Source organism: Aquarana catesbeiana, linkage group LG09 (genome assembly GCF_042186555.1).
Source record: "Aquarana catesbeiana isolate 2022-GZ linkage group LG09, ASM4218655v1, whole genome shotgun sequence".
NCBI classification, from domain to species: Eukaryota; Metazoa; Chordata; class Amphibia; order Anura; family Ranidae; genus Aquarana; species Aquarana catesbeiana.
Genome location: NC_133332.1, coordinates 215,148,411 through 215,220,499, shown reverse-complemented (window position 1 = coordinate 215,220,499; position 72,089 = coordinate 215,148,411). Strand labels below are relative to the sequence as shown.

Below are 72,089 nucleotides of genomic sequence, written 5' to 3'. Positions count from 1 at the left end.
TTACTCAGAAAAGCATTATTTTGTAGAACCTGAGAAAGCTGATAACATGTGTGAGATCTCAGTTCACTCCACTGAAGTTACAGGATTTATGTTATGGACAACAGGAGAGGGGTGGGGTATTGTAGTCCTTCTTTTGTCTTGATACAGTATATTGTCATCCTAGGACTTGAAGCATGTTACTGGCAGAATCAGCAGATGAATTATGAATATAAAGGAAAAAAAGGAGCCACCACATCTAAGGACTGGTAATCTGCAGTGTATATATATAAAAAAAATCAGTTTTTTAAACTTAAAAAAGCTTGCTGTGAGCAGGGCCCATTCCTACTCTCTGCTATGGAGACGACAGAAGGCTACAACCTTGAGTGTGCTGTATATTCTTTCAGCTGAGTATCATGGCAGATCCTGACAATGCATCGACTTCTTCAAGGATAAACAATTAAAATCTAAATAATGTTCTCAGGACATCTACAAAACAACACACAGGGGGCGCAAACACCTAGTGCATTACCGCAGATTTATTAAAGGAAACCAAACAGCCATCTAAATACTCACAAACAACAGAAGAAATACGTATGACACTCTCTGATGGTCAATTTATGTGGCAACGGATGACGGAGAAATTGGTGATGTTGGCAAGCTGCCGCGTTTTGGGGGATGCACTCCAGTCCTCATGTTTATCACACTTACTAAAGGACAGTATAGATGGAGAAATTATGACCCAAAAGTGATCTTACTGCCTTTGTGGGGAATTAATTGCTTCCACTGTCAGGGAAAACTTAAGCTGAAAGCTTTTGAATGGGGGAATTGTTTTGCTTTCCTCTAGACAAAAACTGCTGGAATTTGTGGGATGGTTGTCCCTCATTTAAAAAAAAAAACATGACATATTATTTATTCCAGAGTGACCCAATCCAGAGTAAAGAATGTCTAGTTTATTCCAGAGTGACCCAATCCAGAGTAAAGAATGTCTAATTTATTCCAGAGTGACCCAATCTAGGGGACAATGTATAATTTATTCCAGAGTAACCCCAGACTATCAGAAATGGTAGAATAATAGCATAATAACAATACTAATAGTAGTAATAATAATAGTAATATGAGGGGTATGCATTTAGAGCAACTCCAGCTTGGATATATTTATTCCTGAGTGAATGCCCAGGACAGAAACCTCAGTATACCAGTTATTCCGGAGTGACCCTGTCTAATGAACACAGCACCCCATTTGCCCCCCCATGCATTTACAGAATGCAGACCTGGATTTATTCCAGAGATCTCTATAGAACCCCTAAAAGTGTTATACCATAGAGAAATCAATGATTTATTCTACATTGACCCTCAAGCAACAGGAAAGGAATACTCTCCGGGATGTATAGACAGAGTACACAGAGTAACCTCACTAGTGTCATCACAGCCCTGATCCATACGGTACCAGACATACAGTGACCCCCCATCCATCACTCTGACCGGGCAAGATTTACTCCAGAGCCCCGTAGTCCGGAGCATGTGTCTATCCCGGGATGATCAGCGCTGGTCCCCCAGCATAGCGCTCCACTGTCTGGGCACTGGAGGGGAGCACAAGATTTTACTCCAGACTCCTTAATCCCCCCCATTGAGAGCATCCCCACACACACCCAGACACCAACCTCAGCATAAGGAAGACAATAGATGGATCATCCCCGGAGTCCAGGAGAGGAGATACGACCTCTATGTGCTCATCACCAGCTGGGATCTCTTCATGTCCGCGGTGATCTCCAGTCACACAGGGAGGACCAGACTCTGCCTGGGGAAGTCAGTACTCACTGGGGACCACCACTGGGGGGCAGAACTGACACTGGGAAAATAGAACTGACACTGACCATGGCAAATTTTTTTTTTAAGGCTCCATGCACACTGGACGTTAACCACCCTGGCGGTATGATTATGTCAGATTTTTGCATCTCAAAGCGGTACAATTATTTTGCACAGACATTTGGCGTTTTATATTGTAGGCCTGTAATTGTTAGCAATAACACACTTAAATCTGTCAAAACAAGAGTCTAGTAGATATCCCGGGTATGATAAAGTTTTAAACACAAAATCATAAATTATAATATAATAAATAAATATAAATAATTATAAAAAATAATAATAATATAATAATAATAAAATGAATTTTCCCACGATTCACTATCGCTCAATTCTGCAAGTGTTCTAATTTACTATCACTGTTTTCTAGCTGGTATAAAACCACTTTTTATGTAAAGGGACACTTTTTGGTTGCTATGGACAATCTCCAGTTTCCAGGCAGAAAGAACAGTATATATAATATAAAACTGCTTGCAGGGCACTGGACAAAGCACTAGGGACAAAAGGGATGTGAAATAATTTCATACAGTAATGTAATCTGTAAGATTACAGTGTACTGTATGTGTTATGAATTTTACATTTTTTTAATTTGCCGCCGGGCTCCGCCCCCGTGCGTCGCAGCACTCGCAGGGAACAGAGCCCGGCACACAGAGGCTTTGAGCAGAGGACAGAGCCCACGGACACAGCGGGGGGACATCGCAGGATCCTGGGGACAAGGTAAGTACACTGCACCAGGATCCTGCAATGCAATCCCGAGTGTGGCTCGGGGTTACCGCTAATGGTACTGAAATTTAACCCTCGAGCTACACTCGGGAAAACCGCCAGGGAGGTTAAAGTTAGGTTATAAAAACGCCAGTAGCTTTGCAGTCAGTCTTTCAACGTTTCTTAACGTTTTTGCAATAGCGTTTATTAGCGTTTTCCCGCATTAGCATTTTTTCGCGTTTTTTTTTTATGGATCAAAAATGTTAAAAAACGCCGGTGAGCCACGTTCTAAAGCGTTTATCGGCGTTCATCTTCGTTTATGAGCGTTTGGCATTTTTCGTGGTCAGAAAAATGACTCCTGAACGCGATTTTATGGCTCCATGCACACTGGAGCTCATAAACGGCCGTTTTTTGGAGTTTGGGCATTTTTTTTTTAACAGCCCAAAAACTCCCCTCTGTGTTATCCTATGTGTCCATGCACACATGGACCTTTTTTAGCTTTTATCAGCAGTGGAGTTTATGGGCTGTTCTCTGAACGCCATAAAATCTCGTTCAAAGTGCCGTTTTTCTGACCACAAAAAGCTCTAAAAAACGCCAAACGCCGATAAACGTGCATAAACGCACGTTAATTAGCATTCGGCATTCTATTTTTTCAGTGCATTGTGGGAGTTTGGGAATGCATTGTGGGATATTTGGAATGTCCTCTGTGTATTTTTATTAAAAACACCCATAAACGCTAACACTAAAAAACACTCATAAACTCTAGTACAAAATGCTGTTAAAATCGCGTTTTTCAACCAGCGTTTTCTGCCAGCAATCTGGCGTCCAGAAAAAGTTTTTGTGAGCTCCAGTGTGCATGGAGCCTATAAACTCCACTGCTGATAAAAGTTCAAAAACATCCATGTGTGCATGGACACATAGGATAACATAGAGTGGAGTTTATGGGCTGTTAAAAAAAACGCCCAAACTCCAAAAAACGGACGTTTATGAGCTCCAGTGGGCATGGAGCCTAAAAGTGTGCCCCCCCCCCCCCAAATCAATACCAGACCCTTATCCGAGCAAGCAGCCCGGCAGGTCAGAAAGGAGGTGGGGGGGGACAAGCAAGTGCCATACCAGGCCACATGCCCTCAACATGGGGGGGTCAAAAATAAATAAAGACAGGAGGCAGTTTTTGAAAATTCCTTTATTAACCACTTCCCGCCTGCCGTATGCAGAGTGACAGCCGGGAAGTGGTTCTGTTATCCTGACTGGGCGTCATATGACGTCCAGTAGGATGACATGCCGGCGCGTGCCCGTGGGGGCGTGCAGCGTGGCGATCGCGAGTGCGGCATGTCAGTCTGACACCCCGCATCTCCGATTGTGATAAGAAGCAGACCAATCACAGCTAATTATCACGTGAACCAGGAAGTGCCGGTAAACGGCATTCCTCTGTTCGCGCTGACAGGGAGAGCCGATCGGCGGCTCTCCCTGTCAGAGGGGGTGTCTGTGCTGATAATCAGCACATTGATTATCAGAACAGCCCCCTCAAATGTACAAATCACCTGCCAACCAGTGCCCAGCAATGTAAAAACAATAAATTCTGCCAGTGCCCACCACAGTGCCAATCACTACCCACCACAGTGCCAATCACTGCCCAGCAGTAACACCTGTCCATACTTATCAGTACCTCATCATCAGTGCTGCCCATCAGTGCCACCTGTCAGTGCCAATCAGTACCGCCTATCAGTGCCAATCAGTGCCACCTGTCAGTGCCAATCAGTGCCGCCTGTCAGTGCCAATCAGTGCCGCCTGTCAGTGCCCATCACAGCCGCCTGTCAGTGCCCATCAGTGCCGCCTGTCAGTTCCCAATGGGGGCCGCCTGTCAGTGCCCATCAGTGCCACCTATCAGTGCCCATCAGTGCTGCATATCAGTGCCACCTATTGGTGCCCATCAGTGCTGCATATCAGTGCCGCCTATCAGTGTCTATCAATTCTACATATCAGTGCCTTCTCATCAGTGCCCATCAGTGCCGCCTCATCAGTGCCCGTCAGTGAAGGGGAAAACAAAATTTTATGACAGAAATTTAAAAAAAATCTTTTTTTTCCAAAAATGTTGGTCTTTTTTAGTTTGTTTAGCAAAAAACAAAAACCGCAGAGGTGATCAAATACCACCAAAAGAAAGCTCTATTTGTGGGAAGAAAATGATAAAAAACTTACTTTGAGTACAGTGTTGCATGACCGTGCAATTGTCATTCAAAATGTTGAAGTGGTTAAAAAAAAAAAAAAGTCCCCCGATGTAGATCCATCATCAATGACGACGCCTGCCGGACTCGGAAGAAATAAAAATGGTCCGCCCGCAACAAAGGCTAAGAGTCAGTTCACACTGAGGCAGCACGACTTGCAGCACGACTACCTCAGATGACTTGAACACGACTGCAGTGGCGACTTGCAAAACGACTTCTATATAGAAGTCAATGCAAGTTGCCTCAAGTCGCCCCCAAAGTAGTACAGGAACCTTTTTCTAAGTTGGAGCGACGCGATTAGAACGGTTCCATTGTACAGAACGGGATGCTACTTGTCAGGCGGCTAAGTCGCCTGACAAGTCGTCCACCTGACAAGTCATCCTAGTGTGAACCGGCTCTAACCGCTGAATGCCTGCTCTGCCGTTTGACAGCTCATAAATATGTACGGGGCAGGTCCACCTGGTGACGTCACCAGATGGCACCGCCCTCTGGTCCGCCACCGACCGGTGCATGCTGGGTCGGGGACATCAAAAGGGGGCGATTCCACCAGGGGACATCACTAGGTGGCCCCACCCCTTACCTATTTAAGAGTTGTCAAACGGTGGAGCAGGCATTTGGTGGTTAGCATTCGTCACAAAAGGAAAGGGGTGTCCCCTGGAAGCCGCACATCTAAAGAATCCTACAGAGATGGATGGAGTGGCAGCCTCAGCCTGGACTCCGACCAGGCCATGCCTGGCCTTCGTCGTGGGCGGAGCGTTTTTTTTTCCTTTTTTTTGGGTCCGGCGGTGCGACAGGTGATGGATCTACAATGGGGGACACTGTCTTTTTATTTTTTTTACTAAAGGAATTGTCAAAAACTGTACCCCATACTCATTCACATGAGGGGGCGGTATTGCGATAAGCCCCTTGCCTGCAGACCCCCACAACCACCGCCCAGGGTTGTCGGGAACAGTCCCCCCACCCCAAAGCACCTTGTCCCCATGTTGATGGGGATAAGGTGCTTTGGGTTGGGGGGCAGAGTACCCCCTCATGTTGACAACATGTGGCCTGGTATGGTTCAGGCGGGGGACTTTCGCTCATCCCCCCCCCATCCCCCTTTCCTCTCCTGGCAGGCTGCTTGCTCAGATAAGGGTCTGGTATGGATTTTGGGGGACCCCACATCTTTTTTTTTTATTTTGGTGTGGTGTTTCCCTTAAAATCCATTCCAGACCCCAACAATTTTTATTTTTTCACTTTTTCTATTGCCTGCAATGTTTTTTTTCATTCAGCTGTCAGCGGGGAAACCTGTTGACAGCTGATAACTCCTCCATTGTTAAGAACACAATGGCCGTCTTCCCGACCCGCTCCTTAACCACTCCCACCTGCCATATAACAAAACGACTGCCGCAAAATGGTTAAGTTATCTTATCATATGACGTCCAGCAGGATAAGTCGTTAGCGAGCGTGGCCATCGGTGGTGTGGTGTGTCAGTCTGACACACCGCATCTCTAATCCTGGTAAAGAGCCTATGACGTAGGCTCTTTACCATGTGATCAGCTGTGTCCAATCACAGCTCATCACATTGTAAACAGGAAGAGCCATTTATCGGCTTTTCCTCTACACGCATTGACAGACGTGAGTAGAGGAGAGCCGATTGGCTGCTCTACTGAGAGGGGGGTCTGGACATTGATTATCAGTGCAAACCCATGGAGCATGCCCACTGGAGACCACCAGGTGAGCCCACCAGGGATGCCAATCAGTGCCAATCATTGCCCATTAGGATGGCACTCTGTGCCTATCAGAAATTGCCTGTCAGTGCCTCCTGATCAGTGCTGCCTTTCAGTGCCATCTATCAGTGTTGCCCATCAGTGGCACCCATCAGTGCCCATCAGTGCTGCATATCAGTGCCCATCAATGCTGCATATCAGTGCCCATCAGTGCTGCTTATCAGTGCCCATCAGTGCCAATCAGTACTGCCTCATCAGTGCCCGTCAGTGTAGCCTCATCAGTGCTCATCAGTGAGGGAGAAAATGTACTTATTTACAGAGTTTTGTAACAGAAACAAAGAAAACTTGGTGATCAAATACCACCAAAAGAAAGCTTGTTTTGTGGGAAAAAAAATTATAAAAATGTTGTTTGGGTACAGATGAGCAGATGGGTTCAGTGTTAGGACAGAGAAGGTGATTCCGTAGTGAGACAGAAGAGCATGGGGATACATCGGTGGAGCAGATGTGCAGGGAGGTACAGTGGTGGGGCAAATGAGAAAAGGGGTACATTTATGGGGCAAATGAGCAGTGGGGTTACAGTGGTGGGACAGAAGAGCAAGGGGGTACAGTGGTGGGGAAGATATGCAGGAGGTACAGTGGTGGGAGGGGTGAGAAGGGAGTTTAGCAGTGGGTCAGAACAGCAGGGGGGTACAGTAATGTGGTTACAGTGGTGGGACAGATGAGCAGGAGGGGTTCAGTGTTGGGACAGATGAGAAGGGGGTTCAGCGGTGGGGCAGATGAGCAGGGGGGGTTCAGCATTGGGACAGATAAGAAGGGGGTTACAGTGGTGGGAAAGATGAGCAGGGGGGTCTCAGTGTTGCGGCAGATGCGAAGGGGGTTCAGCAGTGGGACAGAAGAGCAGGGGGTACAGCAGGGGGGAGGAGATGTGAAAGAAGGTGCATTGATGGGACAGATGAGCACGGGGTTACAGTGAATGGGCAGAAGAGCAGGGGGTACAATGGGGGGGCAGTGGAGAAAGGAGGTTCATTGGTGGGACAGATGAGCAGGGCGAACTGAGGTGTATCAGATGTCCATTGGTGGGACAGATGAGCAAGGGGTTACAGTGGTTGGGCAGAAGAGCAGGGGGTACAGTGGCAGGACAGAGGAGAAAGGGAGTTACAGTGGTGGGGCAGATGAGCAGATAAGTTCAGATGAGAAGATGGTTCAGCGGTGAGACAGAAGAGCATGGGGGTACGGCGGTGGAGCAGATGTGCAGGGAGGTACAGTGAGGCAGATGTGAAAAGAGGTGTATTGGTGGGACAGATGAGCAGGGGGAACAGAGGTGGAGCAGAAGAGCAGGGGGATACATAGGTGAGACAGATGTGCAGGAGGTACAGTGGTGGGGCTGATCAGAAAGGGGGTTACAGTGGTGGGACAGATGAGCAGATAAGTTCAGTGTTAGCACAGATGAGAAGATGGTTCAGCGGTAAGACAGAAGAGCATGGGGGTACGGCGGTGGAGCAGATGTGCAGGGAGGTACAGTGGTGGGGCAGATGAGAAAGGGGGAACATTGGTGAGGCAGATGAGCAGGGGGTTACAGTGGTGGGGCAGATGAGCAGGGGATTACAGTGGTGGGGCACATGTGCAGGGGGGTAACATTAAAAAGTTGTATTTTGCCAAAATTTCTGTATCTTTTTTAGGCAGTACCTATTGCCATTCCTGCAGCTTTTTTTTGTCAAATCTGTGCCCTTTTTACTAAATTTATATGGGCGAATAAATGACCAAGGATTAGTAGATGCCTCCTAATGCTACCCAAGTGCTTTGGCAGAGTAGCTGTCCCAGACGCATTCAAATATTATCAAGCTGCCCATCTGGGCAGAATGATTGATTGGTGCAAACATACAGATTTTAAACTATGGACGGACATAGAACAACAGTTTAGTCCTGTACCCTTGTGTAGAGTATCTTGGTGCTACGCAGCCCTACCTGTCTCTTTTAAAATGCATCCTATTATAGGCCCCACACTGCGAATTGGCTCTAGGTGATGCCGGAATTCTAAGTTTTCTTCTATACAATCACCGTTGTTCCCCATTCTATGGGAACCCTAGTTTTCTTCCAGGTATAGAACAGTCTCTTGGAGAAGGGCTGTTTTCAGGCCTCACATTTTTTGACCTCTGAGACTTGACCCACGGTGGCTTCATTGATGCAACCAGGGGGGCAGTATGAAATAAATTTCTGGCAGGCATTGCAGTTACTCCATTTTTTTGGATCTTTAGGACCACCGACAAATTATCAACGTTAAACAATAGTTGAATCATATTGTGATGAAAAAGGACCTCTTTCTCTGACTATTTCCAAGATGTACGCTCTGCTAATGGCTCCCTCAGATGACTTTGTGATGCCGGGCCTTAGTAAATGGGAAAGAGATCTCAGCAAGCTCTTTATACCAGTTCAGAGTCAGAATATTATCCATCACTCATCTATCTGTACGCAAATTCAGGAATCTAATTATAAATTATTGACGCGCTGGTACTATACCCTGTCAATGTTGGTGATGCAGTGAGGAACAGGGGACTTTATTTCATATCTTCTAGTCTTGCCCAAAGATTAGACAGCATTGGTTGGACAGAGGATTTCTCAAAAATTTACAGATTTTCCAATACCAGAAGATCCTGCTTTTTTCTTGCTTCACTGTTCACAACTTCCACTGCAGATATATAAAAAATCTGTGCTATGTCACTTGGTTAATGCCGCCAAAGCCTGTATTACTCTTTGTTGGAGGGATCCTAAATCTCCTTCTATTGCTATGTGGCTTAATAGGGTCAGAAGTATCGGTGCTATGGAGGACCTAGTGCTTTCCGCTCAAGACAGAAAAAAGCAATATACTTGGTCAGTTTGGGATCTATTTGTATATTCAGAAGAGGGGAAGAGGTTAATGGAGAGTTGTTCGGGGGAGTGAGGTCCTCCCTGCCTTTGTTTCCATAAATACGCACGGGTAATCCATCCCCTCTAAAAATGGTTATTTGTTTCCGCCTCTTTTTTTCTTTTTTTAAATAAACATGAAAGGGAGAATTGAAGAGTCCATCTGGGTAAACCCTGATACATTAGAGGTAGTTACTTTCTAAATTATGAAGATAAGGAGTATTATTTAGGCTGGAATATTATGTATATAGTTGTGGAATATTAAGCTACCCTAAAATGTATCGGTACTATAAGAGATGTATGTATTTTGGGAAACTTCATGTCTTAATGGATTCTCAGCTCTTTTGTATAAATAGAGAATTAAAAAAAAAAAAAAAAAAAAAAAAAAAAAAAAGAGTTAAGTAGATCATCTGCATCCAGGCAAATTATATCTTGTTGCTTGGAGACGACTGACTTGGGCTGCTCACCTTCTGTGTTATCCTTGTGAAACTAGGGCACCTGCTACAAACCTCATGTATACTAGAGTGTGGTAAAAATGTACACAATTCCGAATTCCAAAGGATTTAATCCTCTGTTCCCATTTGCAACATATATTATGAATTTCCCCATAAGAGGGCCGTAGTATGGGCTTAAGTTAGTTGGGTCCCGGCCCTGTTCTCACTTTCTGGGACACAATGGCCATCTCATAACCTGGTAAACCAAATTTTTTTTTTTTTTTTTTTTTATTCATTATAAGGTAAACTACCCTCCACCCTCCAAACAGATTGTTCATTACCCCTTGGGATTGGAATTTACAAATAGTGCTGGACATCATCCTCCATCATACTTCCTCAATATGGACAGTAACATTACAAGCAGTATTTCTTACAACTATCGTGTCCAGGAGGAGGATATCAGATTTCCAAGTGTCAGGCCGTAAACCATCTTATTGCTGCCTTATTCCAAACTAGGTACTTACATAGTTACATAGTAGGTGAGGTTGAAAAAAGACACAAGTCCATCAAGTCCAACCTATGTGTGTGATTATGTGTCAGTATTACATTGTATATATCTGTATGTTGCGGTCATTCAGGTGATTATCTAATAGTTTCTTGAAGCTATCAATGCTCCCCGCTGAGACCACCGCCTGTGGAAGGGAATTCCACATCCTTGCCGCTCTTACAGTAAAGAACCCTCTACGTAGTTTAAGGTTAAACCACTTTTCTTCTAATTGTAATGAGTGGCCACGAGTCTTATTAAACTCTCTTCTGCGAAAAAGTTTTATCCCTATTGTGGGGTCACCAGTACGGTATTTGTAAATTGAAATCATATCCCCTCTCAAGCGTCTCTTCTCCAGAGAGAATAAGTTCAGTGCTCGCAACCTTTCCTCATAACTAAGATCCTCCAGACCCTTTATTAGCTTTGTTGCCCTTCTTTCTACTCGCTCCATTTCCAGTACATCCTTCCTGAGGACTGGTGCCCAGAACTGGACAGCATACTCCAGGTGCGGCCGGACCAGAGCCTTGTAGAGTGGGAGAATTATCGTTTTATCTCTGGCGTTGATCCCCCTTTTAATGCATGCCAATATTCTGTTTGCTTTGTTAGCAGCAGCTTGGCATTGCATGCCATTGCTGAGCCTATCATCTACTAGGACCCCCAGGTCCTTTTCCATCCTAGATTCCCCCAGAGGTTCTCCCCCCAGTGTATAGATTGCATTCATATTTTTGCCACCCAAATGCATTATTTTACATTTTTCTATTTTGAACCTCATTTGCCATGTAGTCGCCCACCCCATTAATTTGTTCAGGTCTTTTTGCAAGGTTTCCACATCCTGCGGAGAAGTTATTGCCCAGCTTAGCTTACGTGTAAAACCTCTTCCTCAGAATCATCCAGAGATCTTAAAATCTTTCCATATGTGTCAGGACATTGTTCTTCCAGCATGTCCAAAGTGAAAGCATTGGATGTGGATGCAACATTGAAGAAATGCATGGAGCTGACCTCTTGTTTCAGAAGGTCAGGAAATTGGCTCTTCAGGCCTGGTTGTATCAGAAAGGGGGCTTTCGCTGTCCACTGAGACGTTTGCATTATCACTGATCAAGGTAATCAGGAGTGCTTATATGGCGAGAAGGATGGATCCAACAATTGATCACAGAGCCCGCTTTACCAGACAGATTGCATCCTCAGGGGCAGAATTCAGAAGTTCTGAATTAGGTTGCATGGCAGCAACCTGGTCCACATTTGGGGCATTTCTAGCCTATTTCAGCAACATAAACAAGACAGGATTAAGGACAAGTGATTAGGCAACATGACAACATGCTGAGTAAGCAACACTGATGACAGGGGAATTTTAGTTTAGTTCTAAACATTATGTCTGAATAAAAGACTTGAGCATGACCCTCCCTTGTTTTGTCATGCTTGTGTCAGGAAAACGGAAAATTGTATTCCTACCTATCAGTAATTTTCCTTTCCTAATGATAAGGCATGACAACATGCAAAACCCTCCCAGGGATTCACATTTTGTATAGTTATGAGAATTCTGCCTTATAGTGAATGTTTCATTTATATTATAACTTGTCCTATGATCAAGCTGGGGTGGGCAAAGCTTTACCAATACCTATACATGTATGTTGTCATGATTTAAAGGTCAGGAATGGGAATTACAGACCGGTAAGTATACAATTTTCATTTTATTGTAGTTGGAGCTGGTGGAAGGAACCAAAGAGTGCGGGGGGGGGGGGGGGACCAGGCATCCTGGAAGTGTTCCAGATGGTAAACATGTTTCAGTAAGCTTCTCTCTTCAATTGTGGGCAGCAGGGCAGGTAAGTACTTACTGTTTGCTTTTTAGAGGAAGCTGCTGATTTCAGTTTTTAAAGATAGCAACAAAGTCAGCCTAAAGGGTCAGGGCTGTGGGAGCTTGCTTTTTATTTCCACTTGTTTTTGGGAAAGTTTGATTCAGAGCAGCATTTACTTGTTTTTCTTATATACAGTATTGTTTTGGAAGTTGCTATACCTACCAAGGAAGTCTAATTTGCTGTCAAATTTCATGTTATCCAATGTTTCATCACTTCTCACTGGTTCAAGCCTCAGCTACAATAGTTTAGGATCCATTAAGTACACTGCTGCCCTCAAGTGACCAAAAATGAGTAACACTTTAGCTTGGGCTTCGCTCACAAGAACATATCAGGTGAAGCAGCTTGATATATAGTATGTGCATACAGGTAAGTCCATATATATATTTGGACACATGCAGTTTTTATACTTTTGGCTCTGTATGCCACCAGAATAAAATTAAAACAGAACAATCCAGACTAATTTGAAGTGCAGACTTGCAGCTTTATTTCAAGGGGTTGAACATAAATATCAAGTACAAATTTCTAGGAACTGCAACCATTTTTATACACAGTCCCCCCATTTTCAGGGGATCAAATGTAATTGGACAAATCAATATAATCCTAAATAAAATGTTAATTTTTAAAATTTTGTTGAGAATCCTTTACTGGCAACGACTGCCTGAAGTCTGCCATGGACATTAACAAAGATTGGGTTTTCTCCTTTCTAATGCTTTACCAGGCTCTAACTGCAGATGTCAAAACGTCACTTCTGCCCATAGCTCTTAACTGCTAGCCGCCTGCCCACCGTCAAATGACGGTGGGGCGGTGCAGCTCTTGTTCTGGGACGCAGTCATATGATCGCGGGCGCGCCGTGTTGCTAGGACATGGTGCAACCCTGATCTGTGTAAAGAGCCATGTCCGTGGCTCTTTAACCATGTGATTTGGTGTGTCCAATCACAGCCGGTCACATGTAAACACGGAAATCCCATTAATCGGCTCTCCTTACATTGACAGAGTGTGAGGAAAGGAAAGCCGATCAGCGGCATCTCCTCACAGGGGGACATCTAGGAATGTAATCAGGGCACTGATCATCAGTGCCCTGATTACAATAAAGAAATACAGTGTCACAATACAGTGACCACCATTGTCCACCAATGCCAGCATACAGTGCCCACCAGTGGCAGCAATTAGTGCCCACCACTGCCCACAAGTGCCACCAGTGCCCATTAGCCATGCCAGTCAGTGCTGGCAGTGCCGCCTATAAGTGCTGCCCATCACTGCTGTTGATCAATGCCCATCAGTGTCGCCCATCAATGCCCATCAGTGTCAATCAGTGCCGCCTATCCGTGCCCTCCAGTGCCGCCTATCAGTGCCCACCAGTGCCGCCTATCAGTGCCCACCAGTGCCGCCTATCAGTGCAGCATATTAGTGCCTCCTCATCAGTGCCGCCTCATCAACGCACATCAGTGAAGGAAAAAATTACTTCGTTCCAAAATTTACTGACAGAAAAAAATAAATAAATAAAAAACCCAGCAGTGGTTAAATACCACCAAAAGAAAGCTCTATTTGTGTGAAGAAAATTATAAAAAAAAAATTTGGGTACAGTGTAGCATGACCGCGCAATTGTCATTCAAAGTGCAACAGTGCTGAAAGCTGAAAAATGGCCTGGGCAGGAAGGGGGTGTAAGTGCCTGGTATGCAAGTGGTTAAAAGGGACTTTTTTTTTTTAAATGACATTTAATTATTTTATTTTTTTTATTGCATTTTAGTGTAAATATGAGATCAGAGTTCTTTTTGACACCCAGATCTCATATTTAAGAGGTCCTGTCATGCTTTTTTCTATTACAAGGGATGTTTACGTTCCTTATAATAGAAATAAAAGTGACATTTTTTTAAAGAACAGTGTCAAAAAAAAAAAAAAAAGATAAAATAAATAAGAAAATATTTTTTTTTAACTGCGCCCCGGCCCGCCGAGCTCATGTGCAGAAGCAAACGTATACGTGAGTAGCGCCCGCATATGGAAACTGTGTTCAAACCACACATGTGAGGTTATCACCACGATCGTTAGAGCGAGAGCAATAATTCTCGCCTTGGACCTCCTCTGTACCTCAACACATGCAACCTGTAGAATTATTTAAACGTCGCCTATGGAGATTTTTAAGGGTAAAAGTTTGTCGCCATTCCACAAGCGGGTGCAATTTTGAAGCATGACATGTTGGGTATCAATTTGGCTGCTATACATGCTATACATGCTTAATATGCTTATACTCATGCATGTTTTTATGCTACATCTTGAAAAGTGCAATCTTTGGTTTTACCATTAAAAGCTATAAAGATTTTATCCTATGGAAGCTTTATCATTTTTGGGAGTCAGTATGTGATCGAGTTTCCCCATGAGTGGCGGGTACCGTTCCCTTCAGCTTAATCCCCTAAATGGACAGAGAGAGACCTTCTGTAACAGGAGGTCAGTAGGAGCTGGTAAGCGGCCAATCTATGAGGTGGAGGTTTTATTACTGGTGATCACACACTATTCTGTTGATGGATAGTGCATGTTTGTGAAATATTGGACTTCTTTATATCACCCTTTGGACTCTTTTTTGTTATTTGTTTTGCTTCTTTCTTTCAACATTATAGCACAACTTTATTTGAAAATTCGGCGAACGGGAGAACAGCCAATGTTCGATTTGAACTCATGTTTGACCCGAACAGACAGCCCATCCCTACCAGAAACCCCTTTACACCAGAGGGCGCAGGGTTCCCCCTTACATTAGAGTCCTCTCCACACATCAGAGTACTCAGCGTTCCTCCTTAAATCAGTGTTCCCAGAGCATCCCTTATGTCTTCTTTACATAAGAGTCTGCAGAGTCCCCCCTTACAGTGTAAGGGAACTCTGCGAGTTCAAAAGAGGAAACTCTGAGGATTCAGATGAAAAGGGGAACTCTTGTAATTAACTTCATATTATTAGAAATGTTATTTAATCTCAAAATATATGTATAGTTTATATTATAAAAAAAAAAAAATTGCTGTGCGCTGCTAAAGTGGTTCTACAAAGTTTTGACTCGGGGGGCTGAATACAAATGCACATCACACTTTTCAGGTATATAGATTTGTTAACAATTTTGAAAACCATTTATCATTTTTCTTCCACTTCACAATTATGTGCCACTTTGTGTTGGTCTATCACATAAAATTCCAATAAAATAAATTTATGTTTTTGGTTGTAACATGACAAAATTTGGAAAATGTCAAGGGGTATGAATACTTTTTCAAGGTACTGTATATTCCCATCTTTCCTATTCATCAATGCTAGCTAACTATCTTTTGCAGTTGGCGACTATGTTATCATTCGTCTTTGGTCTGTCCATGGGCCCATGGGTTTTCGCCTAGGTGCTTCCCTGGCTTTGGCCCTAATCAAGAAATATTGTAGTATAAAGAAATTATATTCTTAACTTACATATTGAACTTTTACATGTGAAAGTATGTGAATCCTTCCTTCTCACAGATGGGGAAGGTGAAAGTAAACCAACTAATTGCCATATGTGAGCTCTCCCAAGAAATGCTTATGAGCTTATAACAGCATATAAATTTCACTGTTTCCATAACTAAAGAATAACATATACACATATATATATATATATATATATATATATATATATATATATATATATATATATATATATATATATATATATACATACACACACACATATATATACACATATATATATATATACACATACATACACACACGCATATATAGATTGCAACTCAATTATTCTGTAAGATCTACACATGATCAGAAATTCCTTCAGAAAAAACTTGGATGTTTTTTCCGACGGAATTCCGCTCAAGCTTGCCTTGCATACACACGGTCACACAAAAGTTCTCTGATCTTTTGACTGCCAAGAACACGGTGATGTACAACACTACGACGAGCTGAGAAAATGAAGTTCAATGCTTCCGAGCATGCGTCAAATAGTTTCCGAGCATGCGTGATTTTTTTGTGCGTCCGAATTGCATACAGACTAAACGCATTTTCGGATAGGAACTTTTTCCGACCGAAAAATAGAACCTGCTCTCAATCTTTTGCTGGCTGGAATTCCGCCAGCAAAAGTCCGATGGAACATACACACGGTCACATTTTCCGACCAAAAGCTCTCATCGGAGTTTTGCTGGCGGCATTTGCGATCGTGTGTACAGGGAATTAGCCATTCATTTGTTAATTGATGAATATTTAATATTAGTCTAAAGAAAACTTTCTAACTTGGTGGGTTTTTTTTGAGAACCCTATAGTGTGTCACAGCTGTTTCACTGTAGGAAGAGATGAGCGTGGGACATTGCATACGTACCAAAACTTTTTTGCTTGATGTAATTTTTTTTTTCTTTTTAATAAAGTATTAGTGCTCTACAACCCCTGGCAAAAATTATGGAATCACCAGTCCCTGAGGATGTTCCTTCAGTTGTTTATTGTTGTAGAAAAAAAGCAGATCACAGACATGGCCAAAACTAAAGGCATTTCAAATGGCAACTTTCTGGCTTTAAGAAACACTAAAAGAAATCAAGAAAAATAATTGTGGTGGCCAGTAACAGATTTATAGAACAAGCACAGGGAATAAATTATGGAATTACTCAATTCTGAGGAAAAAATTATGGAATCACCCTGTACATTTTAATTACAAAAACTAACACCTGCATCAGATTAAATCTGCTTGTTAGTATGTAGGTAAAGAGGGTAAATCATCACGCAGTGTTGCACAAGATGTTGGTTGTTCAGTCGGCTGTGTCTAAAACATGGACCAAATACAAACAACATGGGAAGGTGGTTAAAGGCAAGCATACTAGTAGACCAAGGAAGACATCAAAGCGTCAAGACAGAAAACTTAAAGCAATATGCCTTGAAAACAGAAAATGTACAACAAAACAAATGAGGAACAAATGGGAGGAAACTGGAGTCAACATCTGTGACTGAACTGTAAGAAACCGCCTAAAGGAAATGGGATTTACATACAGAAAAGCTAAACACCTAAACACAAAAAAACAAGGTTACAATGGGCTAAGGAAAGGCAATCGTGGACTGTGGATGATTGGATGAAAGTCATATTCAGTGATGAATCTCAAATCTGCATTGGACAAGGTGATGATGCTGGAACTTTTGTTTGGTGCCGTTCCAATGAGATTTATGCAGACGACTGTCTGAAGAAAACATGCAAATTTCCAGTCAATTATGATATGGGGCTGCATGTCGGGTAAAGGCACTGGGGAGATGGCGGTCATTAAATCTTCAATAAATGCACAGGTTTACATTGAAATTCTAGACACTTTTCTTATCCCATCTATTGAAAGGATGTTTGGGGATGATGAAATCATTTATCAAGATGATAATGCATCTTGCCATAGAGCATAAACTGTGAAAAAATTCCTTGAAGAAAGACACACAAGGTCAATGCCATGGCCTGCAAACAGTCCGGATCTCAATCCAATTGAAAATCTGTGGTGGAAGTTAAAGAAAATGGTCCATGACAAGGCTCCAACCTGCAAAGATGATTTGGCAACAGCAATCAGAGAAGGCTGGAGCCAGATTGATGAAGAGTACTGTTTATCACTCATTAAGTCAATGCCTCAGAGACTGCAAGCAGTTATAAAAGCCAGAGGTGGTGCAACAAAGTACTAGTGATGTGTTGGAGTGTTATTTTGTTTGTTTTTCATGATTCCATAATTTTTTCCTCAGAGTTGAGTGATTCTATAATTTATTCCCTGTGTTTGTTCTATAAATCTAACTGTTACCGGCCACCACAATTATTTTTCTTGATTTCTTTTAGCGTTTCTTAAAGCCAGAAAGTTGCCATTTGAAATGCCTTTAATTTTTGGCCATGTCTGTGATCTGCTTTTTTTCTACAACAATAAACAACTGAAGGAACATCCGCAGGGACTGGTGATTCCATAATTTTTGCCAGGGGTTGTATGATAGTTTCAGAGACTCATCTATTTGAACCAAAACAGATTGTAGACCCTTGTTGACCTGACTGAATGGAGGGTAAAACTTATATAAAACTTATATAAATTGGTTAATTTTGCTGCAGAGACAAAAAAGACTATTTCTATGTGGTATTTTTAGAAAAATATCAACACGCCAAAGAACAAACTTTTTTTTAAGAATTCTTCTGCAACTAAATTGATGTTCAATATATTTCACCTCTGTGCAGCTCAGAGATTTTATGCAACACTTGAGGCTGCCCATAGACAACCAGATATTTTCCTAAACTATCCTCATATGAGTTGATCCTACACCAGATACCCACTCAGTTGGGATAGCAGTGTTGCTTGAGTTCTTCTTTTATTTAAATTAACTTGATTAGTAGACTTTGAAAATCTTCAATTATAATAACCTGCTTTCCAAGGGTCTGTTGGAATGAAAGGTGTGTTGTACAGATATAAGTTATTCTTGATACATTGGGGGAAGTAACTAAATACCAATATTTTCAAATCCCTTTTCAGGAAGTGTTTTTGTCACTAGATATAACTGAGACTGGGCCACAAATATGGTGCACCACCATGGTAACACACAGTGGCGGCTGGTGTTTTTTTCTTTTGGGGGGGTAGCACACAACCACCCCCAGGCAGCCAAGGGTGCGGCTCTACTACCACCCCCAGCAGCGTGGCACTACCACCCCCCCGGGCGGCCATCGGGCCGACACTTACCCGATCTATGTGGCGGGCTGTGGTGTCCTCCAGCGCGGTCCTTGCGGGCGGTAGGGTGCAGGCAGCAGCTCCAATGTCCGCTCCTACAGCGGCTTCCTCCGCTGTGTGTTTCCTCTCTCTTCCGTCTAAGTGCTAGGCATCCAATAGGATCGCCTGACGCTTTGGCCAATCAGGAATCAGGTCTCACAAACTGCCTCCTGATTGGCGGGGAGGAACTTTTGTGTGAAAATAGCGAAAATTCATTTGCGGTCATCACACAACTGGGTGGGCTCAGAGTACAATTCTCTGCGCTCCGAGCCCACCCTTTTTTGAAGCCTATTAGAGCCACTAGCTCTAGTCAAGTGCTTAAAAATAAACACCCACCCTGCAATGGAATCCATAGTCTGGTGCCCTGATATGTATATCAGGGGGCCGGACGCATGGATAGGGGAGGCAGCACCCGTATGCCCTCTAGGGACTGGCTGCCACTGGTAACACACTACCTAGAGACACCTCATTGCCCAACAACCTTATCTTATTTTAGCTTGGCTGTTTACGCAGATGCTGCTGGCTAGTAACTCTCCTAGTCCAGCAATTCGCTTCCCTACATACATTCTTACAGGAAAACCCTATTTTGAGTTAATTTAAAGTTCTTATTTTGACTAAAGCCCTGATGAAGGGGGAGTTTCTCCTGGACTCTGAAATTATTATTCTATAGGATTTATATAGCAGCAACAATTTGTGCAGCAGTTAGGAGTGCCCAGCACCTGCGAGCTTGCAATCCAATAGGGAGGGCCTGGTGAAACAAAAGGTAGTAACTGTGAGGGGTGAAATGATGGGAGAAGTAGAAGATTCGGTTGTTAGCTGAAGGCAGGATAGGCCACGCTGAAGAGAAGAGGTTTCAAGGTTCTCCCAAAAGTAGACAGAGTAGGAGATAGCCGGACAGATTGGGGTAGTGAGGTCCAGAGGATGGGAGAGGCTCTGGAGAAGTTCTGAAGATGAGCAAAGGGAGCTAGAGAGCAGGAGGTCTTGGAAGGAGCAGACAGGAAGGTTTGGGTGATATTTGGAGACTAGATTGGTGATGTAGCTTGGGGTAAAGTTGTAGATTGTTTTGTATGTTAGTATTTTGAATTTAATTTGTTGGGCAATGGGAAGCCAGTGGAGGGATTGGCAGAAAGGGGTGGTGGACACTGAATGGTTGCTAAGGTGGAAGAGTCTGGCAGCAGCATTCATGATAGCCTATGGAGAGGTTAGCCAATAAAGAGGGGGTTATAATAGTCAAGGCAATGTATAACAAGGGAGTGAATAAGTTGCTTAGTGGTTTCCATGGTTAAAAAGGGATGTATTTTGGAGATGTTACGGAGGTGAAGTCTGCAAGATTTGTACAGCAATTGGAAATAGGTTGGTTATTTACTTAGTGTAAACCAATAACTTAGTCTGGACTTTTTATCATTTAGTCTGGTGCTTCTTTTATTGGTATGTATTTCTCTGGCAACCTGCTGGGTTGTTTTTTTAACCTAAGCCAGTGAGCTCTCTAAATGTTTTTGTCCCCACACTACTACTGTATGAAGTAACATTAAAGTTCAAGTGCCTCGTGTATGTTTTTTTTCTTTTCTTTTGAACCAGTGAAATAAGGTAAAACTAAGTTCTGTTCAGTCTTTTTAAAGACAATGTATGCAGAGTGTAGATCCATACATTTCTTTCAGAAAAAGCAGGTGGTGTGAGTCACAAGCCCAAGAAAGGGTGGGGACGTGGTCTACTAACATGCACCTTAAGCTTAGCAGAGGATAGTATAGTGTGGCAACATCCATAAGAGTTATAATGACCTTGCCTATTAGTAAAATCCACAAGGGCAATATAATAAGTAAATCACACACTCTGTGTTACAAGTCAACACCATGACATATAGGTATTGGTTTGCAGTTGCAGGAAGTTGTGCATGTTTTGCTTTTATTACGGCTGACCTCTACCACTTTCCTGCTGCTCTTCCATTCACCACAGAACAAAGTGCTTCCCAATATAGGAGAGTATGTGACCTCCTCCCATAATGACATGCATGGGCCTCAGGGGCGGTCATTAGTCCTAATCACTCTCAAATAGTTAGGTCTGATTCACACCTATGAATTTTTAGTGCTTTTTGCACTACAGTCCATTTAACATGGTTTCCTATGGAACACGTTCTGTAGTGCAAATTTGCAAAATGCAAAAAGCACTAAAAATGCATAGGTGTGAATCAGGCCTTAAGGAGACATCATCCACCCTGTTTAGGCTTTCTCCTTTCATCTTTGGAGTAATAAATTGGCAGTGGAACACGGTGAAGCTGAGTATACAGTAAAGTGGCCAATGAGGGAACTAAAGAGATTGTCCCTTGCCCATTCAGGGTGAAGTGACAATCTCATTAAAGCACAAATAGAAAAAAGGGATGTTCACAGGCAGGTAAGGGAGCTCCTCTGCACCAGTTTACCATCCAACACTAATTAGGTTGTTGTGGCCAGGGCTATATTAAAATGTATTCCCTGTTATCAGGTGCAGGTTAAATATTTATTTATTTTTTTACAGAAAACAACTACAAGGGGTTAATAAGCTAATGATTCTAACAATTCAATGTAGTAAAAATCTAAAATAGGCAAAGGAATAATGAACATTTGTAAAATGTCATGGATACAGCAAATAATATCTGCATATCAATAAAAAGTTGTTCGTACTAGGTATTATTAAAAAAAAAATAATATGTGGTTTTAAAAGAAAGGGAATGCCATATTTTTTTTCAGGATCAAATTGTTAGTGCACACTAGTAAAAGGTGAATCTGCCCAGGCTTGATTTGCAAAAGATATGAATCCTGTTTGAAAGCCGGCAAACTTGAACTTCAAAGGTGAAGCATATTAAATGTGTGAACCTCATTAAATTCCGGTTATTTTTTTTAAGACTTATTAGGCAAAAGAAGTAGGAAGCTGGCCACTGCCATAGGGAAGTTGAACCGATGGAGAAAAAGAAAAATATATAATATATATATATATATATATATATATATACATATACATACATACATACATACATACATACATACATACATACACACACACACACACACATAATATATTATATATATATATATATATATATACATACACACATACACATACATACATACATATATACATACATACACATACACACACACACACACACACACACACACACACACACACACACACACACACACACACACACACACACACACACACACACAATATAAATATATATATAAAATTTAGGAGGGAGAAAGTCCTCATGCTGCTTTGAAAATACACAAATACCTTAAAGAACGTGATTGGGGGTTGCCTTAAAGCTGTGTGTGGTGTTACAGAATAGTATGATTTTCATGGACGGTCTCAGTGACAATGTACATTAGCAGCACATATTTAGAAACAAAAGGCTTTTATCTGGCATTTGTATCTGTTCTCGTTGATGCAAAAATCAAGTTCTCTTTAGGAATTTAGAGACCCCAGATAATACAGCAGTGCAAAGCTAGCTAGTAAATGGACAATTTCAAAGGGGGTAATAAGACAAAAATGTACTAGCGACAAAGAGTACAGGCAGGTGCTTTTTTTTTTTTTTTACAAGAATTAAGAGACTGCAGATGATAGACTACTGTAAAACTGGGCATCAGTGGACAATTTAGTGAGCAAGGCTAGGCCCAAATTTACTAGAGAGAGTACAGGCTGTGGTTTTAATACAAGAATTAAGATACTGTAGAGGATAAAGCGTGTAAAATTGGCCAACAAGACTGTTTTAATTAGGAATAAAAGGCCTAACTGGTGTATGCCTGACATTTAAATAAAAATAGGTGCACTTTAAATCAAATAAATCATTGCAAACATCCAAAGTGACAGAAGAAATTATGCAGATATCATATAACAGAATATCATATCCATGAATGAATGCTGTGCATATAAACAATGTCTGCAAATAAAAAAATCTGCAAAAAAAAATAAAAAATTCCACAAATAAAAAGGGAGTTCCCATTGAAGAGTATAGCTGGGTACACACAATCAGATTATCGCACAAATTTTCATCCGTTTTCTTGTATGCTGCTAGTCCGATATCAAAAGTGAAGAGACAAACAAAATATGGGTGTCTTGCGAGCCACAAATGGACTAATGTCTCTAAGGAGTAAACTATTTAAGCTGCAAGCACTGAACCACGTTTCATTGCGTGTGAATAGATATAAAATAGTAAATGTGCCCGCGCTAGTGTAGGGTCACATGTAAAATATATAATATATATAAAAATAATTTTCACATATAAAACACATATAATGTGATAAATAAAACCATACAGGTAAAATATAATGCAAATAACTATAAATGATAAACCACCAAGTGCATATAAAAGTGCAATCGTGGTAATAACTAATAAAATTGCAACGTGCTGAAATATAAATATCAAAACACTTTCCAGTGACAAATGAGTGTATAACCCAATTATTAAATACAAATCACAAAAAACGTGAATAAATAGTGTCCATAAAATAAGTATACATCATGCTTCTTCTGATGGGTGTATAAATCACAACACGTGAAAACTGTGCTCTCCCGTGACACCCCACATGTGCTTGCGCTCACCTTCAGTCGTGTGACACAGTAGACTGGGGAAGGGTAGGACGGAGCTGTCAGCAGAGGAGGAGGATTGCACATGCCATACCGCATGCCATACGATCAGCTGCTTATTATTTTACCTGTACAGTCTGGTGCACTCTAGCACCCATCCAATGTGAGTACCCTCTTGGAGGGCTTTATTCTTTTAATAAATGTCCTGGCTATATTGCACTATGGAGTTCCTCTGTTTGTTTCTTCTATGATTTTGGATCTTGGTTTTACCTGAGAGGAGTGTTTTTGCATCATTGTAACCCGAGTGAGCCTAGCAGTTTCACCTGAGAGGAGTGTCTTTGCATCATTGTATCCTGAGTGAGCCTAGCAGTGGCCCCAATGCTTATTTTGACACCGTTTAATTACTGTGTCACACGACTGAAGGTGAGCACAAGCACATGTGGGGTGTCACGGGAGAGCACAGTTTTCACGTGTTGTGATTTATACACCCATCAGAAGAAGCATGATGTATACTTATTTTATGGACACTATTTATTCACGTTTTTTGTGATTTGTATTTAATAATTGGGTTATACACTCATTTGTCACTGGAAAGTGTTTTGATATTTATATTTCAGCACGTTGCAATTTTATTAGTTATTACCATGATTGCACTTTTATATGCACTTGGTGGTTTATCATTTATAGTTATTTGCATTATATTTTACCTGTATGGTTTTATTTATCACATTATATGTGTTTTATATGTGAAAATTATTTTTATATATATTATATATTTTACATGTGACACTACACTAGCGCGGGCACATTTACTATTTTATATCAAAAGTGAAGAGGTTACTCACTAAATGAAAATTCTCGTACGACAGAATTCAACGTCAGAAGTGATGTAATGTGGTAAATAGTTTTGTATGTGTTCTTTCGTTTCTGAGCATGCGTAGTCTTGCTCTTACAATTTTTTTTTGCCCCGAAAAATGTACTAATTGAACGAAAATCAAATCAAAAATTTTAGCGCCTGCACATCCAGTTTTTGTCGTCCAAAAATTTGTAATTGGCTGTCGAAAGCACCATACTAACGATCAGAAAATCGGCAGATCATTCATCGGACGAAATTTTACTTCCAATTTTCTGATCATGTGTACCGGCCTTTAATCTTGTAATCAGAACATGTGAAATAGTCCTGTGAATGGAGTATAGTGTCCCACCAGTGCTCAGAAGCTCCTTACCAGGTATTTTGATCTCAGAGAATGAAGATCCAATGCGCCTGCCTGTCACACAGCTATAATATCTTCCCATTCCCTGGTTCTGCAGCACTCCACATCAAACTTACACATAGTGTAAAAGGAACAGAAGGGCAAATTTCATAGTATAGTATTTTAAAAACAAGATTTTTTGTTTTTTTAAAATAAATATAGACACTCACGTAGATGAAAGGCCGGTAATGTACAGAGAAACAGCACAGTCACGAGTCCCACTGGCATGCATGATCACATCACGTACCAAGCCTCGCCAACCCTACGCCTCTTCTGCTTTTCATTTCTCTGAGACCTCCATTTTTTTTTAGGAAGCAATGCAGAGTAACCGGAACAGATGGGTGGGTAGCTAGTGTCCTGTACTACATTCACTAACACTGGCGTTACATGCGCTCCTGAACTTTCCAAGCAGTAAATCACAGCCCCGATGAAGGGGGTGGGGGGCCCAAAACACATTGAATTTATTCTGCTCTGAAACAATTTTATCATTAAATTACCTTGGACATTTGCTTGGTGCTTTCTTTGGACTGTATGTGTGTTAAAGAAAGGAAGAGGTCTAGTGATTCAGATTTAGTTTAATCACTTTGAGCTCCAGAATGTTGATTGGGAGCTTGGCTTCCTTGGGTGACCATGTTCCCTGAATTGTATTGAATTGGAACTATCTGCCCTGGGCCTGTGAGGCTGGCATCTGTTATTAGCCTCCATGGGTAGGGTAGAGACAACTTCCGCATTGTTAAAAGAGAAGTATGGCCAAACCTAGTGTGGCTATACTTCTCCTGTAGGTAACAGGAGTGCAGTTAGTTCTGCACACCTATGACCCGTTTTCAGCTGACAGCAGGCTAAAGTACACGGGCAGCTGACGTCACTCAGCCAGTCCAGGCTTGGGAAAGATTCCAACCATATGGTCAGGATCCACCCAGATGCCTGGACCAACACCTGGCTCAGCTGACTGAGCCAGCCCTCCCCACCCCCTGCACAGCTCTGCACTCCAGTGAGCACTGCAGGGGCAGAGCAGAGAGCCACTGACAGCCATACCTCTCTGCTCAGAGTGGAGGGGGAGAAGTGACCAGCTGTGTTTGATTGCTCAGTTTTCACTGCAGAGCCGATGGGGACAGATACAGCATCAGATTGATACTGCATCGATCTAGGCGCGTATAATGTTTTTTCTTTTTCTAAGTCCATACTTTAAGACTAGATTGGACACCCAAGTTGGGAAATTCCTTGCTTTGTTGTAGAGGTACATAGGAGGGACAAGAGAAAGGGTGCGCTTGTTCCAGGCCAACAAGATGTTATGTTGAGGCCTTGAATAGAATTGAGTAAGTGGGACAGCCTCATATGAGAGTCTGTCACGCGGCTCAGTACTCTCAGAGAATCTCACTGAGGGATGTTGCTTTGATCTTAAAGTGGCTCTTAAATCTATGCATGAGGGTAAAAAACCTTCAGTGTGCAGGTCCGTCGTCCCCATACTCATCTGAGCCCAAGCCTGATGTGCACAAAAGCAGAGGCTCTCACGGCTCTCTGCCTCCTCACTGGCTGAGCTGTGTCCAGAATGCTCAGAGTTCCTAGAGTAGAACTTTACCCATAACAACTTGATAAAAAATAATGTTCTTTAGCAAGGAACATACATTCCACAATAGTAATTATGCTACCAAAATAAGTGTGTGCTGTAAATTGTTCCCATTTCTTCTTGCTGAAGCCCAGAGCCGCTGGGCAGCAGTACATCTTTAGGCTGTCAGCAGATCAGCCTCTACATTTTCAGCACAGTGCCAAAAAATAGAGAACAGCTGAGCAGAGCAAGGTTAGACAGTGGAGTACTTGACTTTAAACAGTATAGATGCTTATTTTAATTTACATAGCTACACCAGCATGAAGTGGTCTAGTAGGACTTAATTTTCTGACTAAAGTTCCACTTTATGAGGATAAGAAAGTGAGTAGGGAGGAGTCTTGAGATAAGTCAAATTGCAGCACAACAAATTGGAAGTGTTTATCTTCCACTGCAAAGTGATGATGAGGCATAAATGGGAATAAAGAAAATAACCAACCTTAATGTCTACTGATGCCAAGTATTCCCCTTGTCTCAGAGGCAATAACGGACCATGCAATACCTTGGAACTTGCAGGTACCTGTTTAGAAATTTTAGGTCCAGAATAGGAGAAATATCCCCACTGGATTATTGAACCCGTCCACAGGGACTGGAATGACCACTTCCTGGAACAAGGGATCGTTCATAGAAGTCTGTAAATTGGACTGTCCTGGATAAGATTTTGGTTAGTTTGAAAGAAAATGACAGGGTAGAGTTTTGAATTCTATCTTGTACCTCTTTGAAACCAGCGATTGGACCCAAGTTCTGGAATATTTGTGACCCAAAGGCAAACTTTAACAGATGCTCCCACCCACACTCTTAGAAGCGTGAGCACCTTCTCATTGTGAAGAGGGTTTTGGGTGGACTTGATAAGTTTTGTGTTCAACATCTTGTGCCAAAAGGAAGTTCTGAGTTTTGGTTTTGAAGATTAAGCCTAAAGGGAAGCGATGGGACACTTCTTTGTTCAAGAAAGTAGAAGCCCCCGAAAGGAGTCTTTGCCTCCTGACATTTTCAGCTAACCAGACTTTTAGCCATAACATTCTATGCATATGGATAGAAATGAGAGCCATTCTGGAGATGTGTCATGCCTTGTTCTAGGGGCATCAAAACAGACAAGTAAAGCAACCCATTGAGGATAGTCGTTTTTTCATTCAGACTCGATCCCCCATCCACACTTTCGATGTGGTTCAAGTGTTTTGTGGGCTTGTAGTAGGAGTGTTACCTGAATGTTTGCTGTGGTTCTCTTACGCCTGGTTTTCACCATGGCTATCAGGAAGGGCATTCCCCTGTAGGGTACTCAAAGAGTAGGATGCAAAATGTTTGTGAAGGAGAATGCATCAACTCAGGTGTCGACCATCTTGTATGAAGTTGGGGCAAAAGGGCAGTAGGATGTGCCCGAGTACCTTATAAAAAGGACCTGGTGGTAAAAATGCAACATGTAGTGTGATGCAACACTTAGTCATGCAACTAAGATTAAATTCTGAATGATGGCATTTTTACCACCAAATTTGAGAAGTGTAAAACTCCAATGGTTTCCTGATTGTTTATACATCGAAACAAATAATAATATTCAGGAAACTTGTCTTAAACGAGGCTACAGTAAAAGTCTAGTACAGAGTAAACTTGTCTTACCTCCAGATCCAGTGGCTAACTACACCTGTTGCAAAAGCACGCGCTCAAACAACATTACAGGCTGTCCCCACAGCGTGGGGTTTGGGTGGCTCCCAAAGTTTTACAGAGGTTGCACCAATCCAGACGCACTGCTTCTGTTGTTCAGCTGTTGTTCAGTTAGACGACAACGAAGAGCTGATTGAAGAAGCTGAAGCTAAATAATAAACCACTTACATATAAATTATTTTTCGATGAGGAAGGTAGATTTCACAAAGGGACACCAGCAAAAAAAACCAAACAGAGGTCTGATAGAATGGGGTGGAGTTTATACGGGTACATATCGAGCAACATTTTGCCAGTGTCCAATTAACTGAATGTACAAGCCTATACCCCAGAGTCTATGGCTATCAAGCCAGTGTACTGTGCAATTAGAGGAACTGCAGTCTGCTCCCATAATTTGTAATAAAAACATCTTTGCCATTCTGAAGCTACCCTCCAACTACTTTGCATAATAATATATATATATATATATATATATATATATATATATATATATATATATATATATATATATATATATATATATATATATATATATATACACACACACACACACACACACACACACACACACACACACACACACACACACACACACACACACACACACACACACACACACACACACACACACATATATATATATATATATATATATATATATATATATACATATACATATACATATACATACATATACACACACACACACACACACAGTGATTCTGTACTTGCCAAATATGCTGCAGAAATCTCCCTCAATTAAGTCTGACTGTAGCCATTTTAACTGTGGGCAGCTGAAGCTGCTGCCTGTTCACTTCCTGGATTTACACAAACATACACACCTCCAGCTCTGCCACTTTCATTGGCCCGCTTATGACTCATCCCCTCTCCCTTCCTGGCAAACTCTCACAAGAGAGAGAGATCTGTGCATGATGTCAAAAGCCTAGGCTAACGACCAAACAGGAAGTGGGCTGTATAAGGTATTTACTGGCAGAAAAAAAATGTTTTACTATCCAAAAGGTAAGGCAACAAGGGCAGAAGATTTAATAGATAGGAAAGTTGAAAAAAATGACCGAAGGGCTGCTTTAAGACACATTGTTGGTATCATGTTATGTATGTAAATTTTAATCCAACCCTTTCCCAATTCATACAATATTACTTATACAAACAAATTGTCCTCCAAAGCTATTATGCCCTGTACACACGGTCGGATTTTCCGATGGAAAATGTGCGATAGGACCTTGTTGTCGGAAATTCCGACCGTGTGTAGGCTCCATCACACATTTTCCATCGGAATTTCCGACACACAAAGTTTGAGCGCTTGCTATAAAATTTTCCGACAACAAAATCCGTTGTCGGAAATTCCGATCGTGTGTACACAAATCCAACGGACAAATTGCCACGCATGCTCAGAATAAATTAAGAGATGAAAGCCATTGGCTACTGCCCCGTTTATAGTCCCAACGTACATGTTTTACGTCACAGCGTTCAGAACGATCGGATTTTCCGACAACTTTGTGTGACCGTGTGTATGCAAGACAAGTTTGAGCCAATATCCGTCGGAAAAAATCCATGGATTTTGTTGTCGGAATGTCCGATCAATGTCCGACCGTGTGTACAGGGCATAAGAGTGATTGTATATAGCATGTGCAGTTGAACACAAGCCCCATTGTTTTACTGTTGACGTCCAAGCTTTTCAGGTATACTGTACATTTTTCTCCAACTGAAGTGCTTATATCATTTTCTTGGGATAGAACAGAACACTATACTCTACCCTTGTTCTGAACACATAAGACCATCTGAACAAAACCAAACTGCATGTGTTGTATGAACAATCCTTTACTTGGAAGTTCACATATGAGGGCAATTTTTTGTACTAGTCATTTAACAAATACAGATACTGCCATTAAAGTGGAGGTCCACTGAAAAAAAAAAATATTAAAAGCCAGCAGCTACAAATACTGCAGCTGCTGATTTTTAATATATGGACACTTACCTGTCCAGAGAGCCCGCGATGTCGGCAGCCGAAGCCAATCCGTCCTTCGGCTCTCGGCAGCTGCCGCCGCCATCCTCGGTAAGGGAATAAAGAAGTGAAGCCGTGCGTATTCACTTCCTGGTACCCTACAGCGCTTGCGCAACTCGCGCTGCGCGTCCTCTCAGGTCCCTGCTGTGTTCTGTGTCTCACAGAATACAGCGGGGGAGGACGGGGTAGGCGCTGGAAGTGGCATAGGTCACCGCAAGCGCCGCGGTGAGCTATGCCAGGAAGTGGGAGCAAATACCTGTATTAGCCAGGTATCTGCTCCCTCCTCCCCCCTGAAAAGGTGCAAAATGTGACACCGGAGGGGGGGGGGGGAATCCAAAAAGTGGAAGTTCCATTTTTGGGTGGAACTCCACTTTAATGACTTGGTTTTGAAAGTTCCAAGTAGTCATCTTTGTCTTAGAGCTAGTAAATTAATGACCTAGAAGAAGTACATGTCTGTTCCAGGTAAATGACACAGAAAAACACAAATACGGCAGGCGTTTTCTCCTTCCTATACACATGCTAGCAATGTCCAGTTCTGTAGCTCCAGCTTGACAAGTTCCCTGTTGTGGTATTTTAGTACCTGAATCTTTACATGATGAATTTACTGCATTTGAAGGACTATACAAATCCCTATATGTGTATATAAAATTGCCATGTAATGTTATAAGAAAAAATAATGGTGTTTTAGACTTACCTGTAAAATTAATTTCTTGGAGGACAGAATCCAAGCAATTTCAGAGGAATGCACATGGTTTTTAGCACACACAAAAAAAAAAAAAAAAAGTATGGATTTCCCCATCTAACACCTCCTGCTCCCAGCAATTGACAGCACATAGGGGAGAGTGGCCTATGCCCTGTACTTCAAGAAATGGATTTTACAGGCAAGTCAAAAATCCAATTTTGTTTTTGACCATACAGTATAGGACACAGGCAGAGTCAGCAGTTAATAAATTAATGAACCGAACACCACGTGGCAGCCTTACAAATTTGCAGCACAGAAGCTTGAAGCTAAAAATGCCAGGATGCTCTAGTACAGGGAGATGCAATTAGCGGACCTCCAGCTGTTGCAAAACTACAAGTCACATCATGCCTCTGCCTCTGGGTGTCATGCTTGTGGCTGTCAGTGTCTTGCTATGCCTCATGGGACTTGTAGTTCTGCAACAGCTGGAGGTCTGCTAATTGCATATCCCTGCTCTAGTAGAATGAGTTGTCACTGGAAAAGAAGGAACCCTACTCTACAACGCGGGGGCCTGACCCACAACTTGTCAAATCTAACTAGCAATGGTGGAACAAGATACAGGGAGCCCACTGAGAGTCCAACTCACTGCCAGCGCCTCAATAAGTCATCCAAAGAGTGGAGCGTCACACCCAAGGGTGTTTCAGAGCAGTTCAAAGAGGATAGGATAGAAGTACGATGTCCTGAATAAGGCGAAAAGACAATAACACTTTAGGCAAAATACATACTGAAGGATCACATTATCCTAGTGAATTATCAGGAAGGGCTCCTTACCAGATAAGACAGTCAGCACTGATCCTCTTCTGGCAGAGGTGATCGCAATCAGAAAAAAAAAAAAAAACACCTTGCAAGCATGTCAGCCAAGGGTTGATCCCTAATGGATTTAAAGGAAGGAGGCAGTGCTGAAAGAATAAAATTCAAGTCGCCCAGAGAATATCTGTAGGGAACCATATAAGCTACTCATGCACGAAAACCTTCACCAGTAAATGAGATGCCAATGGTGGTTTAAAAACAACCAAGGTTGAAATTTGGTCCTTGATCAAGCTCAGTGCCAACTATTGAGCCAGTTCCGACTGAAGAAATTATAGGCAGGATTCAGTGAGAGGGTGTTTAGGGACTGGGTCACACCATTTTAGTTTGTTTATCTCTGCCCTGGACCTGTATAGAACCCTGCAGGAAACCCAACATGTTACACTAAATGCCAAAATAGGTGCGTAAATGCAGGACCCAGCGCCTGAAGATACAGGCCAGCCCCTCCCCCCATCTTCCCTGGGAGGGTCTGAATACAGTCGCTGAAGCACCCCCTGTGGGACACCAATCTAGAAACCCTGCAAGATGCTGCCGAGCCCAGGACTCAGCAATAAAAACTTGAATGAAGAAATTCAAAGTGTAGCCAACATTCTCAGTACACTCGCTAGAGAGAAAACATCGAACACCTTAAGACACTAGCAAAGGATTGCTGGGAGTGAGAGTGATAATATGGGTGTCCTCACAGCTTTTCTTTGCCAGTGTCCAATCACCTAAAGGAACCTGCCTATAACCCAGTCATCTGAATCTGTTTGTGACCTGTATTGTAGGATCCAGAAATAACCTTTGGACGAAGATACAAAAAAAAAAAAAAAAAAAAAAAAAAAAAAAAAAAAAAAAAGATAGCTTGCACTGGCCTCTACGTGCCTATTATATGTGCATTCATTTGACATTTTTGTCTGTGAGACTAGACTACCTCATCAGTGTGTCATAGCTGAACAGATCTGATCTAGGGCAAAAATTCCATGAATCAAAGGCAACTTACCCATCTCGGCTTCTGCATAAGCTAAGCAATTAATGTAATTATATTAAAGAGGGTTGGGACACATCTAGCTTGCAGTGATGTCAGGTAATGCATTTGTTGCATAATGGATTTAAATCAAACCAAATAGGATACCAGAATTCTAACATCTGAACTATAGGCGGACACAATTTAATAAAGCTAGGTATTTATTCATAAATTATTAAAATGTGTTTTTTCACTTCAACTAGTGTAAATACCTGAATTTGGCTTGGTACGTCTCTTGCAATCCCATGTACAGCAGCTCTCAGACTGGGAGAAGGAGCAGCAGCTCAAGAAGCAAATCAGGCTTGCTGCATGCAAATGTGCTGATGAGGAGCAAGCTGGCAGTAAGAGAGCAAAATGATGAATGATGTTTCTTCAATGTCCAGTCACAGGGTAGAGGTGTCACCATCTTGGCAGATTGGTATGGAAAGGGATTTGTAAATCTCTGGACTAATAATGGACAGAAATGCAAATCTCTTGGCAGATAAAATAGTTGTCATGTTAAAACTGACATTGACTAGCATTTTCAGGAGAAAGTCTGCAATGCTAGCCTAACGGATGTCATTCTAACCCCAGGCTTTTAATAGTAGAAGTCATGGTATCGAAATGCAGATCAGGAGCCTTGACACAGAAGTAAACAGATTAAGTCTCACTCTGTACTCTACATTTCTCCAACAATAAAGAGGCAAGGACATAAAACTCAAGGGCTCAGTGATAAGGTTGTATGCCAAAAGTTGTGAAATTCAGGAGGGGGTGGTGTCAATATAGATGCAAATGCATTCATGAACAGAGGAAAGGCAACACTCAGAATTTAAGATTTTTCATTTTACGCCAAACTGTTGACATTTTACTATAAAATAAGCCTAGAAGACAAAATTAAACACGAAATAATAAACTTCTAGAAATTTCTAAGAGACTCATGTTTTGGCAACTAATTGTGTAGAGTGGCCAAACAGTAAGGGGGGGGGGGGGGAAGGTTGGCCATCTACTCTGAAAATTAAAAAAAGGTGCTTTCAAGATGAGGTACGATTTAAATTTAATTACATAATTCACAGCACAAATCTCTTCCGATTGGCCAGATGCACAGAGAGATGGGAGGGGTCACAGAGTCCAGAGACACAACATACAGTGTCAGCTTCTGGGGGGGGCGAAAACAAAAGGGTTAAATTAACCAGGGACTTGTGCTCCAACCAAAATGTAGAAACCAAGTACGATAACCACTCATCTTAGTACTGCACAAAATGGATGCCTGTCACATGAAGGATTATGTAAGCATTTCAGAACCAGAGGCTAAACATAGCTACAAATCAATGATTTCGGACTCTGAAAATTTCACATAAAACAAAAAAAAACAAAAAACAAAAAAAACAAAACACACTACATTAAAGAGAAGAGAAGCAGAGATCTCTCCTTAAAACTCATGATACTGCATTTTAAGACTATCTTGTAACATTTTCTAAACCAGCCTGTAATGGGACCACAAAGCCAGTTCCAAAGAGCTGGTGGTGTGCGACAGATGGCTCGCAATACAGCTGGCTGCTGGTGGCGATGATACAAGATGGTGGTGGTTGTGCCAAAGAGATGGTGAAGGGGGAAGAGATGTTAAACAGGACTCTGCTTTCATCCAGAATATTCTATAAGACTGCAGGCACCAGTAACACTACCACTCCTTTTTCTTTTCGTCCATGGACACCCCACCAGGCCCCAGGGCCACCACCAGCAGCAGTCCGCCGATGACCGACATGGTCTGAAAAAAGTCATATTTTAGGAAGTCATGCATGGGCTTGTAGGCAGGGATGTTCCAGAAGGCATTGAAGTAGACATTAATGGCAAAGAGCCACACCACCAAGGTCAGGGCAGCCAACTTTGTCTTGAAGCCAATGGCCACCAGGATGATGAGAGCTGTACCAACAATGTTTTGTAGGATCTGGAGGGTGAAGAAATAAAATTGGTTTAATGTAGTGTTAAATGTTTATTATTAGACATAAAAAGGCCACAGACTAGCATTTGTAATTATGTAAGGTTATATTCACCCCATTTTAAAATGGAGAGGAGCAGTTAAGAGTAGAAATACTAGAGGTGGCATTGCTAACAGTTTTTAAATTGTGCAGGGTCTGGGAGAATCATTCTCATTTACCTTTTTGAAAAATGTAAACACCTGTCATGTCCTGATACTTTGGGGTTGAGCACAGAGCACTTCTGTGGCCTTTATTCTAAGGTATAAGGAAAGAAGGCAGTTTACAACACTTACGGAGAAGAAGCTTGCGTCAAAGTGGAGAAGAGTCATGAACATGAGGACGAGCAGCACACGGCCTCCCAGCTGCATGTACTGCTTAGGAGAGCTTTCTCCCATGGTGGGCACACCTGCAAACATGCTTTTCCCTTCCGATCGAGACTCTGCCAGAAGCAGCAATAACCCTCCACCCAGAGCCAAGTTCCTAGAAAAAGGAAAACCACAATTGTTACAACACTGCATATAAGAAGACCCGTAAAAGCTACTTTCCTGATAAACATTGTACTGTGCCTACTCTCATCTTTTTAAAGTGATACTAAACACACACACACACACACTGTTTATTTTACATTGTCCCTTCTATTTCTGTATGTGGGTGATGGCACTATTTTTTTTTTTAGTAAAATAAAAGTACCTTTTTCCTGTATATATACACAGCTGTCACATGACCCAGATCTTTCCCAGCCTGTCTGCAGAGAAACACAAGCAGGAGGAGCTTCTAGTCCTCTGCTGCTGGGCACATGTTCAATATAAAATTTAAAAAAAAAAAAAAAAAAACAACACCACACACACACCATAAAAAAAAACAAAAAAAAAAAAAAAAACACAAAAACACCACAGCCTTTGGACCTATTAGGCCTTTAAAATTGTGTACTGGTTATGACATAATTGAGCTTACAGCCCTTTGTTTATTTTGATATTCTACTTTTGCATTGTGGATTTGCAATTTCTCTGGCTTGATATTTCAACTAACCGTAAAAGCGCCATTCCATTCAGATGGGAGTGTAATCTTGTTTATTATGACGTGGTGAAGTTCTGATTTACTTTTTTTGTTGTATGAATCCACAAAAAACATGTTATGTTCGCATTCCCCACTTGTCTACATTCTGAATGTTATGTAATTGTCATCCCATCGGCTCTGTTGTGTATGTTTTAAAGACAATAAAGCCTTTTGTAAAAGAGAAAAAAAAAAAAAAACAGCCTTTGGAATACAGAGTAAAAATAAACGATATCAATAAACTAAATGAAATCTTTATTTTGTGGAACATGGTGTGGGTGGATTTCTGTCAATCGCAGGCTGTGTCACGCTCCTCCAGCCTGTGTCCTTGAATAAGAGGGAGGTGAACCCTCCATTAATCTACATGTAATATTCTGCTCCCATTGTATTTGGTCACAGTAGTTTAGTCACAGGAGGAGACTCTGAGGAAGTCACGTGACCTATGACGAGAAGTGTCGGGAGCGGGGCCTAGTGACGTCATCGCTCACATACAGCAAGTTTCTGCCCTGACTGTTTGGATCCAAGGCTTACCACATCCTAGTGATTTTTAAAGGGGCTGCACACCCCCAATATGTAAAGTCCATTACCTAGATGCACTAGTGGAAGTGCACAGAGAAATGTGAGTTTTAAGTTTTAAATTTTTATTAAAGTGTTTTACTGTTTTTTCACTGTTAGTCTTTGTACTTTAAGTACTGCTGCATGGACCAACTTATATTGGAATGAGCACATCGGGAACAGGATTACTGTGACCTATTGGTGGCTATATATACACCCTTTAAAAGGGGAAGGCGCAGAGTGACGTGTAGCAAGTCTAAACTGGAGGTGAGTGCATAGGTTAAAACGGAAGATTACAGTATAATTATATATAAAACTTTTTTCATGTTTATTACTATAAAGGAGCATATATATATATATATATATATATATATATATATATATATATATATATATATATATATATATATATATATATATATATATATATATATATATATATACACACATACACATACACACACACACACACACACACACACACACACACACACAACAGTTACATTATGATCACAGGGTATGTAGTCCTAGTCTGATCATAATGGTCATTTGATATGAGCACATTTTTCTTTTTACTGATTTGGATTAATATTACTAACTAGTAGTATACACACTGCTGTATTGTATGCTTTCTTGCTTTGCATATTAAATACAGAGGTAGTTACCATTCTCATTTCCACTCTCAGCTAACTATATGTGGGAACACATGGATACATAGCGGCAGACAAAAAAGCCACAAAGATTTGTTTTTGTTTTCTGCACATAGTAGTGCAGGGGGGTCACTTTATTGTTTTCATGCATAAAAAAAAAAAAAAAAAAGAAGAAGTGTATTTTCTTCAGAAAAACAGCATTTTGAAAAAATGTTCCGCAAACACCGTGACATAAAAAAAATTGCAACACCCACCAAATTATTTTCTAGGGCCTCTGCTTTAAAAAAATATATATTTTGTTTGGGGGTTCTAAGTGATTTTCTAGTTAAAAAAAAAAATAAATAATAATTACTGATTTTTACATGTAAATAAAGTGCCAGAAAAGGCCCGGTCTTCAAGTGGTTAAATATTTGGTGCTGCTGGAGTACTCTTCTCTTTCTACTATCCAACTCTCCTCTCTTGAAAACACTGCTGTACATCTGTACCAAGAGAAACATGTACAATGCCAAAACGCTTTCGGCTTTGCTTTCTCTGACTATACTTTAGCATTAGTGACCTGAAACAAGTATGTGAACTCTGATCTTACTAAAGGCACACTTTTTCAGTAAGTTACTACAGTGATATAAATATACTTCCTTGGTTCCATTATTAGGTTTTACATACCCTTTATATATAATCAGTAAGGTCTTTCTATTGAAAATATAAAAGACTAATCGCAACTAAAATCAGCCATGCAGTAGGTAAGCCTATTCCTTTGAATTTTACAGAAGGTGGTCAGCAACAACAGCCCTGAAATAGCTCTAGTACAGACATAGCTGTAAGTCCTAGCAGGGGAGGGTATTTTTCAGTACACATCTCACTTCCTATTTGTAATCCCATAATAGTCTTCCAACTGTCTCAGGAAAGCCTTCTGTAGCCAAAAATAGCAGCTGACACAATGCGTTGGGGGAAAAAAAAAAAAAAAACCTACACGAATGTGACATATTTTTCTGTATTGGTGTGGGGACTTCTGCACACATAGCTCTGAATTCTGTACAGTAACTTTTTGTTTTAGTTCAACATGTCCTTTAAATAGTTTGGTGGTTCAGATTACATAGCAGCCTCAATATACACTCCCCCTAACCTGATTGGTCAGAACACCCAACCCACACAAGAGTACACAAGAACCAGTGTGTGGCCCAGGTCAGAGGTTACATCATTTAGGAGACAGCCTTCCAGCTCAAAATATCAGGAGTACATCTTCATGCAAATCTAAGATAGGAAACCAGCTATTTTAAAATAACATCTCCGTCCTTAACACCTACAGATAGGATTTATTTAACCCGCCAATCATTTTTAAGTTGGAAGGTTTAAAATGAGGTACATGTGACGTCAATTAAAAATTCACACCAGGGCATTTCATAAGTTCCAGCAATGCTGATTACAGGTGTGCTGTCCTGGAGTTGCCATCAGAAGGCTGCAAACCAACCAGCATGATTGCTTCACGGAGAGAAGGATCAATGATAGTTTTGATGCCAATTATCAAATTTACCCCCACCAAAAAAAATAAGTAATAAAAAAAAAAAAAAATGGATGTTGATAAAAGTTACTACAGTGATATAAATACAATTCCTTGGTTCCATGATTAGGTTTTACATACCTTTTATATATAATCAGTAAGGTCTTTATATTGAAAAGACTAATCGCAACTAAAATCAGCCATGCAGTAGGTAAGCCTATTCCATAAACTTGGAGAGGAAGTACTTAGTTGGGCTTACAAGAGAGCTCTGTGTGGGTGTCACCAATGGGCTGATGTCACTAGTAGTCCAAAAAACAGACAGGTGGCAGAGTAGTGATGCAGAAGTGCAGGGTCTGAGAAATGTATGATTAGGAAATATCTCCAGATCTTGAACTTACCTCATTAGAAACTTTAGGTCCCACAGGATACTGTATGCAATAGTCTGAAATAAAACAAAAATTACAGATTGAATAGAACACACATAATAATAAAATGCATTATATATATATACATATATATATATATATATATATATATATATATATATACACACACACACACACACACACACACACACACACACACACACACACACACACACACACACACACACACACACACACACATATATATATATATATATATATATATATATATATATATATATATATATATATATATATATATATATATATATACACTTACCAAAAGTATTGCGACGCCTGCCTGCACACACACACCTTTAATGGCGTCTTAGTCCGTAGGGTTCAATATTGAGTTGGCCCACCGTCTGCAGCTATAACAGCTTCAACTCCTCTGGGAAGGCTGTCCACAAGGTTTAGGAGTGTGTCTATGGGAGCGTTTGACCATTCTTCCAGAAGCGCATTTGTGAGGTCAGGCACTGATGTGGACAAGAAGGCCTGGCTGGAAGTCTCCGCACTAAAGTTCATGTGCGTGTAAAGGCAGGAATCCCAATAATTTTTGTAATATAGTGTATACAGTGCCTTGAAAAAGTATTCACACCCCTTAAAATTTCCCACATTGTCATGTTACAACCAAAAACGTATTTTACTGGGATTTTATGTGATAGACCAACACAAAGTGGCATATAATTGTGATGTGTAAGGAAAATAATAAATGCTTTCAATTTTTTTTTTTTTTTTTACAAATATCTGAAAAGTGTGGCATGCATTTGTATTCAGCCCCCCTTTTACGCTAATACCCCCAACTAAAATCTAGTGGAACCAATTGCCTTCAGAAGTCACCTAATTAGTAAATAGAGTCCACCTGTGTGTAATTTAATCTCAGTATAAATACTGCTGTTCTGCGAGAACCTTAGTGAACAAATAGCATCATTAAAGGCCAAGGAACACATCAAACAGATCAGGGATAAAGTTGGAGAAATTTCAAGCAGAGTTAGGTTATAAAAAAATATCCCAAGCTTTGAACATCTCATGGGGAATGTTCAATCCATCATCTGAAAATGAAAAAACACCACGACTGCAAACCTATTAATTAGAAGAATATCTATGGGCTTGGACTTTACAGGCACAATATCCAATGTTGTAAAGGTAAAAACTGAAATCTTACGCTTAGTTATCCACACTATGGATCAGCAGTAGGTCCTGCATTACAGATAATTATTTGGGTTGTTGAATCATCATCTGAGACTACATACAAGTGATTGTGACCGCTGCTTCCTCTACACATAGATACTGGCCCAATACAGTTACTGGTATATCATTCCCTCTCTTGCATAGCCATCTCATTGGTAATATGCTTTGCTAGATGATTACAACAGTATATCTTCTACCTCATTTTAAGGATATATACACATTTCCTTACCGCCCCTCTCCCTCACTTCCCAATTGATTTTGTTATATCATTCTATTACTATGATCATGTAAATCTGTTCCATGCTCCTGAAGAAGCGCTATGGCATGTAATATGTTGAGCGAGCTCTAGACACCTATTGCTACCAACTACATAGTTCTCTTCTGTAAACATAGTAATCCAATGGTGGAATGATTGGTATCCTATTCTTGTATTACTTGTTTATACCACATTGAGCCATGTATGGAGTGTAAAATTGTAACTGTATTCTCATGAACTGATTTCTGTTCTTGCGTATCTTTCCTTGTTTTTAACAATATTTTGTATATCTAATAAATTTCAGTTTTTAACTTTACAACATTGGATATCGTGCCTATAAAGTCCAAGCCCATAGATATTCTTCTAATTAATAACTATGTCGGGACGTGGCACAGAATACTCTCTATGCATCCACGATAGCACTATGTGTTGATACTCAATTGATTTAAACAACTGCAAACCTACCAAGACATGGCTGTCCACCTAAACTGACAGGCCGGGCAAGGAGAGCATAAATCAGAGATGCAACCAAGAGGTCCAGAAAGGTGCAGAAATCCACAGCTCAGGTGGGAGAATCTGTCCACATGACAACTATTAGTCGTGCACTCCACAAATCTGGCCTTCATGTAAGAGTGGCAAGAAGAAAGCCATTGTTGAAAGAAAGCCATAAGAAGTCCTGTTTGCGAGAAGCCATGTGGGGGACACAGCATGTGGAAGAAGGTGCTGTGGTCAGATGAAACCAAACTTAAACTTTTTGACCTAAAAGTAAAACACTGTGTGGCAGAAAACACTGCACTTGACCCTGAACACACCATCCCCACCGCGATGGTGGTGGCAGAATCATGTTGTGGGGATGTTTTGCTTCAGCAGGGACAGGGAAGTTGGTCAGAGTTGATAGGATGATGGATAAAGCCAAATACAGGCAATCTTAGAAGAAAACCTGTTATGCCCCGTACACACGGTCGGATTTTCCGATGGAAAATGTCCGATCGGAGCGTGTTGTCGGAAATTCCGACCGTGTGTGGGCTCCATCGGACATTTTCCGACACACAAAGTTGGAGAGCAGGAGATAAAATTTTCCGACAACAAAATCCGTTGTCGGAAATTCCTATCGTGTGTACACAAATCCAACGGACAAAGTGCCACGCATGCTCAGAATAAATAAAGAGATGAAAGCTATTGGCCACTGCCCCGTTTATAGTCCCGACGTACGTGTTTTACGTCACCGCGTATAGAACGATCGGATTTTCCGACAACTTTGTGTGACCGTGTGTACGCAAGACAAGTTTGAGCCAACATCCGTTGGAAAAAATCCTAGGATTTTGTTGTCGGAATGTCCGAACAAAGTCCAACCGTGTGTACGGGGCATTAGAGTCTGCAAAAGACTTGACTGGGACGGAGGTTCACCTTACAGCAGGACTACGGCCCTAAACATACAGCCAGGGCTACAATGGAATGGTTTAGATCAAAGCATATTCGTATGTTAGAATGGCCCAGTCACAGGCCAGACCTACAGTCAGGTCCATAAATATTGGGACATCAACACAATTCTAATCTTTTTGGCTCTATACACTACCGCAATAGATTTGAAATGAAACGAACAAGATGTGTTTTAACGGCAGACTTTCAGCTTTAATTTGAGGGTATTTACATCCAAATCAGGTGAACTGTGTAGGAATTACAAAAGTTTGTATATGTGCCTCCCACTTTTTAAAAGGGACCAAAAGGGACAATTGGCTGCTCAGCTGTTCCATGGCCAGGTGTGTTATTCCCTCATTATCCCATTTACAAGGAGCAGCTAAAAAGGTCCAGAGTTCATTTCAAGTGTGCTATTTGCATTTGGAATCTGTTGCTGTCAACTCTCAATATGAGATCCAAAGAGCTGTCACTATCAGTGAAGCAAGCCATCATTAGGCTGAAAAAACAAAACAAACCCATCAGAGAAAGCAAAAACCATTTGGTGTGGCCAAATCAACTGTTTGGAACATCCCTAAAAAGAAGGAACGCACCGGTGAGCTCAGCAACACCAAAAGACCCGGAAGACCACGGAAAACAACTGTGGTGGATGACCGAAGAATTATTTCCCTGGTGAAGAAAACACCCTTCAAAACAGTTGGCCAGATCAAGAACACTCTCCGGGAGGTAGGTGTATGTGTGACAAAGTCAAAAATCAAGAGAAGACTTCACCAGAGTGAATACAGAGGGTTCACCACAAGATGTAAACCATTGGTGAGCCTCAAAAACAGGAAGGCCAGATTAGAGTTTGCCAAACAACATCTAAAAAAGCCTTCACAGTTCTGGAACAACATCCTATGGACAGATGAGACCAAGATCAACTTCTACCAGAACGATGGAAAGATTAGAGAACTGCTCATGATCCAAAGCATACCACCTCATCAGTGAAGCACGTGGTGGTAGTGTCATGGCGTGGGCATGTATGGCTGCCAATGGAACTGGTTATCTTGTATTTATTAATGATGTGACTGCTGACAAGAGCAGCAGGATGAATTCTGAAGTGTTTTTTCAGGCAATATTATCTGCTCATATTCAGCAAAAATGCTTCTGAACTCATTGGACGGCGCTTCACAGTGCAGATGGACAATGACCCGAAGTATACTGCGAAAGCAACCAAAGAGTTTTTTAAGGAAAGGAAGTGGAATGTTATGCAATGGCCAAGTCAATCACCTGACCTGTATCCGATTGAGCATGCATTTCACTTGAAGACAAAACTGAAGGGAAAATGCCCCAGGAACAAGCAGGACCTGAAGATAGTTGCAGTAGAGGCCTGGCAGAGCATCACCATGGATGAAACACAGCGTCTGGTGATGTCTATGTGTTCCAGACTTCAGGCTGTAATTGACTGCAAAGGATTTGCAACCAAGTATTAAAAAGTGAAAGTTTGATGGATGATTGTTAATCTGTCCCATTACTTTTGGCCCCTTAAAAAGTGGAGGCATATATAAAAACTGATGTAATTCCTACACCGTTCACCTGATTTGGATGTAAATACCCTCAAATTAAAGCTGAAAGTCTGCAGTTAAAGCTCATCTTGTTCGTTTCATTTCAAATCCATTGTGGTGGTGTATAGAGCCGAAAAGATTAGAATTGTGTCGATGTCTCAATATTTATGGACCTGACTGTAAATCCAATTGAGAATCTGTGGCAAGACTTGAAAATTTCTGTTCAGACAATTTCCGTTCAATCTGACAGAGCTTGAACTATTTTACAAAGAAGAATGGGCAAACATGTCACTCTCTAGATGTGCAAAGCTGGTAGAGACATCCCAAAAAAAGACTTGCAGCTGTAATTGCAGAAAAAGGTTGTTCTACAAAGTATTGACTTATGCTGGCCATACACTATAGGAAAAATAAATAAATAAAAAAAAATTAAAAAAAAAAAAAAAATCGGCCAAACCCATTTTCGAAAAAATAATATTCGGCCGTGAGAGCAAACGATAGTGCCATCATGTATTGTCCGATAAATCCTTCAGTGGACGTAAATTGATCAATTTTTTTGTTCTGCATATACCTAGTGCAAACAGTTCGGACGGGAAACACATTAACCTTTCAATCTATCGTTCGTTTGGCAGAAAATTTCCAAACTTGTCCTTCGTTTTTTCGGCTCAAAAATGTCCTAATGATTATCGATTTTGTGGCCATTAACTGGCCGAAAAACGAACGAACTGTCTAAATGACCGAATTTTGGCCGATTTTTCGTATAGTGTATGGCCAGCATTAGGAGGGCTGAATACAAATACACACCACACTATTCAGATATTTGTAAAAAAATAAAAACAAAAATAAATAATAAGGAAAACCATTTATAAATGTTCCTTCCGCTTCACAATTCTGTGCCACTGTGTGTTGGTCTATCACATAAAATACATTTATGTTTTTGGTTGCAACATGACAAAATGTGGAAAATTTCAAAGGGGTGTGAATACGTTTTCAAGGCACTGAATATACACATAATATATATTTATAGATTTTAATTATATGTAATGTGTTGCTGTTAAATAAGACCACAGTTCTGTTCTGTTAGTAACCAGATGATCCATCATTGACAATAGAAGAGGCATAAAGTAAATCAACGATACATTTGTCCTTCCCTCTGCAGAGAAGCTCATCTAGCCACAACAGTTAGGCCAAAGTGAAACCTCAATACAGTAAATTCTAAAAGGAAGCAATGTATCTTTAAAGAAGACAAATACTTTTCCTCATAACCACATAAAAAAGGAAAGCTACAATGGTTTTTGGTGAAATATTAAAGAGGCAACAAAAAGTAAGCATATCACATGGGATACATACATGACATTGTGCTTGCAAAGCTTGCTGGGAAACAAGCTGCATATGCCTTGAGACACTTTGCATACAGACTAAGGCCCGGTTCACACTGATGCGAGTTCATGATGAATGCGATGCGGCAAAAACACTTTAAATTCGCATGTCATCCCTAAAGTCATTGTTTTCAATGACGGTCGTTCACATACATGCGTTGCGATTCCTCTATCAATGCGATGCGATTGAAAAAAAAAGGGTCTTGTGTGAGTTTACTGCGTTGCGAATTTAGCCTCCATAAACATAAATGTAAATCGTTCTTGAATCGCATTGATGGTTCACATATGTGCGAATTCCACCACACTACTCTCCACAAAAACCAGGAAGTACACAGGAAGATAACACCTTTTTTTTTTTACATTATGATTCCATTGACTAGAATATCAATCGCAGCTATGTCCAACTCCTGAAACTTGCGGTAAAATCGCGGTAAATTCGCACCTCACAAAGGACAAAAAAACAGAACAAAATTACAGCGCATCGGTGTGAACCGGGCCTTAAGAGAGGAAGTAGTGTGCCCTTCCCAAGTCAGTTATGTGCTTAAATTGGATCTTCCTGCTCCTCAGGTCCATTTAATCCTGGTAGCTGTTAGAAGAGCCTTAAGGAAGCAGCTGCTTTTGCCTAAACCTTGTAAGAGGTAAAGCAATGAAATATCTATGCATACTAACATCTGCACACATGCTGTCATGTTTTTCCAAATGGAAAGAAATAATACATGAGCTATATAGTATGATCGTTTTTCTGAAAAGGGGAAATCCGATATTCTTACCTGCATCGCTATTATGCCAAACAAGCCGAAGCAAGCATATTGTACAAAGTTCCGACTAAGGACCAGTATGCAACCACCTGTAAAACAATATGAAGCCATCAGAGAAGGCACATCCCTCGTGTCAACAACTATATACACTTGTTACTATAATCTGGGAGGGCATAAACTATCAGGTAACCCATTGTGTGTTGGGTGAGGACAACTTTAAAATACAATTCTAGCTTCCATATCAACTTAAAAATAATTGATTGGGACAAGCTGGCCCAAACAAACCATTTCTATTTCATAATGATGTTGCCGCTCTGTGCATTGTAACAATTTATGTGGTTGTTGGTGTCAGCGGTAGGAACAGTGCCTTATTGTGGGGGTCAGCGGTAGGAACAGTGCCTTATTGTGGGGGTCAGTGGTAGGAACAGTGCCTTATTGTGGGGGTCAGTGGTAGGAACAGTGCCTTATTGTGGGGGTCAGTGGTAGGAACAGTGCCTTATTGTGGGGGTCAGTGGTAGGAACAGTGCCTTATTGTGGGGGTCAGTGGTAGGAACAGTGCCTTATTGTGGGGGTCAGTGGTAGGAACAGTGCCTTATTGTGGGGGTCAGTGGTAGGAATAATGCCTCAAGGGCCAGATAAAAAGGCAAGCAAAGGACCACATCCGGTCCCGGGCCACAGTTTGGAAACCACTGGCCTGAATAAAGAATATATACTGTATAAAAAATACAAGGCGTCTCTGGAATGGATGAGAAGCACTTAGTCCAACTCACTTTAATTCCAGCAGCAGAAAGGAAGTTGTCCGTAGGGCTACCAGAACACGGTGCTGCTTACTGTATGTAGCTAAATGCTAAAACAGTATGTTACCGTGCACACAGTAGCTGCATCATTATGTAATGGAACTTGTTTGTTTGTTTTGGCAAGCTTGGCACAGATAGCTATTTAAAGAGATAGGAAAGCTGAAATTCTACTTTAACAGTCACCTAAAAGTCATTATTGAGCCAGATTTCACATCTTAACTACACGGCTTCATGGCCATGTTTCACATACTGTACATCTAGCAGCTGTCTAGATCAGTCAAGTCTAGCTAATAACAGACTATCACAATGATCACGTGATTGAGAACTGCCCTCCTCCCTCGATTACCATAAGTATGAGACCTGAAGTGATTGGCGACAGCTCAGTCTTTGTGCTGGGAGCACACTGTACTCTCAGCACAAAACACAGTAGCGCATCAATGCGGTCCCGCCAATAACCCAAATCCTTGAGGCTGCATATAACCGGAAAGGGGTTAAAGGATAACGGGTGGGGGAGCTTTTCCCTGCGTTCACTGTCACATTTGAAAACAGTCCTGCACAGCCGTGTCATTCATTTCAATGCATGCATTACAGGTGCCGTCGGCTCCTGCACATTGATTGTCAGCACAGACCCCATCAGATGTGCCCATCAGCTGCCAGTGTGTGCCCCATCAAAAATGCCCATCAGTACCCATAAATGTGCCAATCAGTGCCCTTCAGATGCCAATCAGTAATGCCTGTCAGTAACTCCTCATCAATGCTGCCTACACAGTGCCATCTATCAGTGCTGCATATCAGTGTCGCCTATCAGTGCCCATCAATTCTACAGATTAATTCTACAGATCAGTGGCCATCAGTGAAGGAGAAAACAAAATTTTATAAACAGAAACAAAGAAAAACTTCAGTCTTTTTTAGCAAAAAATAAAAACCCGAGGTGATCAAATACCACCAAAAGAAAGCTCTATTTGTGGAAAGAAAATGATAAAAATTTTGTTTGTGTACCGTGTGGTATGATCGCACAATTGTCCTTCAAAGTGCGACAGCACTAAAAGCTGAAAATTGTCCTGGGCAGGAAGGGGGGAATGTGCCTGGTATTGAAGTGGTTAAAGTACTCCATTCAACTGACTTCAGCAGGAAAAGGCAAATTCAGGAAGTGCCAAAACGCAGCATGTTGTGACACAAGTATGTATGAACAGGTCCTGCTAAAAACACCATAATTGGTTGTGTACATAAATCTTGTTAGTGCTGCAAAATTGAATATTTTACTTCCCTCTAAAAATTATTTTCTTGGAGTACAGGACATGGGTCCCTTCATGATCCCCCTATTACTTGCTGGAAGTGGGAGAGGCTATATAGGGAATGTCTCTGCAGTGTCCTTTCACCTGACGGTAGCTGCCTAGAACTCATGGTAATGTCCAATGATTCTGTGTTCATATAAAGAAATACCAATAAAAGGACTTTACAGGAAAGTTAAAAAAAAAATTAAAAAAAAAAAAATCCTATTTTCTTTAGCTTACAGTACAGACCACAGGATCCTTCAACATAACCATGGGATGTAACAAACAGTGCAAATGAAGGGTGTGCAACAAAGAAAAACATGCTAAAAGTGGCACGGAAAGGCTCACCAGAGTTCAGAGAACAACTTAAAGCACCTTACACCCGAAACTGACATTATAGGAGGCCTGAACATCCACCTGCCAATTTTCCATGCCTGGGGAGGTGAACAGCAAATAGGGCAGGGACATGCAGTTCTGCCCAAGGCAAAATCAGGCACACTTGTCTAAGCAGCAGGACTTTTGGTTCCTTCCTGGTTGTTGATGTAGGCTACCGCTGTGGCATTGTCTTACTGGATTATAATTGAATGATCTGGCAGCTGAGAGGTGCAGCACTGGAGGGGCAGCGGAAATGCACTCAATTACAAGACAATGATGGGAAGCCGAGTGTTCTTTGATGGCCGAGTCCACTGCACTGAGAGGGCATCAAAAACAGGCCGAGGTGGAGTCCTGGTTTCCCTTGACCTCAGTGCTGGATTTGAAATCCACCGGGCCAAGGAAGGTCTGGCCTTGCAGGTCAGATGCATGAGGTGCTCCAGCATTGATAACGGCCAATTCTGTTCTCATCCACTAGGTACCCACCCCACCTTTGTATGTGCCAGCACCTTCTATCACAAGCTCCATAATATAGAATACAAATCCAGTAGGGGGAACCACTCATAATGTGTGCAGTTCCTAAAGAAAATGAAGAGTCATGAGAAAACCCTGAGTTAAAACGTTCATGTACTTAAGTCCCAAGCGTTCATTTCCATCTCTCACTCTCTGCCCTATTAACAAGTTCCTCCCTTCCAACATGTAAACCTGCATCCATTTTGTTAAAGTAGCTCTAAAGCCTAAACATTTTTTTACCTTAATGCATTCCTTGCAATAAGGTAAAAAATGTTTAGGTTTCAGGATCCGCTCTCATCCCCTCTTTTACTCACCTGAGCCCTCATTCAGTCCAGCTCTTCTCTCCCTTCACTTCCTTTGCTGAGGCACCAGGAGCAGATGGCTTCCCATGAGTGGACTAGACAGAGGGGAGGGGCCAGGAGCCCCGGTGGGAGACCCAAGAGGAGGTTTGCGGCTGCTCTGTGCAATTCCATTGCACAGAGCAGGTAGGTAGACATAGAATTTTTTACCTTTACAATCACTTTAAGCTCAGACAACAGTGAAGAAAATCAGAGACTTACCCAGTTGCCCCAACAAGTTAATAAGGACGAAAATAGTTGCTAGGAAGTAGCCACAGCTCCAGGTGGCTTCGATGTAATCTCTTTGTTCGCTCCACTGAAACCACATGCGGATGCCATCTTCCAGGAACGTGCTGATGAGGCAGAGACGTGCAACGTGTGGCAGATACTGCTTTGTAACCCGTAAGAACTGCAACAAAAGCGATACAGAACACATTAGGCTTAGTTTAGTGGTCCTTGTAAAGCCATCTAAACAAATTGCTGCCTCTCACAGCCAATTTTGTGCAAGTTGCGGCTGTCCCATGTCCCAAAGAGCACCCATCATGCAAGTCACACAACTTTATATGATTAAAAAACACAAAAAAGAAAATAATTTGAGACTGTCTGACTGTTAGGTACACAGTTTTCACCAATATGTAGTCATGCCCCTAGTCTTCTCTACCCCTACATGAGCTGGGATGTCCATCAGCATAATATGACAGGGGTGGTAGACAGACACATAGCATGTGAGGGCACAAGGCACCAAACTGCATGTTAGAGGCCATGCCAATGCTGGAAAAGTAAGCAAAGGTTTTAGGGTGGCTGTATTTAGTGACTGGAACATTCAATTTTTCTTTAATTATTCACCAGCAAAGCAACACTGAAGACACAGCTGAGAGAACAGACAGACAATACATGGTTTACCAATGGTTAGCCAAGCATGGATCTCACTTTTCCACAAATTCTCTGAAGGAAACTCAGTGACATTTTGTAGAATAAGTTGACAAGTGGACTTTACATCCCTCATTTTCAGGGACTAGACCTAAAGGTCTGCCAAAAGGTATATATTTTTTACCAACCATTCTTGGGATACACTCGCATGCTTTTCAGGAAGATCACTCTGCTATTAAAGCGGTATTTAACCAAAAAATGTAATATACAGGTATTGCAATTTATCAATCATTAGATGCGGTGGCTGCATCAGTTTTCTTTTCTTGGGTTTTTCCCCCCCTCTGTTTTCACCTGGTGATCTAGCCAGTAACAAACCTCCTGTATTACAGTGCCCCACAGTAGACAGCAACACTGTCAGTCTGGGGGGGACAGGAGTGTTAGATGTACTAGTTACTTAAAATACACTAACAAATTGAAGCCAAACTCCAGCTAATACTTTATAAGAAGTTCTAACAGCTTTTTTTTTCCCCTTTTGGGATAACGGTTTTATATAAATTAGTAAAAGCTAACCATTATAAAAAGAAAAAAAAAAAAAAAGAAAAAAAAAAAAAAAAAAACTGTCAGTGGTAAATGGTTTTCTCGTCTCTGTAACTGATCTTTTTTTCAGAAGAACAAGTTCTCCAGGAGAAAGTAACAGACTTGCTGGCTGGACCACCAGATGAAAATAGAAGAAAGCATAAAAGAAAAAAAACAAACAACAAATGCAGCCACCACATCTAAAAAATATGATAAGCTGCAATATACTAAAAATGTTTGCTTTTGGGTTTGATACTGTTTTGAAGCTGCCTTGGTCAGTTCTTTGGACAAATGTGTGATGATGCCGATTCACCGCCCAATGAAGAAGCCGGATGAAGAAAAATGACCTAGGAAGCTACACTGAAAGTAATGGTGACTACAAGACAGGTGTGGAGGAGGGACATGCCACAGCATAACGGTTTTAAATTGTAAGTGGTTCTATGCATGAAGGTAAAAAAAACCTGTGTGCTGCTCCCCCACAGCCCCCCTTAATACTCACTTGAGCCCCCTCTCAATCCAGCGATGTGCACAGGAGTCTTGCCTGTCCCAGGACTCCCTCTCCTTGTTGGCTGAGCCATTAGCTCGCACTGCTGTCAATCACAGCTAGTGAGCCAATGAGGAGGGAGCGGGGGGGGGGGGGGGGCGCCACGGCTCTGTGTCTTATGGACGCATTGAGCAGGGACTCGGGAGCAAGCACGCACCAGTGTTCCCATAGCAAGCAGCTTGCTATTGGGGGCACGGATCAAGGGGGAGCCAGGAGCACTGGCGGGGGACCCAAGAAGAGGAGGATCGAAGCTGCTCTGTGCAAAACCATTGCACAGAACAAGAATCACGTGCTTGCTATTAAAAAAAAAAAAAAGCTGAACCATTACCACTTTAAAGTCATGTTTATACAACAGAGCAATTTGTATGTGAGGAATTCCCAGGGAATTGTAGAAGATTACTAAAACGTGTGCAACAGGTGCTTGAAAGTGAGTGCTATAAAAACCTGCTGTCACTTTACTATACTAAATCAATAAAAAGCAATTTCTAATCTGTAAGGTATACCCAGAGGTTTGCAGAGAAGACTTTCCAGATTCTTCACCCCCTACTCCTGTAATTGTTAGCCTAGGTTTACATTGGAACGATTTGAGAGATCAATCTGCATGACAAGTTGCAGCCTATTGGAGGCAATGGCACTATTTCAATCAGTGTGACACCGATTTTGAAGAGTCGCACCGATTTGCTAAAAGTAGTTTCTGTACTACTTTTTCCGATTTCAGGTGCAACTTCAATAGACATCTATGCATGAAGCCACACAGATGTCTATCAAGCAGCACCTGAAATCACACTGACCTTGCTACTTTTAAATCGCGCTAGCGAGAGTTGTGGAACGTACTATGTCCATGGAATTAAAAAAAAGCAGGCAAGAATAGGCAATAAAAATTGCCAATATGCTTCCAGTGTACATCCCTAACCAGAAGAAGGCTTCCCCTGAAAAACAAAACATAATGCAGCAAGCTTTTCTTTGCATTTTTAATATCTCAAGGGCATTCAACACCTTAAAAAAAAAAAAAAAAACACAAAAACACACAACCATGCAAATGCATCCCTATTAAATCCCACCTTTCAGGAGAGAAATGCAGGACAGGAAAAAAAACAAAAAAAACAAACACTAGAGACTTTCAGAGAGAGCTTGGAGGGGCAGCTTAAAGCAGCAAACGGCTGGCTTTTTTTTTTTTTAACCACTTCAGCCCTGGAAGATTTGGCGGCTCAATAACCAGGCCATTTTTTTGTGATACGGCACTGTGTCGCTTTAACTGACAATTGCGCAGTCGTGCGACGCCGTACCCCTTTTTTCCCCCACAAATAGAGCCTTCTTTTGGTGGTGTTTGATCACCTCTGCAGTTTCTATTTTTGTGCTATAAACAAAAGAAGAGCGAAAATTTTGAAAAAAAAAACAAAAAAAAAAAAAAAAACACCACACAACACACACACACAAATACATTTTTCCCTCAGTTTAGGCTGATACGTATTCTTCTACATATTATTGGTAAAAAAAAAAAAAAAAAAAAAAATTATAAAATATATGGTTTGCGCAAAAGTTAGTGTCTACAAAGTAGGGGATAGATTTATGGCTTTTTTTTTTTTTTTTTTTTTTTACACTAGTAATGGGGGTGACCTGCGATTTTTATCAGGATTGCGATATTGCAGTGGACAAATTGGACACGTTTTTGAGACCATTCACAATTATACAGCGATCAGTGCTATAAAAATGCACTGATTACTGTATAAATGTCATTGGCAGGGAAGGGGTTAACACTAGGGGGTGATCAAGGGGTTAACTGTGTTCCCTAGGTGTGTTCTAACTGTAGGGGGGATGGGACTGACTAGGGGAGGAGACCGATTGGTGTTCATACTTAGTAGGAGCACATGATCTGTCTCTACTCCTCTGAGAGAACTGGGATTTGTGTGTTTACACACACACAGGTCCCAGATCTCGCTCTGTCTCAAGCAATTGCGGGTGCCCGCGGTTACTGCGCACGCCGGCACTCGCATCAGCTCCGGGCACGCATGCCCCCTGCAGCGTCTTAAAGGGCCGACGTACAGTTACGGCAGCTCGCCCAGGGGAGCCAACCTGTCGCAGTACAACTGCGGCGGATGGTCCGGAACTGGTTAAACCTGCAAGGCAATGTCATAATGTGCTAGTATACGATGCACATTATGTGAAACTTTCCTTAGAACTAAGCCCTCCAGCGGTGCGCTGTCACCGCTGGGGGCACTTCCATCTTCTCCCGGGTTCGCGGACTCCGGCTGTGTGAGTGGCCAGAGCTGCGATGACGTCACTCCCGTGTGGGAGCCTCCATTTGCAGCACAGGACTCTGAAGGGTAGGCCATTCTTTCAGAGCGCATGCACCGGTGACGTCACCAGCTGCACCTACAGTAAAAAGCTTTACTGATATTTAATGTACCTATTAGGCAAGCCATAATATATATATATATATATATATATATATATATATATATATATATATATATATATATATATATATATATATATATATACTGAGCTCCTGTGAAATTAGAAAACCACACATGCAGTAGGGGTCCCTCGCCCTGCACAGGTTTAATGCTCATTTTTGTGTAGAATACCTCAGAACCTGCAGTTTTACTTACAGGCCCTTGTGAGTATTTGCTCCCCTTGGCGTTTTCCCGTTTTGTTGACTAACAGTCTAGAATTAAAATGTATTTATGGGAGCTTTGTACCATGTGATGTACACAACATGCCTATGACTTTAAAAAGGTGCAAAACTTAGTTATTATGAAACAATTAACGGGGGAAAAAAAATGAAATCTTGGGAGGTGTGCATGGGTATTCCCCATTAAGTAGGTTGCAATAATGCACATTTTTACATGCATTGCATTCAAAGGAATGGGCTGGCAATACAACAAAAAGTCTGCAGGTGCACCTCTTTTTTGCAATACAGTACACAACACATGGTAGTACAATACCACGCATTGTGAGGGGTGGGTACCATTAAGAATTAATGGCACCAGAATGCAAAGACACATGTAACATGTGCGTTACCACAAAGCAGCAGTGCAAATGGGCCCTTAGAGTATAGCTAAATGCAACATACACATTTTAGTAAATCCTCATATACAGTAAATATCTGAAAGTTACACATGGTGATAAACATAACAACTGAAATGATTATTTTCCTACCATATAGCTGCAATTGGGGTCTCTAATCCCTTTACCATTCATTCTCTGCTGGATAATGTTAGTGATGGTAGGAGGAATTCTGAGTTGGTATGTCATTTCCTTCCACTGTGCTACTATCTGCATATCCCTCAAGGAACTACATTTCCCATGAGTCCTCATGCCTTCTATCATGCTTAGTCTATATTACATAACACACGCCTATCTGTCAATCAATAGCTGGGTGTGTGCTATGTAAAAACAGAGAAAGCACAAGTTTGCTAGTGCTGCTGCAGCAATGCTCTCAGTGAAAGATGGATAACATACATACATTATATCATTTTTTTTTTTTTTTTTAATAATATCATTAGTTTTTAACAGCAGGTAACTTTGCACAGATTGTTCAATTCATCTGTATGCTTATTGCGGCCTTTTTTCCCTCTGTCAGCTTATGAGAGAAGCCAAGCCTTCAGGAAGAGCCCGTATAGACAGAGCAGTGGGCGGGTATAAGCAGGACAAAAGCACTGCTGGGCAAAACATGTGTGGGAGTGGATGGAGCTTCAGGGGCCGATCGTGAGGGAGTGGGAGGAGCCCAGGCGGGACTTCTGTGGTGATGGAGATGCAGGAGCTTTTGGTAGACTGTATAAGCACCTCCCCCAAGTGATGTCAGGACGGCTTGTTGTCCCCTTATCCGTGCTGCCGCTCTACAAAGGCTACAACGGAGGCATTTACACACAGAGGAAGCAGAGTTGTGTCCTCATTAAAGCTGTGGGGGGAAAAGGTAGATATCTCAGTATTCTTACTGCTATTTGAAAAACAACCAGTGATATGTTTAACAGATTCTAGAGTTAAATCACATATTGATTTTTTCATTTTGACCATAGTTCTTCTTTAAGCTGGCTACACAGTATACAATTTTCCTTTAGATTTACCAAAACCATATAATATGACAGTGGTCTCCAAACTGTGGCCCGAGGGCCGGATGTGGCCCTTTGCTTGCTTTTATCTGGCCCTTGGGGCACCATTTTATTGACTGAAACCAGTGAAGGGTATAATTCCTCCCAATGACCCCTAATGGGGCCCAATGACAACAATGATGGGGCACAATTCCTCCTAGTGATACCAATAAGGGGGCACTATTCCTCCCACTGACACCAATGATGTGGGATTGTTCCATCCCACTGATGCTGGGACATTCTGTACTCATGTTGGCCACAGTCCAGCCTCCCTAAAGTCTGAAGGACAGTAAACTGGCCCTTTGTTTAGAAAGTTTGGAGAGCCCTGTAATATAAGGTCAAAGCAAAAACTTTCAAAACTGTATGCAATCAAACAGGCCCTTGCACTACATAGTTGAAGGTAAATCTAAAGGAAATTGAACAAAAAAGAAAATTAGTATAATGGGTAGCCAGCTTAACAAAGTACTTTGTTTTTTTAGCTTTAGCTGTATGTTTATGGTCACTGTCCTGCTGGAAGGTCCTCCATCCCAGCATTAAATCTGTGGCAGACTGAAAGAGGTTTTCTTCTAGAGCTGCCCTGGGTAGTTAGTGTCATCCATCCATTTAATCCTGACCAGTTTTCTAGTCCCTGCCTATGAAAAGCATCCCTACAGAATGATGCTTCCACCACCATGCTTCATTGTTGGGAATGGTCTTCTCAGGGTGATGGGAAGAGTAAGGTTTGAGCCACACAGCATTTCCCATGATGGCCAAAATGTTCAATTTTAGCATCATCTGATCAGAAAACCTCTTTCAATTTTTGGGGGAGTCTCCCACATACTGTTTAGCAAATGCCTAGCATGTATTCCAATTTTTTCTTTTTTTTAGTTTCCATAAAGTCCCACTCTGAAGCGTACGGCTTAAAGTGGAAGTAAACTTCCATCTCTTGCTTTTACCTATAGGCATGTTTATAATAAGGCTTACCTATAGGTAGTGTACACATCTCCCAAACATGCACTGTTTAGGAGATATTTACTGTACATGCAGCAAGTGACATCACTGGCACATGCGCTCCTATGGAACGGCCACCTGTGTCATTTCTTCAGAGCCCTGTGCTGTGAACGACGGTTCCAGCCAGTCACAGAGCCAAAGCCTGCGAATCCAGATGTAAGACGAGTGAAGAGGAGAGCGCCTTAAGTTTAACATGACATTACCTTGCAGGTACAAAAAAAAAAAAAAAAAAAGTCCAGCCGTTTACAACTGCTTTAAAGTGGAACTTTACTCAAATAAAAAAAATTTCAGCACCTGCGGAAATAAATGAATTCTCTGGCATACCTAGGTGTGACGTCAATCCAAATAATGGTCAAAGAACAAAATCTGGAAAAAGATCGGCCAAAGAGGTCAGTTTCCAGCAGGGAATGCCTGGACATTGCATCACTGGAGTATCGTTCTGCTGTAAAGTATTGTGGACCGATACTCTCATCTTCACGTGGATCTTTGGCATTTTTGTTGCATCTTAGATCAACATCAGTCTTGCCTGGTCTGTGAAAATTGGTGAGCGGCCTTCTCTTGACAGTTTAGCAGCGATACCATATTCTTTCTATTTTGTTATAAAATGATTGATTGGTGCTCTGTGGGATATTAAAAGTTTGGGAGTTTTTTTTTTGTCTCCAACCCAGCTCTGGTCTATACTCCACACATATGTCTCAGACCTGTTCAGTAAGCTCCTTGCTCTTATGTTGTTTGCTTAGTGGTATTGCAGACCCAGGGGCCTTTCAGAACAGGTGTATTGCATTTACACTGTCATGTGACTGATTGCACACAGGTGAACCTTCTGTTTGTCTTAATTTTTATTTTTTTTTGTGCCACAATAAAAATTTTTTTTTGCACCAAAGTCATAGCCATGTTGTGTACAGCCCAGAAAATGGTTTAATTCTAGGTTGTAAGACAACAAAGCGGGAAAAACAAAGGGGGTGTAAATACTTCACAAAGCACTGTACCCTACCAATGGAGCTTCCCTGTTCCTTCCAATGCTGCGGGATGTGGGTGGAACCTCAATATCCTCACAATGCAGGACTGCTGGGTCCTGCATTATGTGATGACGCCAAGCGTGTGACCGACAGACAGACAGAACGCTGAAGAGAAGCTTTGGGGGACCAATGGCATGGAAAAGGAGAAGCCTATGGGGGCGAGAGATAAAGTAAACTGCTTTTTTTTTTTTATACCCTGAACACAAACAGTCATGTAATCCTTGCAGTGCGGGGGAGTCCTACTGGATGGTGACTGTCTAAACTCCCCAGAGGCCAGCTTTAAATTCTCTTTTTTATTTCCAAAGAAAAAGTTTTGCACATACAATGTGGGTACCTGTTACCAGTGGTTATGAGCAGATGAGGATCAGGATCGCTGCATTTGAATTAACGCCTTCCAGGGAGGTGAACTTCAGTAAGCACTGCATTAGGCTGGAAACACTGCCAACCTAGTATGAACTATAGGCTTTAACTGAACACCAGCATGCACAAAGCCTGAGGAATGAAATATAATGGTTTCCTTTACCACCCAAACGGAAGTGAATTAGGAAATACTCAAGCAATAAAAATAAATATTAAAAAAGAAGTGCCTGAATGTGTACTGGTACGCCCCTAGTGATCCAAAAGAGAATTACAGCACAAACTATCATCTTCAAGGCCTCTCTGGGGTCACGGATGCAGCTATTTTCATCAGCAATGTGCGTTGTGCACTTGGTGTCTAATACAAAGCACACACAGCATGCAGCAGACTAATACTTAGCACTCCAGAGGACATTGAGTAACTAACCGCTGCAGCCTGTAAGATAGAAAGGAGGGGTATACATTTTTTTTTTTTTTAGCTGAAAAACATTTTAAAAAAAATGTGCATGATACAAAACATGTTCCAACATTTCTTTTGGAAGTCTGATCGATACAAGACCCCTTCTTCTGCATTTGATAGCAAAGCTGATATGATCTCCCTCCCCATAGACCTCATTGAAGTAGAACTCCAGCCAAAAACTTTTTCCCACTTATATGACCTGAAAGTAGCACGACTTTGACACCAATTGATGCAATGCCTGTGTAATTTTGAGGTTTTTGAATCTCAAGTCGCATCAAAGTCGGACCAAAGTAGTGCAGGGACTACTTTGAAGTTGCAGATATGAACGGTACTCAATGGAAACCATGGGGTACAACTTTGCAGTCCCTAGTCGCAGGACAAGTCCCACAAGTGTGAGATGGTCCTAAAGATTTATTACTGACATATTTGTGTTCCCACATTGTTCACCATGTGTTCCAAGAACCAACATCACTTGGGGGAGAAAGTGAAGTGGTACGCAAAACTAGAAGAGCGGTAGAGAAGAAATTTGCTCCAGTAACAAACACTACACATGGGAGATTTCTAATCATTACCTGTTGCGTCTCAGTCGACAGAAGTACAGGAATATTTTCCCTGATTGGGACACCAATAAATACAGAGAATCTAACCCTTTTCTAATAATTATTATGCCCAAAACTTCTTTTCTTGTTTTGAAGACAGCGAGGAAGGGTTAGAGCTACCCCTCAGGTTTTATTCAGTCTCCACTGGGAAGGTTTCCCCATCACATCCTGTTCTGGTGACACCGAGGCAGAAAGTAAGGAGGGAATCTCACCAACAGCAACAATAATACTTTTTATTAAAGTAGTTTTTATTGCCGTGCCTCAGATGGAGAGATTGCCACCACATCCAAACGCAATAAAGCTTTGATATGTACAGATTATCCTGGGCTAATTTGTAAAATGTCAAACATTGAGCAAAAAAGCGCCTTTAAATATGCTTTGATGTACGTCTATATAGTGTACTAACCCTTTTGTAATCTCTAAACAAAAAGTGAAACATTCTTTTTCCCAACAAAGAACAGTAAAATCTCAGATTGCGAGGAAAGTGTTTCGCAATACAAGTTTTTTTTTTTAATCCTGACTCGGTTTGCGAGCGGTCTCGCAAGATTCAAGCCTCTGGAGTGGCCAGGGGTGCCTGTGACGCTCGGAGACCTTAGGAAACACTCCGTTCCCGAGCTTCTCCAAGTGTCCCAGGCGCCCCCACCTCTGGCCACATGCGGTTCTGCATACACTAGCAGTAACACTGGATCGAATTATCTGAGTTTCCAGTTCCACCGATTCCTATAGGGAAACTTGCTTTGAAATACGAGTGCTTTGGATTACAAGCATTCTTCTGGAACAGATTATGCTTGTAATCCAAGGTACTACTGCACAAACATTCAACAATCAAATAAACTGGTTTTTGCTTAAAAACCAGCAAGAACAGCTCTCCTTTGCTCATTAGTGCCCTGTAAAGACACAGTGATTCAGTCGGTTTCCAGGAAACCGCTATAGGGAACATCTGCTGACAGTCAGCAAAGTACAAAATAAATATTTAGCGACAAGGAAATTAACCCCTACAAAGCCACTCTTTGTTGATTTTCTGAAAGGATCTGCCCGTAAGAAATGGACACAATGCAGCAAATTTTTACAAACCGGATGAAAAAAAAATTGCTCGATGTATTACCAGCTTAAAGGAGAAGTACAGCCAAAGCATGTTTGGCTGTGCTTCTATGGATCACAGGAGGGCAGTTCTTTCTGCCCTGCTGTGACCTGTTTTCAGCTGACAGCAGTTTCCCAGAGCCAGTCCAGGCTTGGGAAAGATCGTGACCATATGGTCGGGATCTACTCAGGAGCCTAGACTCGCACCTGGCTCAGCCTCTCAGCAAGCCGTTGAGAGACGAAGCCAACCACTCCCGCCCCCTTCACAGCTCAGTGCTCTAGCGAGGGCTGGGATGAGGTACTGGCTGGCAGAGCAGCGGTGACCGACAGTTATTGCTCTCTCCTCAGAGTGGCGGGGAGACCTGAGCAATCAGCGGTGTTTGATCGCTCAGTTCTCAGCCTTATAGCCGGCAGGGGACAAATGCAGCATTGTATTGATGCGGCGTCCACCTAGGCAAGTATAATTTATAAAAAAAAAAACAAACACAAACACAACCACACACACACACACACACTTCTCTTTTAAAGGGGTTGTAAACCCTTGTGTTTTCACACTGGGGCGCTGCGCTGGCAGGACGTTAAAAAAAGTCCTGCAAGCAGAGTCTTTGGGGCAGTGGAGAAGCGGTGTATAAACTGCTCCTCCACCGCCCCTGCCCATTGAAATTAAAGAGGAAGTAAACCCCGGCCGATTTTTCTTATTTTTCAAATTTTAACATACAATAGCTCATTACAAGGTATAATAGGTAGAAATCAGCCTAAAACGAGGTCTGCAAAGACCTTTTTTAGGGTCTCTAGATTATCTTCATTTCTGGGTATTGGCCGCGCCATTGTATGTGCTGTTTGCCGAATCCTTTCTGGACGTCACTTCAGCCCTTACTCTGTATACCTTAGCAAATCTTGCGCCGTATCAGGAAGGAGATAAACACTGCAGCATCGCAAGACTTCTCCTCTGTGCCGTTCAGAGGGGAAGCTTGTCCACAGACATTTCCCGACATGCAGCGAATACAGAAACGGCACACTTTAGGTGCCGTTCATGAACGAACCTACTGCACAATCGCGCATTACGTCATCTAAGATTAAAAGACAATTTCCTTGGAAAAGACAGCAGTAAATACACTTTCACAGGCAGCGATCAGTTTATGTACAGATAAACTTGTTGAGGAGGGTTTACAACAACTTCAATGGGCCTGCTAAGCATTGTAGCGCTTTTCGGGCGCATTTAACCCTTTCTACGGCTACTAGCAGGGGTTAAAAGCATCCCGCTAGGGCTGAATAGCGCCGCTAAGACTACAGTAAAAGGGCCACTAAACTAGGGGCACTTTACCGCCAACGCGGCCCACGGCTCAATGTGAAAGGGCTCTAAAGAACACACACATTGGTTATTTATTACCTGGCAGCAAGTATTTTAGCAATGCACAAAACAATGAGGGGGACTCTGCACTGGGCAGTAAGTTAAAAGTATACAGAGTATCAGTGTGGAAATGTCCTGCCCTAAGCTCAGGAATGAAATAAAAATTGTAACATTTCACCAGAGGGAGATGATTCTGTGGAGAGCACATTACAAAACTATCTTTCTCTGATGTAGCGTGTAAAAAAGAAAAATAATAATAAAAAGGCAAAAATTACAGTAAAAGCTGGATACACACTATACAACTTTTGTTGTTCGATTTCCTTAAGTGCCGGTTCACACAGGGGCGGCACGACTTGCAGGTCGCCTCACCGAGGCGACCTGCACACGACTTCGGCGGCGACTTGCAAAAGGAAGTCAATGCAAGTCGCCTGAAGTCACCGCAAAAATACTACAGGAACCTTTTTCTAAGTCGGAGCGACTTGCGTCGCTCCTATTAGAACGGTTCCGTAGTACAGAACGGGAGGCGACTTGTCAGGCGGCTAGGTCGCCTGACAAGTCACCCCTGTGTAAACCGGCACTTAGGTTTGACCTCATATTCTACAGTTTTGTTAAGTCTAAAAGGGAAAAAAAAAAATCTAAAGAAAATGTTATAGTGTGTAACCAGTTTAAGGCTCCATTCACACTTGTACGACTCAAAAGTTGTGCCGATTTTGGAATGCAACTTTGACGCAACTTTGGGTGGGTGCAAACTGACAAGGACCTTGGCTTTGACCAGTGATAATGGACAACTATTGCATGCAAGTTGCATTGTATAATGCCGCGTACACACGGTCGGACTTTTCAGCTACAAAAGTCCGACAGCCCGTCCGACAGACTTTCAACTGACTTTTGGCGGACTTTCAACAGACTTTCTAACGACCGGACTTGCCCACACACGATCACACCAAAGTCCGACGGATTCGTATGTGATGACGTACACCGGACTAAAATAAGGAAGTTGATAGCCAGTAGCCAATAGCTGCCCTAGCATGGGTTTTTGTCCGTCGGACTAGCATACAGACGAGCGGATTTCTGGGTCCGGCGGAGTTACGACGTAAAGATTTGAAGCATGTTCCAAATCTAAAGACTGTCAGATTTGAGGCTGGAAAAGTCCGGGGAAGCCCACACACGATCGGATTGTCCGCCGGACTTGGTCCGTCGGACTTTTGTAGCTGAAAAGTCCGACCGTGTGTACGCGGCATAACACTCAGGTACAACTTTCATGCAACTTTTGAGGGTTAACTTTGAAGATTATGGCCCTCAAGTTGGTTTAAAAGTAGTGTATATACTACTTTGAAGTTGCTGCAAATTTAAGTCACACATATATGAATGGTTATCATTTAGAAAAAACGTGGGGAATGACTTGTCATGCGACTTGTCCAAAGTTGCATGACAAATCACACAAGTGTGAAAATTTAAGTGATAAATATCACAAAACAAACATTTAATGGATTTAGTAAATAGCACGTTTTTAGTGAATTTCTTTCTTCTGAGATAAATTAACTCAAAAATTCATGCGTTATTTATCTCTTATGTCGCGTACACACGATCGGACTTTTCGTCGGAAAAAGATATGACGGCTTTTTCGACGAGATGCCGCTCAAATTTGCCTTGCATACACACGGTCACGCAAAAGTTTGCTGAAATTACAACCGTCAAGAACGCGGAGATGTACAACACTACGACGAGCCGAGAAAATAAAGTTCAAAGCTTCCGAGCATGCGTCGAACTGTTTCCGAGCATGCGTAGGAATTTTGCACGTCAAAATTGCTACAGACGATCGCATTTTCGGATAGCAACTTTTCCCGACCGAAAAGTTGAGAACATGCTCTCAATCTTTTGCTGGCTGGAATTCGGCCAGCAAAAGTCCGATGGAGCATACACACGGTCGCATTTTCCGAAGAAAAACTCTCATCGGTCTTGCGGGCCGAAATTCCGATTGTGTGTACGCGGCATTAGTGTATTAAGTACAGTGGATCAGCATAACAACTAAGCAAACTGCATTTTAAAAAAAGGTGGTCATTTCTGGTCAAAAATAGTAGCAAAATATTAAGCTATACTTAAGCTATCTTTTCTCCAAACTGCGGCCCTTTTCTTTTTTTTATCTAGAAATTATTTCCACTGATACCAACGATTGGGCATAATTCCCCCTACTGACACAAAAGGAGGGACACAATTCCTCCCAATGACAGCAACAATGGGGCCCAATGACTCCAATAGTGGGGCCCAATTCCTCCCAGTTAAACCAACAATGGGGCACAATTCCTCCCACTGACACCAGCAATGGGGCATTATTTTTTTCCCACTGACAATGGGAACCTTTACAGTCCGGCCCCCCCTAAAAGTCCAAAAGGACAGTAAACTGGCTCTTTGTTTAGAAAGTTTGGAGACCCCTGCCTTAACTCAAGAGAGCATTTGTCTGCTCTGCCAGGCTAAAGGTCTCCATACCTTCTGCCCCCGGAGACAAAGCATAAAAAGATGCATATCATACCCAATTCTGTATGAGTGAACTAACCCCTCTCCCCACTAAGGCTGGAAGAAAATTGGTGACTCCAAACTCCTACAAGCGGGAACTGTCCCTCGATCCTCGGGTGCTGCTGCCGCCATTCTCCGTGAGGGAATCAGGAAGTGAAGCGTTGCGGCTTCACTTCCCGATTCCCTACTGCGCATGCGTGAGCCGCGCTGCGCTTTCTCAATAATCCCCGCTATCTCCTGGGACCTGTGTCTTTCCCAGGAGACAGCGGGGGAGTGCGGGAGGGGGCGTGACTCCCGCGGGAGTCTATTCCCGGAAGTGGGTGCAGATACCTGTATTATACAGGTATCTGCACCCCCCCCCCCTAAAAGGTGCCAATTGTGACACCGGAGGGGGGGAGGAATCCGATGAGCGGAAGTTCCACTTTTGGGTGGAACTCCGCTTTCAGGGAAGCCAAATGGAGCACATAATCCAATCAACATACTAAGGGCTTGTTTACACTTGCTTCAAAACATGGCTTCCAACACACATTTTAAAGCTCTCTGAACACCAAAGCGTCTGTCACCAAACAAAATGGTTAGCTTACAGTCCTGTTTACACCTTGCCTTTGTTTATAAAAAAAATACCCCAGGTCGCTTTAGTGGTGGTTTAAAGCCTCCATAGAAGTCTATGACAAAGCTCGCTTGAAGCACCTAAAGCTTTTGAGAGGCTTTAATTCAGCTTTAGCTTTGTTTTGCACACACATATACATACATACACACAGGGCAGTGTGTTGAAGTCGAAGCAAGTGTGAATGAACCCTTTAAGTGTGGAGCAATAATTAGAATTACATGTAAATGTCAATGTGCCCAGGCGATCACCAGCTGAAGATGTGTTCCAATGGGCTTCTCCTGACAAACTGCCTCCACCCCCTAGCCCAGGGAGCAGTTCCCTAACCTCTCTCTATACTGGGATTCAAAAGATTATAGCCAACACCCCCACATCTTCACAAGCATGCCCTGCCCTCTCCCCCTCAGGAACCAATCAGAAAAATTAGACAAGAGTTGTGTACAAATGGAAGAAACTTATAAACCCTCCTTCTGAAAATGCTAGTTGCCTGTCTTTCTCTGACCTACAAACATGTCTATAGAGTCAGAATCTCAGATCTACATATCAGTTCCCAGTGAATAACAATGTATCAAAGCTAGGGATGCACCGAAATTTCGGCCGCCGAAACATATTGGCCGAAAATGGCCTTTTCAGCATTTTTCCGAAAGAGAAATGTTGCCGATAATGGCGCCGAAAAAAGGGACGGAGCCATCCCGCCGGGGTCTGCACATGTTTCATCCCGCGCGCCCCTCAGAGTCTTCCCTCCCTCCTCCTCCCACTCCTGTCCTACACAGCCTCCCCAGTGCCTGGTAATGAATGTCACGCTCACACGCTGTGTGTCAGAGCTGGATCTGAATCGCCATGGAGCCGATGTAATGATGTCCCGCCTCCTAGACCGCCTCTTGTGATAGACAGCACTCTGATCCAATGCTAGGAATCATGGTGCTGTGTGTCATAGGAGGCGGGACATCGGCTGCACGGCGATTCAGATCCAGATCTGACACACAGCGTGTGAGCGTGACATTCATTACCAGGCACTGGGGAGGCTGTGTAGGACAGAAGTGAGAGGTGGAGGAGAGACTCTGAGGGGTGTACCGGGATGAAACTAGCTGCACAGCGATGTAGATCTGACACACAACGGGGGGGGGGGGGGGTGGAGGGGGGGCTGTACATGATGAGCACTGGCAGGCTGCACAACATGGGCACTGGCAGGCTGCTGCATCTGAAGGGCACGGGCATTAGTGAGGCTGCAAGACAGGCACTTGTGAAGCTGCATTTGATGGACACTGGTGAGGCTGCACTGATCTCCCGTACCACGCCCCCAGTCTCTGGCCATGTCCTGTACCACGCCCCCAGTCTCTGGCCATGTCCTGTACCACGCCCCCAGTCTCTGGCCATGTCCTGTACCACGCCCCCAGTCTCTGGCCATGTCCTGTACCACGCCCCCAGTCTCTGGCCATGTCCTGTACCACGCCCCCAGTCTCTGACCATCTCCTGTACCACGCCCCCAGTCTCTGACCATCTCCTGTACCACGCCCCCAGTCTCTGACCATCTCCTGTACCACGCCCCCAGTCTCTGACCATCTCCTGTACCACGCCCCCAGTCTCTGACCATCTCCTGTACCACGCCCCCAGTCTCTGACCATCTCCTGTACCACGCCCCCAGTCTCTGACCATCTCCTGTACCACGCCCCCAGTCTCTGACCATCTCCTGTACCACGCCCCCAGTCTCTGACCATCTCCTGTATAAAAATATTTTTTAAAAACAGTCACTTTTGGTGCTGTTTTGGTTTCGGGATCAAGGAAGATTTATTTTCGGTATCAGTTTCGGCACCAAAAAACCCATTCGGTGCATCCCTAATCAAAGCCAAAGGATCAGGAATCACAGGAAGGATTGGTCGATTAAAAGAAGGAACAACCAAAGGAAGGATCATGCAAAAGAAAGGATCGATCAATTGAAGGAAGAATCGGCCGATTGATTAAAAAGGATCCCAGCTTTAATAATGAAATGATCAATGTCACTGTATAACAATAATAAAATTAAAAAAAAAAAAAAAAAAAAAAACACACACGACACAGCCAAAAAACAGAATTTTAGGACAGCAGCAATGATAGCCTGAGTACATTTTGCAGTAAGAGCCGGTTCATACATGTGGGGCTGCAGTTTGCAGTCCAGAACGAATTTGTTTACCGGTTCGAGTGCAACTCTTTACTTGAATTCCCACCTGACCCGGACCCAAAATCGCACAGGACTCTTTAAAAATAGACCACAGCTGCCCTGGACATGTGTGAAACCGCTCCATTGCAAGCCAGTCCGGTTCACATTTTATGTGAATCGGATGTGGTTTAAAACACATCCGATTCGCATATATCGGAACGGAGCCCAGGAGTTTCGTACTCAATTATAAATAACATTTTAGGTGTCCTAGCAACCTGAATGATCTCCTGCAGTGCACCACACCATCGTATCCAGATCCTCCAAGCGCTGTTTGAAACAAAGGCTTAATTCACATCTATGCATATTGCTTTTGAGCATTTCTGCAGTGCTTTTTGCTGTGCGGTCTGCATTTTTGTAACCACGTTTTTAAAGCAATTTTGCCGCGATTTGTGTCTTTTTTACATTCACTGTATATAGCTGGTTGCTAAGGAGCGGGTCAGGAAGCCAGCCGCTGTGTCCTTAGCAACAGATGTCATCAGCTGTCAGCGAAAGCAAAAAAAATTCACAAAATAAATAAACCCCCCCCCAATCCAAAAAAAATGGCGTGCCCCCCCAAATCCATACCCTACCCTTATCCAAGCATGCAGCCCGGCAGGTCAGGAAAGGGACGAGCAAACCATACCAGACTGCATGCCCTAAACATGGGGGGTGGGGGGCCCTGCGGTCTCCACCCCAAAGCACCTTGCCCCCATATTGATGCCCCCAGACCCCCCCCTCCCACCATGAATGGCAATCGGGTGAGATCACCCTGAGAGCCCGCACCCTGTGACAAGGGGCAAGATTTCCAGGTGACATTGGATGGCCACGCCCCATGGCTACATAAGAGATGTCAGACAGCGGGGGACGTCACAACGGAGGAAGACAGCATCAGGACAAGAGCAGACTTTTTTTTTTAGCGGGTAACCAGCGGTGAGGAAGAGGACGGAGGCGGGAGAAGACAGCTATTTTGTTTTTGTTTTTTTTACATAAAGGACTTTTTTTTTTTTTTTTTTTTTACATTTCACTGCTTTTTTTGGTGAATGGGTACGATGTTGAGATTGTGCGGTCTGGTATGGTTCGGGGGGGGGGGGGGGGGGGGGGGTGTTTGCTCGTCCCCTCCCTTACCTGACCTGCCCAGCTACATGCTCGGATAAAGGTCTGGTATGGATTTGGGGGGGGGGGGGGGCACGCCTTTTTAAATGTTGGTGTGGGGGTATTCCCTCCAAATCCATACCAGACCGAAGAACTGGGGGGGGGGACCCCACCCCGGTTTTTTTGTGAATTTTTTTACTGACAACGGTTGTTTTTTTTTTACATTCTGCTGTAAGCGGGGAAGCCCGCTGACAGCTGATGACTCACTTGTTGCTAAGGATACGGCAGCTGGCTTTCCAACCCGCTCCTTAGCAACCAGCTATATAGAGTGAATGTAAAAAAAATGTGGGTCCTTTGAAGTCTATTACATGCAAAACGCTGCATTTTGCAGGAAAAAAAAAAAGTCTCCGACCCTTTCCAGAAATGCAGAGGCACAAAAACCTGCATTTCTGCAAAAAGCATTAAAAAAAAAAAAAAAAGCATTAGTGTGAACGGAGGCTAAAGAGAGGAACGGATCAGCTGCTATTGGTGTACATATGTAGAGGGATTGGCCTAAGTTGGTATCAATCTCAGCATCTCTGGCAGCAGGTCACACAGGAGCCATAGAGCATACAGCAGAGAATGGCAGACGACTCTGCCACAACAGGTACAGGCACGTTAGGGCTACTCCACCCCAAGAGGAAAACACTTTACATTTCATACTACCACTGAGAGTTGCATATACAATAGTGCCACACATCACTTGTTTCATAACCATTTCTATGCTGATGATGCCCAAATGCAACTCTCGCCTCATTGGCTTACCTTTACATAGGCTACCCAACCCCCCTCCCTTCAGTCCATCATGAATGCTGCTGCCAGACTCCTCCACCTTACAAAACGTTCAGCGTCTGCTACCCCTCTCTGCCAATCCTTCACCTGGCTGCCACTCACCCAACTCATTCTAAATACTAACAACCCACAACTCTGCCCCCAGCTACATCTTTGACATAGTATCAAAATACCAACCAAACCAGTCTCTTCAGTCCTCACAAGACCACCTTCTCACCTCCAGGACTTCTCCTGAGCCTCTCATTTCCCCCCCATATTTTGTATCACTTGACCCTCCCTCTTAGGTTTGTAAGCTCTACCAAGCAGGTCCCTGATTCCTCTTGAATTGTATCCGTACTGTCTGTCTTTACTTTGGAAAGAGCTGTGCAAATGGTTGGCGCTATATTATTCTTGTATAATAATAATCACCCTTTTTTCTTACCCAGTCACCATAGTGCTGTGCCATTGCTAAACGACTTTACCTTCTTTCTTAAAATGATCTAATCGTTCTCATGTGTGCCAGTCCTATAACCTCACCCAGCAGTACTCATGTGTGCCCACCACCCCATACCCTCATCCAGCCGTACTCATGTGTGCCAAGTGCCAACCAACCTATACCCTCAGCCAGTCAGTTTCATGTGTGCCCACCACCCTATACCCACACCCAGTCATACTCATGTATGCCCCCACCACCCTTTACCCTCACCCAGCCATTCTCATGTGTGCCTGTCCTTCTATAACCTCACCCAGCTGTTCTCATGTGTGCCCAGTTGCCCACCACCAAAATTTACCCTCACCCAGCCGTTTTTCATGTGTGCCCACCCCCTATACCCCCTCTCAGTCTCATGTCCGCCCACCACCCTATACCCTCACTCAGCCATTCTCATGTGTGCATGTTCTTCTATAACCTCATCCAGCTGTTCTCATGTGTGCCCACCACCCTATAACCTCACCCAGCCCTTCTTATGTGTGTCCATAACCCTATAACTTTACCTCCCTGTTCTCAAGTGTGCCCACCACCCTTTAACCACACCAAGCCATTCCCAAGTGTGCCCGTCACCCTATAGCCTCATACCAATCTCTCTATAGCCTCACCCCGCCTTTGTCAGGTGTACCCATTTCTCCAGAACATTACTTGGACTTTCCCTCTATTCCTATGTGTCCATGTCGCTCTATAACATTACTTGGACTTTCCCTCCAAGTGTCCCCAATACTACTCAGCTCTTCTCCTTCATTAGTCTATCATTAGAGATTGGCCTTACGAGGTGCCAGGGTAAAGACAAGCACCAAAAAGTCCCTGAACAAAGGTTGTTGCCACCATGCTGGGACCCATACTGCCAACACACCCAATACACAGGACATAAGATGGAGATGCCCACTTGGCAGCAGAGGGCCTGGCCCAGGCCAGTTACGTTATCAGGGGGTTGATGGCACAGAACACAGGGGGCCCCACACCGACACGTGGACATGAGGGCTGTCATTGTGTTAATCTCTTTTCTGTGATATGTCAGTGGAACTTTGTGTACAGCAGATCTGTCTGATTGGTGCAGAACTGGGAAATCCATGAACCCAGCCAATTATGTCTCGACACAAAGATCTGACATCTGCATACACATGTTCATACCAGTTTATATGTCACCGACAGGAATGTCTTGGAGGTGGGGGCAAGACAGGAGCATCTGGAATGGGGGCCACAGAGAAGTCTGGTCCCTGGAATTCAAGAGGACCACCTTTACTGTCTCAGAGCAAATACCAAGGGTCACTGCAGCCTGGCCATCATTGTATGTACAGCCAAGAAACATAGTGGGGCCCCCAGTGTAGAGATGACATGTGAGGGCCCAGGGAAAGTAGTGGGGCCCCCGGGGTAGAGATGACATGTGAGGGCCCAGGGAAAGTAGTGGGGCCCCCGGTGTAGAGACGACATGTGAGGGCCCAGGGAAAGTAGTGGGGCCCCCGGTGTAGAGATGACATGTGAGGGCCCAGGGAAAGTAGTGGGGCCCCCGGTGTAGAGATGACATGTGAGGGCCCAGGGAAAGTAGTGGGGCCCCCGGTGTAGAGATGACATGTGAGGGCCCAGGGAAAGTAGTGGGGCCCCCGGTGTAGAGATGACATGTGAGGGCCCAGGGAATGTAGTGGGGCCCCCGGTGTAGAGATGACATGTGAGGGCCCAGGGAATGTAGTGGGGCCCCCGGTGTAGAGATGACATGTGAGGGCCCAGGGAAAGTAGTGGGGCCCCCGGTCTAGAGATGACATGTGAGGGCCCAGGGAATGTAGTGGGGCCCCCGGTGTAGAGATGACATATGAGGGCCCAGGGAATGTAGTGGGGCCCCCGGTGCACTGATGACATGTGAGGGCCCAGGGAATGTAGTGGGGCCCCCGGTGCACTGATGACATGTGAGGGCCCAGTGTACAGATGACAACATGTGAGGGCGCAGGGAATGTAGTGGGACCCCTGTGTACAGAGGACATGTGAGGGCCCAGGGAATGTAGTGGAACCCCAGTGTACAGATGATGACCTCAGTGTACAGATGATAGATCATGACCCCAGTGTACAGATGACACGTGAGGGTCCAGGGAAAGTAGTGGGGGTGCCGGTTCACAGATGACACGTGAGGGCCCAGGGAATGTTGTGGGGCTCCCGGTGCAGAGATGACACGTGAGGGCCCAGGGAATGCAGTGGGGCCCCCGGTGCAGAGATGACACCTGAGGGCCCAGGGAATGCAGTGGGGCCCCCGGTGCAGAGATGACACGTGAGGGCCCAGGGAATGCAGTGGGGCCCCCGGTGCAGAGATGACACCTGAGGGCCCAGGGAATGCAGTGGGGCCCCCGGTGCAGAGATGACACCTGAGGGCCCAGGGAATGCAGTGGGGCCCCCGGTGTACAGATGACACCTGAGGGCCCAGGGAATGCAGTGGGGCCCCCGGTGTACAGATGACACCTGAGGGCCCAGGGAATGCAGTGGGGCCCCCGGTGTACAGATGACACCTGAGGGCCCAGGGAATGCAGTGGGGCCCCCGGTGTACAGATGACACCTGAGGGCCCAGGGAATGCAGTGGGGCCCCCGGTGTACAGATGACACCTGAGGGCCCAGGGAATGCAGTGGGGCCCCCGGTGTACAGATGACACCTGAGGGCCCAGGGAATGCAGTGGGGCCCCCGGTGTACAGATGACACCTGAGGGCCCAGGGAATGCAGTGGGGCCCCCGGTGTACAGATGACACCTGAGGGCCCAGGGAATGCAGTGGGGCCCCCGGTGTACAGATGACACCTGAGGGCCCAGGGAATGCAGTGGGGCCCCCGGTGTACAGATGACACCTGAGGGCCCAGGGAATGCAGTGGGGCCCCCGGTGTACAGATGACACCTGAGGGCCCAGGGAATGCAGTGGGGCCCCCGGTGTACAGATGACACCTGAGGGCCCAGGGAATGCAGTGGGGCCCCCGGTGTACAGATGACACGTGAGGGCCAAGGGAATGTAGTGGGGCCCCCAGTGTACAGATGACACGTGAGGGCCAAGGGAATGTAGTGGGGCCCCCAGTGTACAGATGACACGTGAGGGCCAAGGGAATGTAGTGGGGCCCCCTGTGTACAAATGACACGTGAGGGCCCAGGGATTGTAGTGGGGCCCCCAGTGTACAGATGACACGTGAGGGCCCAGGGAATGTAGTGGGGCCCCCAGTGTACAGATGACACGTGAGGGCCCAGGGAATGTAGTGGGGCCCCCAGTGTACAGATGACATGTTGTGAGGGCCCAGGGAATGTAATGGGGCCCCCTGTGTACAAATGATATGTGAGGGCCCAGGGAATGTAGTGGGGCCCCCAGTGTACAGATAATATAGCCCATATACACGATATGCGGTGTGTTGATACAATGGGGGACCGGGGGCCCCAGTGGTGGGAGATGGAGCACACCCTGAACTGGTTATCAATGCCCCCGGGGATGTGACGGGTGTGGGGTGGAGCCGGTGACACGTGGAGTGTGTAGGGAGAACCCCGGGGGTCCCGGTCCCCTCTGTCTCACCTGGTCGGCGAAGTCCTCGGCAGCACCCATCATGTCGTTCTGTCCCATGGTGAGAGATGAGTGGCGGCACAGCCCCGCCCCCTCCGCACAGCGACCCGCTCCACCGCCTGCCACGTATCAGACCCACCGAGGGCGGTACCTGGGAGGAGCGAGGACGGAGTGGGATGGATAATGGGCGGGGCCGAGAATATGGGCTACAGTACTCGTGAGATAAAATGAGAATAGGAAATGAGGGGCGTACACTGAGGGGAGGGGTTTCTAATGAAAGGAGGGACTATATACTGAGGGGGAGGAGTAGTTACTTTGTATAGGCTATAAAGTGTTATGTATACCCTGCATGTACCTTGTATAGAACAGCACATAGGAGTGTATACAGGGGCAACTGGAGGGGGTACTGGATGAGTAC

At 43.1% G+C, this 72,089-nt stretch overlaps 1 protein-coding gene across 1 annotated transcript; it reads right to left on the bottom strand.

Annotated features, from left to right (window-relative positions):
* Positions 1-33,356: 33,356 nt before the first annotated feature.
* SURF4 (surfeit 4) lies at positions 33,357-71,843 on the bottom strand. The gene is made up of 6 exons (XM_073599693.1): positions 71,684-71,843; positions 48,749-48,935; positions 45,245-45,321; positions 38,665-38,708; positions 34,804-34,990; positions 33,357-34,479 (listed from the first exon to the last, which is right to left on the bottom strand). The coding sequence occupies exons 1-6, from the start codon at positions 71,729-71,731 to the stop codon at positions 34,213-34,215; spliced, it is 810 nt and encodes a 269-aa protein (XP_073455794.1). The 5' UTR covers positions 71,732-71,843; the 3' UTR covers positions 33,357-34,212.
* Positions 71,844-72,089: the final 246 nt, after the last annotated feature.

Excerpts from the sequence above, each read along its gene's own strand:
- SURF4 (XM_073599693.1), bottom strand. The coding sequence starts at position 71,731 with ATGGGACAGAACGACATGATGGGTGCTGCCGAGGACTTCGCCGACCAG. Across the intron at positions 48,936-71,683 it reads CCGAGGACTTCGCCGACCAG|TTCTTACGGGTTACAAAGCA; the intron begins GTGAGACAGAGG and ends CTTTTGTTGCAG. Across the intron at positions 34,480-34,803 it reads TTGACGCAAGCTTCTTCTCC|ATCCTACAAAACATTGTTGG; the intron begins GTAAGTGTTGTA and ends TTCACCCTCCAG.